This window comes from Lathyrus oleraceus, chromosome 7 (assembly GCF_024323335.1).
Source record: "Lathyrus oleraceus cultivar Zhongwan6 chromosome 7, CAAS_Psat_ZW6_1.0, whole genome shotgun sequence".
Lineage (NCBI taxonomy): Eukaryota > Viridiplantae > Streptophyta > Magnoliopsida > Fabales > Fabaceae > Lathyrus > Lathyrus oleraceus.
The window spans coordinates 61,731,875-61,800,550 of NC_066585.1; the positions used below are offsets into that span (position 1 = coordinate 61,731,875).

A 68,676-nucleotide genomic window follows, 5' to 3' on the forward strand; every position below is an offset into this window, starting at 1 on the left:
ACACATAAACCTCTTCTTCTAATGACCGTTCAGAAATGCAGATTTCACGTCTAAATGCATCAGAGGCTAATTCATGTTAGAAGCTATTACAATCACTAGTCTGATTGTTTCATGTCTTACTACAGGCACAAACACTTCAAAGTAATCTAACCCAGATTTAAGCCGAAAACCTCTCACAACTAACATTGCTTTGTGTTTGCCAATTGATCCATCTAGCTTTAACTTTACCTTATAAACCCATCTCACTTTGATGGCTTTGTTGTTATTTGGAAGTTTTGTTAACTTTCAAGTCTTGTTTCTCTCTATAACATAAAGTTATTCTTTCATGGCCTCCAACCAGACTTTCTGCTTGAGAGTTTCTTCCGTACTCACGGGTTCAGAGTCTACTAACATGACACACTCAATAAATTCCCCTTCAGAATCCACTTCAGTGTCTTGCAGCATGTCAAACTCTGCAAACTTTCTCATAATGTTTCTGATTCTTTGTGGCCTCCAAACCTGTTCAGAACCTTCTGATTTTGGAATAGTATTAGATGTTGGAACTCCAGCAATACCGATTTCAGAAGCATGACCACCTTTAGAATCTGGAATATTCCCATAATCTGGACTACCACCAGAATCCGAATCACCATCAGAATCTGGATCAGAATCAAATTCTTCCTCAGAATCAATCTCGCCTTCTGATTCTTACTCACTCTCATAATCATTTTCAGGCTCTGACTCATCTTCAGAATCATAACTAATATCTTCATAAGTTCTTACTTCAGAAGCTCCACCTCTAGAAGCTCCATTTCCAGAGATTGGATTACTTATAGATTATGGATCATCATCAGAATCTGGATCAGAATCATATTCACCTTCAAAGTCAGACTCGCCTTTAGAGTCTTCTTCATCTTCAGAGTCACCTTCAGACTTATTTTCTGATTCTAACTCACCTTCAGAGGCAGAATCCTCTTAAGAGGCAACTTTTCCTTCAGCTTCAGAGTCATCATTTGACTCAACTTCAACTTCAGAATCCTCAGATTCCGACTCTTCTTCAAAACCTTCAGATTCTGACTCATCTTCTGATTTTGACTCATATTGAAAGTCTCCTTCAGAATCAGAAATCGTCAACCGCACATGTTCATCATCATCAAATTCATAAGCCATTAATAGTACATGTTCATCATCAGAATCTCCTCTGGCTATGTTTGTTTCTTCTAAATTCCTTTCCTTGTTTGACCAACAGTCCTTAGCAAAGTGGCCAAACCTATTACAACAGTAATATTGAACCATTCTCTTGTTAAACTTTTCCTTCCCTTATGACTCCCAGAAGTTGAGGTTTCTGACTTCTGAGACCTACCATGTCTTTTCTTGACTTCTGACTAAGACTGCTTCTAGTCTTTCCTGACAAAATAAACTTTTAGAGCTTGCTCTACCTCTCTCTCACAGGTTCTTTCAGTTAGACGCAACTCTTGCGCCTTTAGACTACTTTGCAGCTCTTCTATTCTCATGGTGCTCAGATCCTTATAATATTCAATTGCTATAACGATGTAATCAAATTGAGGAGTAAGAGATCTAAGTACCTTCTCAATGATACTTTCTTCAGAGAGAGTTTCTCCATATGACTTCATCTCATTTGTGATCAGAATCACTCTGGAGATGTAGTCAGGTACCTTCTCATTATTCTTCATGCTGAGATTCTTATATTGCTTGCATAGAGACTGAAGCTTCACATTCTTCACTGATGCATCACCGCCGTAGCATCACACCAGTGTGTCCCACGTAGCTTTTATCGTCGTCGAATCAACGATTTTCTCAAACACGTTCACATCCATACATTGATGGATGTAGAATAAAGCCTCCTGATCCTTCTTCCTTAGATCACACTGAGCATTTCTCTACGCATCTGTTGTATTTTCTGGAAGTGCAACCTGAACATATCCGTCGTTCATGAGATCAAGAATATCTTGAGCTCAAAACAACACACATATCTGAATCATCCAACGATACCATTTCTTGCCATCAAACAATAGAAGTCTGTTACTCAAATTAATGTTTCCGTTCATCTTCAATCTTTTGCAAAACACTCAGATCTCACCTAAACATAGTGTTTCCCAATCCCGCAGAATCGAGATATGTGATTTTGTTATGATTCTGAACAGAAATTCAACACGAATTCTTTGAACATAAATCAATCACACAACTTCTCATCGTTTCACTCGTGTTTTCTGTGGTGTTTCCTTGTGGATCTGAACCGGAGCTCTAGATACAAATTATTGATGCACAGAGTGACAAAGATGAACAATGAAACAAGAGAGAGAGAGAGAAGAGGGAATAATAACAAATTTCCACTACTCAAAACGCTTACACAGAAAATGCACACACATATGGCAAAAGGAATAAATACATTTATTCATACCACTCACTTGCTTAAAACAAGCGAGTCTTTAAGTAAAAATACTAAAATACCATCTAACAAAATTTATCTACAAATTTCTGAAAATATGAATTAATTCTAACAATTTTATCCGGACTTGAGAACGACTTTGTATAACAAAGATAACTTAATCAGAATTACAAGAAAAATTTAAATTTAAATAAAATTTTATAAGTAAATATTTTGATTTTTTTTAAATAACAACTTTTTTCAAGAATAATACGGAAATAATCATAATTTCAAATTATTTATCAATATAACTTTTTTTTTTTAAAATGAAACAATGTGCCATTTGCTATGATGCATGCGCTGATGAATTTGTATTCATTGGCTCATGCATGTAAAATATAAGAGCATGCGCCACTGGAATTGGTGCATGCATGTTGCTACTCTTTATTTTTTTTACATGTATGTGTCAATTGCAGTGACGCATGCTCCTACATTTTTTATACACGTGCCAATTGCAGTGACGCATGCTCTTACATTTTACATGCTTTTACATGCATGCACCAATTACAACTGTGCATGCTCCTACATTTTACATGCATGCACCAATTGCATTGATGCATGCTCTTACATTTTACATGCATGCATCAATTGTAATGGCGCATGCTCTCACAAACATGGTTAATTTGGTAAATAAATTGAAAATATGGTTATTTTGGTATATAATTTGAAAAAGTTGATTATTTAAAAAAAATCAAATATTTCTTTATTTTAGGTGAATTTTTGTGAAAAATAAAATACGTGCAAAATTAAAATAATGATTGATTAACATAAAATAAATATTATGTTGATAGTGATTTATAAGATAAAATGAATTATTAATTTTATTAAAATAAAAAAAATAAATTTGTAATAATTTTTAATAATAATAAAAAAATAAAAATGAAATGAAAAAATATGAAAGAAAAAATTTAAATTTTAATCAAGGGAGCGAGAATGTGTGGATTTAATATTATTGTTATTTAATTGGTGAAGATTAAAAAATGCATGCTACCTATCCTATTTTTATAGGCGATGAAAATGTAGAAGATAAATATTTTATAATAAAAGATTTTAGAAAGTTTATGCAATTAATTTTTAACGAGTAGTCTCACTAGCAAGAGCTTACGGCAACAGCGGCATAAACCCTAATTTTTAACGAGTAGTCTCGCAAGAGCTTACAGCAACAGCGGCATAAACCTCCAGCAGCCATGGCAATGGATCCCAAACGCGTCAAATCCGACCTCGTTCTCATCCTCGACTTCGGTTCCCAATACACTCACCTCATCACTCGTCGAATCCGAAGTCTCTCCGTTTTCTCCCTCTGCCTCAACGGCACCTCCTCTCTCCAATCCATCACCGAACTCAAACCTAAAGGGAAATACAATTTACTCCCTCTGTCTCATAGAAAATGTCTCATTTATATTTTTTCACTGTCTTAAAATAATTCTTTTTCAACCATTATAATATCCTTAATTATTTATGGAAGGACGGGAGTAACTCAATCAATTATAGTAAAAAACTATTTTAAAATACAATTTAATTTTACATCATTAATTTATTCAAAATTAATGTTGTTCACCAGAAAACTATTTGCCCATGACATGGTTGGACCAAGTCAAGTTGAAGTGCTTATTTTGATAATTCGAGAGTAGGAGTGAGGTGTAAATTTGCCTACGGCGAATGCAATGATGAGAAAAATAATGATTTTTGGGTCAAAGCGTCAACCTCAAAGACAACCATAAAAACGAAGATATTGCATTTGCATGTTAAAGGGATTATGGAGGGACAGCATGGGTCACATAATCAACCAATGACTATGGCATTGCCTCATACTCACGGAATCTTCTACTCAACAATTTATTTTTAATAATGTATTTTTTATTTTTATTTTATTTTTATTTTATTTTTTTCATATTTCACTACAAAAAGAATATACCTGAAACATAAACATCACACCCCAATACCAAACTTTGAGAGAAGTTAGTATATCTAACAGTAACATTATAAGTTAAGTATATATTCTTGTCAAGTTATCATCCATTAGAAGACAACAATATTTTGCTACTACTATCATCATATCATATCACACAAGAACTTCTATATCCTAAAAAGACAGAATATTTATCCTAGTCACCACGTTTTGAAGCTTCCATGTTTTCATCTTTCCTCGACTTGCCAAATGATTTATGGGCTTCCAATACAGGCGGCATAAAGATGTCATTGGCCGACTTGTCCGTTTCACGGGGACTCACTAGCTTCTTCTCCACATTTTCAAATTTTGCAGTGGCCCATGGGGCTGTGCCTACATTTCTTTTTGAATCTGATGCATCTAATGTTAGCATAGACACCGCATCTCGTGAGGCAGACCAGGAATAACCACAGTCGATACATTCCAGCTGAACAAGCAGAGCGGCCCAAAGTCATAAAAATGCAGATGAATTTCAATATTTAAATATCAGTAGTAAAACATTAAGGTGCACACCATATATCGGTCAACGTGTCCTGCGCGGATAATATCCCTCACGCCCACCTTCTGCTCTGTGCAACGTTTGCAGCGAGTGTCCGTCATCTGAATTGCCGGTGGAAAAGCCAACAGCAAGTAGATAATAATCACATAACTTAATACTAGATAACATAAGATTGTTGGGGTGAAGCAAAAAATGACCTGCATGTGAAAAATGACCTGCATGTGTTGTGGCTCGTCAGGTTCATTCTTGGATATTTCATCGGCAGTCAAACCCTCCTGTAGTTCAAATATTCAGTAAATAACACAGAATCAACAACCAAATTAATCTTCTTAAGTTACTAGTAAGAACTTGGAAATTTATTCAACATTTATCAGTACATTCTGAAATTTATCCTCTTTCAACAGCACAGGCAGTTTTCTAAAAGTATGTTCTGGAAAATTTATCCAACACTTGTCATTTTAAGATGTACCAACTATTATTTAACTACGTCCAGCGTGTTTAACTAGTACAGTCCACCTTCAAAACATCATCACAGAAAATAAACATTTATGACGGGTTTACAATTTAAGTATTTCATTTTCAATTAAATATCTGATCATCAACTGATCACATTATAGTGTTGATTTAACCCAAGAATGATGCTGAAAATACAAGAAAAACAAAATATTAGGACCGACCGAACCAGGGTGGTCACCATTGTTAAAGAGCATAAGAGTTTTTAGATCTTTCACTATGATGTGATCTAATTAGAGGTTAAACAAGTTTTTAGACCCACCTATGAGAGTTTGTTGGAACACTTTTACATAAATTTTGTTCACAAAACATATTAATGGGTCCAATAATCATAGGCTCAATGCTGTCAATGAAATTCAGGCAAAAGTATATATTCTTTTATTATACTAGCATTTGAAATGTGATAAATAGGTAAAATATGTTGAAAATTATAAAAGGTTGAACCAATTGTGTTGACCAAACAAAATACATACAAGAAGCATTCAAATTAGAAATTAATAGCGTAAAATTTAAAAGAAAAAAACATCAAATGAGAAGAGAGCTTCAAAGTTTTGGTTTATAAAAAAGAGAACTTCAAAGTTCCAAATGGAAAAAAAAAGGCTGAAAAGTCAGCATTCATTAAATACCTTCAATTCAGTAGGTGTCATAGTCAATATTTTTGAAGCTTCTAGCTCTCCATTTAATAGACGGCTTAACAGAAATGGATTGATCTGCAAAATAAGGTTAGGAAAAAATTATAAGTATTCCATCAACCTGCAAAATTTGGCCTTGGTAAAAATAAGTTTAACTTAAGAACAATCTGAAAAGCCACAACAACCACGGCCTTAAAACCTTAATTCTGGTTTTACCAAAAAGCTATTGTTCGCCTAACAACTTTGAAAAACCATAGATGATGTGGATCTAAGCAAAAAAACTAACACATTGCTTGAACTCATTACTGAACATAAAAATCATTCTCTGCAAGTTGACCGTATCATTCATAGACTGCTCAAAAATTCACTCAACTAACCCCTATTTGAAGCTAAAGTAAATTTTACAACACAAACAAGTACAAATGTATTTTAAAAAAACTATAGCAAATACTCATCATTAGTCACATGCCCTATACATAGCCCAGCTAAGATTGATGCCATTTTATTAGACATCTAATCTTCTAGTCATTGATTTTTAACAAGTAATAATATAATAAAACATCTATTCAACTACACATACAAGAAAGTCCCACACGGGACTTGTCCAAAATAAAAATGAAGCAGTTACAGGTGATTTTGTATCTCCTAAGTTCAAGGGCATTGCTTATAAAATTTAAGGTTAACAATCCATATTAAAAGTAACTCCCAACCTTGAGATTAAATGCTAATTGTCGTAGTTTTTGGCTGTACTTCTGATAATCTGATGAAAATGCTTCATGTGAAGCATTCTCTAGAGCAACTACAGCTGGAACAGCAACATCTGGCCAGATAAAAGACTTGGAATTCTGTAGAGTGAAAAAGGTAAATGCTGAATTCATTATAGTCCTCAAGAGAAAGGGAAACAAATAAAAAGATGATGAGAATATAAATAAACCCACGCAAGAGATCACAACCACAATTGGGTACTTTAAGAAGTACCTTCAGAACTTTGTCTATACACTCATTTTCTATTTCTAAACCTTTGTTGGTGCCTCGATTGTTGGTTGCATCAGAACTGTCACTGCATTTGTCTTTTTTCTTTCTGATGCCATCAGTATCAAACAAGTACTGAACATTTTGAAGCAACTTCACCAAACCTTTGTCACGATAGATATCACCTGTTAATGCATTAAAACTCACTAATATACGATAATGCTCTGAGGTATTAGCTAAATAACTCCTTGGTGTTTCAGGTTTCAGAGGTTGGACACTCCTTCGAGATGTTCTGTCCTCTCTTGAAACATCAAGAGGTGAAATACTCTTTTTCTTTAAGATTCTTTTATTTCCAATCAGATCTTCCTGATCAGCAGGAGCATCAGTCTCGATGTCAGGTAGCTCACCCAAACATTGAAAAGTTTTCTGAACAAGCTCGTCAATTTCTGCTTGTTTATAGTCCTCATAGTCTTTATCTGTGAGCTTCCATAATTTCATTTCTACTGTGTCATAAACCTTTTGCACAATAAACCCAGGATGCTCCTTACGATTTGGAAGCTGTTTGTGTATAGGAACAAAATGCACCACACACCTATGCATAACAGATTCCGCAGGAACCTCATCCCGGTGGAAACTATAAAACAGCTCTCTGGTGTCACTAGATTGCCAGCAACCACCTCCCTTTTTGGCCGCTTCATCTGGCCGGTAAAACCACTGCCCTGTGATCTTCAAACTGCCATCTGGGGATTGTGTAATGTCCTAACAGAAAAAAAAAACATCTTAAAAAATCAGAGAATGGAAAGGTGCATCAAAACTAAACTCTAAAAAAATCTTTACACTTGCAGTATATCAAAACTAAACTCTAAAAACACTACACACATAAAATTGTGGAATAACAAAATGCATTCATCATCAACAAAGGGAATATATCACTTGTACTCCATGTACTTTTCTCGCAGAACTGACTAGTTATTACTTATTTTCCAAACCCAACATATCTTCAAAACAACATGCATAACCATTTGACAAGGAACCTATGAAACACAGACACCATAAACACAACACCAACACCGACACATTAACACCACGAATAATATGAAAAAATAATAAACTAAACATAATCTCAGTGTCAAGTGTCAGTGTCGGTTTCAGACACATAAACACTTTTTTCAAAGGTGTCAGTGGTGCTACAGAGCAAGGAACTAACCTTAACAATTGCCACATACGGTTTTTGGTCTTTACCCTCAGGCACAAGAAGCACAGGATCCTCCTGCAGAAACAATACAACCACTTCACACACAAAAACAAATACACACACTTTCCATTAATAGTTAATTCTAAACCAAAATTCGCAAACAACCTATCATCATCCTCACAAACAATGCCCAAACCAAAACCTCATAATCACATGTTAACCTGCACTACTAAGCATTGATTTAAAAAAAACGATATTCATGCATTGTACTAATCTTCAACTAGTGGCAACAAAGCATCGTCTTGAAGGTTCAGCACCTTCCTTTTGCGACGGTTGGAAGTGTTATCGTCGACGAGGTTTGTTGAAGTGGAGTGTGGCTTGGAAAGAGGTGAATCGTCGTCTTCGTCGTCGCTGGTTGGCAGTTGAGTGAAGCGTCGAGTAACCATTTTTGTTAGACAGAGAATGGCGCTACAGTTTCTCGCATTACAATTTGTATTTTGGATTTTTTGAACTTTAACACACCGCTTTAAGTCTCACCAATTATGGTAAATATATATTCTCTAGCAAATTTTGTTTTTCGCGTGGTAAATACTACTCTGCCCTCATTACTTGTCACACCACGATACTAAATTAAGGGCTAAATTTTAGATTTTTTTTTTAAAATAACCAATATTTTAAAATTAAATATGAAAGTAATTACGTTTTAAATTTATTTCTCAAGTTAGCTATATTTTTAATATAAACAAGATCACTAGCAAGAGCTTACAGCAACAGCGGCATAAACCCTAATTTTTAACGAGTAGTCTCACTAGCTTGCTTACAGCAACAGCGGCGAAGCTCCAGCAGCCATGGAACGCGTCAAATCCGACCTCGTTCTCATCCTCGACTTCGGTTCCCAATACACTCACCTCATCACTCGTCGAATCCGAAGCCTCTCCGTTTTCTCCCTCTGCCTCAACGGCACCTCCTCTCTCCAATCCATCACCGAACTCAACCCTTCCCTCGTCATTCTCTCCGGCGGTCCCCACTCCGTCCACACACCCGACTCCCCTTCCTTCCCCGACGGCTTCCTCCAGTGGGCTCAGTCCAATTCCGTCCCCGTTCTTGGTATTTGCTACGGACTCCAGCTTCTCGTTAACCGTCTCGGAGGTGAAGTTCGTGTCGGAAACACGCAGGAGTATGGACGGATGGAAATCCATGTCGAAAATCCTTCTGCTCTATACCCGTCCGATAAAGTTGGACATAATCAAATTGTCTGGATGAGTCATGGAGATGAAGCTGTCACTCTTCCTTCGGGCTTCAATGTCGTGGCGCGAAGCCAGCAGGGTGCTGTTGCTGCTATAGAGAATCCCTCTGCCAAATTATATGGCCTTCAGTATCACCCTGAGGTATACATAAGTACTTATTTGATATCGGCTTATGTTATAAGTGCTTATATTGGTATTGCAATTGTGTTTATTTGCTTATTGGTTTTTTGGTGTTTTTGAAGGTGACTCATACGCTTGAGGGAATGGAAACTCTGAAGCATTTTTTGTTTGATGTTTGTGGAATTGCGGCGGAGTGGAAGATGGAGGATGTGTTGGAGGAAGAAATTAGAGTGATCAATAATACAGTGGGGCCTAAGGAACATGTTATTTGTGCCTTATCTGGTGGTGTTGATTCAACTGTTGCTGCTACCATAGTTCATAAAGCCATTGGGGATAGGCTTCATTGTGTTTTTGTTGACAATGGCTTGCTCAGGTTGGTTACCACTAATGTTAGATATTGGATTTCAAGAGGAAGTTGTTTTTGGTTCTTGTTTTGTTTATTATTGGTTTTGCTGTTGTGTATAGGTATAAGGAGCAGGAACGGGTGATGGAAACCTTTGAAAAGGATCTTCATTTACCTGTTGTATGTGTTGATGCTGTAGATCGCTTTCTTACAAAGCTAAAAGGTGTGACGGATCCTGAAGTAAAGAGGAAAATAATTGGTAAAGAGTTTATCTGCATTTTTGACGATTTTGCTCAGGAGCTAGAGAAGAAACTGGGAACCAGACCTTCTTACTTGGTTCAAGGGACCTTGTACCCTGATGTGATTGAATCATGCCCACCACCTGGAAGTGGGAGAACCCATTCCCATACCATCAAGAGTCATCATAATGTTGGTGGTCTGCCAAAGGACATGAAACTGAAACTTATTGAACCACTTAAACTACTTTTCAAGGATGAGGTTTTACTTTTGAACTATTGACTTGATTGCTTGTGCTTGGAATTGGATTCTCTGATTGTTACTGTTTATGAGCTTGTCATGATATGCATTGATTTGTTTTGGTTATTTTCATTCACTGTTCAAAGGTTCGTCAATTAGGGAGGATCATGGATGTTCCCGAGGGATTTCTAAAACGTCATCCCTTCCCTGGGCCTGGTCTTGCAGTTAGAGTATTGGGTGATGTGACTGAAGGAAATGCGTTAGATATTCTCCGACAGGTACACAGAGCTTTTGCATTTGTGTTTGTCTGCAATATTGATTTATTACCGTTATTGTTTTGAGTCCATTTTGTTTTACAGGTTGATGAGATTTTCATTCAGTCAATCAAAGATGCTGGCCTCTATGATGTAATATGGCAAGCCTTTGCAGTTTTCTTACCAGTAAGATCTGTTGGAGTTCAAGGTGATCAAAGAACACACTCCCATGTTGTCGCACTCAGAGCTGTTACAAGTCAAGATGGAATGACAGCAGACTGGTAAGATTTCAACTGAAGCATACATTGCCATGATGCTGGCTATAACTCTTCTGGTTATGCTACTTGTGCATAATACTATTTTGCTTTCTTGTTATTTGTTTAAATGGCACCGAACTTACATTTATTAGGTTAAAACATGCATCTAATAAACTATTGATTGGGGCAAGTTTAGGATATTTTGCTTTTTGATATTCTCGTGGTTGCATACATAATTGATACAGGGGAAGTTTTTCAACACATGCTTGTGTGTTCAGAGACAGCCTTAGAACTTGTGCATCCTCCCACATCATCTTCTCACAATTTCTATCATGATCCTAATTAAATTCTCTTATGCTCCTTGAAATATATCCGCTTTAGGACGTTTATGTTTTTTTTAATAGCGTTTAGGGCATTAATGTTGCACCTTTGATGCTAATTGGCTTTGAATGGCCTTTTCATATTTAACCTTTAGAATTTCCAATACAGTTGCTTATCAGTTATCATCTTTAATAGCTCTTCACAATAACTGTAATTTGAATTGAATTCCAGGTACTACTTTGACCACAAGTTCCTTAATGATGTCTCAACCAAAATCTGTAATGAGGTCGTTGGTGTGAATCGTGTTGTGCTAGATATTACGTCAAAGCCTCCATCAACAATTGAGTGGGAATAATATCAGTTAGTACTTTTATTTTTAAATGATTGTGGGGTGCTATTCAGTTGTATATGCGATAAAGTACTTTCTATTTACTTGTTTGAGTTATTGTTTTCCCTCTTGCCTCTAGGGCTTGGAGGGAAGGGGACTTTGAGGCGGTAATTTATAATAGGATCGATATGATTCTTGAGATTGCAATAGCTTGAAATGAGAAGATTATACAAATGTTATTGTAATGATTTTTTCTCTCTTGAATCAATTAAATTGATGATATTTGTTCCTACTTGGCAATTATGCTGCATCATTCATTGGGAATAAACCACCATTTTAGTTTCTGAACATAGCAGGGAAATTCACTTCCTGTTGAACCATATTTCTTAGAACAGCGTTACCTTGATGCCATCAACGGAATCATACGCCCAAGCCCCGGCTCTAAATATGCGGCTTGCTCTACGTGTTCTTCGCCAAAATCAACCTCTCCAGATGGATGTACTAGCGGGGAATCACCGTTCCACTACCTAGGTATGCAGCAGTTACAGAAGGGTATGGTTTCAATGCAGAGAGTGAGAAGCTCTCCAAGTTTATCCAGCCTTACAAACAGCTACAATAATACACAACAGTTACAGCAGCAGCAGCAGCAACCGCATAATCACGGTATTAGTAGAAGTAGGAGTAGTCATTATCAATACCAGCAACTCTCTCTTGTTGGTGGACTTACACCAATACATGAAGTAGGGATTGGAATGGGAAGGATATCGCCATCTCAGATGACTATGAATATGATGACAGATAATATGAGTAGTAGCAGTAGCAGTAGGGGTATGAATTACTATTACTCTAATGCAAACAGACCCCATAAAGGTTATGCATACCATGATGAATCAGTTGGTCATGTTATTCCATCAGTCCCCCGGAGTCCCAGAACGTATCTAGGTGAATGACTATCACTTCATTCCTCTCCTCCTCTTTCCTCAACGACATTCTTTCATCCATTTGTATATATGTACATTAGAACCGAAGTGTTGTAAATCAGTAATTGTAGTTTTTCATTTTATTTGCTTCCATTCTAAGGAATTAACAAATTCATAGATTAGATTGTCTACTTCTGATACTATTATCATTATTGGGTTCAAGTATCTGTTGCTTACATTGCTATCTAAGAGGATCTTGCATTTCTGATTAACATGCAAACGATCATTCCTTTTTTAGGAAGCAAAGTAGTAGTGTCATCTCTTCTAATAGGTTCATGCAAATTTATCTTATTTTTCTTATATCAAATTACAACATTTTCGGCCTGTAAACTCCGTCCACAATACATGTAATCCAGACAAAATTTCTATAAGATACAGAAACGTGTGCGTCAATGAGCACCTATAATAAACAAATAAAGTCTAATTATATTAAGAGAAGATCCGCTCGCACTCAATTGACAAAAATCCCTAAGAATTTAGCACAGGAGAAGCATAAAATAAAAATAATCCCTATTCAATAATCTCTATTAACTCATTTAGAGTCTGTAAAATCAGCATCAATCACATCTCCTTCAGGTCCCTCCTTGCCTGACGATTCTGAGGGGCCAGACTCACTACCAGGTGGTGTAGGTCCTGCTTGTCCTGCAGCTCCAGGTTGGTTATATAGAGACTGACCAAGCTGCATAACTTCCTGGTTGAGGGCAGCCAAGGCATCTTTAATAGTTTGAGTCGAACCACCGGTAATAGCTTCTTTAAGTTCTCCGAGTTTAGCTTCCACCTTCTCTTTAACAGGGGCGGGAACTTTCTCTCCCAGCTCTTTCAATTGCTTCTCAGTCTGGTAGACAACAGAGTCTGCCTGGTTCTTGGTGTCGATTGCTTCCCTCTTTTCTTTGTCCTCTTTTGAAAATCTCTCTGCCTCGCTCACCATTCTCTCAACCTGCAAATCATTCAAGAGATAAGCATCAGAACTGTTTCCCGTTATAATCATATAAGGAGGAGTCATTCACAAAATCGTCCTGTAATGGTAATAGAAGATACCTCATCACCAGGCAAAGTGCTGGCACCAGTAATGGTAATATCTTGTTTCTTTCCTGTGCCCTTGTCTATGGCAGCAACCGATAGAATACCATTTGCATCAATGTCAAATTTCACCTCGATTTGAGGAACCCCACGAGGAGCAGGAGGGATACCGTCTAAACGGAAGCTACCAAGAGATTTATTGTCCCTAACAAATTCTCTCTCGCCTTGTCTGCCCATCAGCAGCAGTAGAGAAAACCTCTGATTTTGAAGTGGGAAGGGTAGTGTTTCTTGGAATAATCTTGGTCATCACACCACCAAGAGTTTCCAACCCCAATGACAGTGGAGAAACATCCAACAGCACAATGTCACTGACATCTCCAGCCAAAACACCAGCCTAAAATCAACTGAAATTAAACATGAGGATGGTGATAATAATAATAATAATAATAATCAACAATTAAAACATAGTATCCAAACAATTTTTTAATGGCACTCCAATCAAACAAACATTCTTTCCTGCTTAACTACAGCTTAATATAAATTGGAAAAACTGCATCATTGGACTGTGAGAAAGGCTAGCCCTACCTGAACAGCAGCTCCAAGGGCAACCACCTCATCTGGATTAACAGTGACATTTGGATCCTTCCCAATCAGCTTCTTTACAAGCTCCTGAACAGCAGGAATACGTGTTGATCCACCAACAAGAATCACCTCATCAATATCCTTAATTGAAAGCTTTGCATCCCTCAATGAATTTTCCACTGGTGTCCTAAGTCTGAAACACAATTCATACAAATATTAATATATATGAATAGTTTAAGCTAGAATATCTGTATGAAACAAACAAGCTCGGGGACAGGGTATTTTAAATTGGAGGGTGAAAATGGATTCAGTAAATTATTTTTACCTGTCAAGGAGATCTGAACACAGCTCTTCGAATTTAGCCCTTGTAAGAGTGGTCTCAATATGTTTGGGGCCATCTGCTGTGGCAGTTATGAATGGCAAACTGAAAACACAAATATTAATTAGCTTAGTAATTTGCACAAGGATTACTAAGCACACTCGGAAACTACAAAAATTGGGTGCAAATTGCTCCATGACAAAGCAAATACCTGATGTTTGTTTGAGACAATGATGAAAGCTCCATTTTTGCCTTCTCAGCTGTCTCAGTAAGACGTTGAAGAGCTTGTTTGTCTTTCAAAAGGTCTATACCTTCATCTCTCTTGAAGTCACCAGCCAGCCAATCAACAACTCTCTATAATAAAACCAACAGATGAAAATAAGGAACACTCAACTAATGTGTATCACCACATTAACCAACTTATAATAATTAACAATACAAAGTAAGGAAGAACAAGTCCAACCTTATCAAAATCATCACCACCCAAGTGTGTGTCACCAGAAGTAGACAGCACCTCAAAGACTCCGTCACCAACCTCGAGCACTGAAACAAAATCAAATACCAATAAGCATACATGTCTCAAACCCTATCAAATCAAAAACTGCAAAGAAAGGCTTCCAATACCTGAGACATCAAAAGTACCACCTCCAAGGTCAAATACCAAAATAGTTTCATTGTTTTTCCTTTCAAAACCATAAGCCAAGGATGCGGCAGTTGGTTCATTGATGATTCTAAGAACTTCAAGACCAGCTATTCTTCCAGCATCCTTTGTAGCAGTCCTTTGTGAATCATTGAAGTAAGCAGGCACAGTAACCACAGCCTTGGTGACAAACCAATTACCCTACCAGAAAATGAAGACATACCCACTTCAAAATGAGGGACTGATTATTATGTTTCTGCTATGTATTTTGTAATCCTTTTGGAAAACTCTTTTGTAATGCCAACTGATCTTTGAAGACATGTATTTTGTAATCCTTTTGTAACAAACATATGCACTTACTGTGATGATCAATTCTAATGTATCAGTTTAACATTATTGGTGTGTATTGTCTATAAAACACAATGGCTAGTCTGTCACATTTTTTTAGAATTACTGACTATAAAATTGTTTACTATGTCATATTTTCTATGTCATATTTTCTTTAGAATTACTGACTATAAAATTGTTCTGTAGTTTTCTGATGATTTTGCAATTTTGCTCTTTCATTATGATATAACTTTTTTCTGTCATTATTGGTAGATTGAAGGCTGAAAGTTTAATCAAATAATGATGCTGCACTGACAGTTTAAGATTGATGAACAAATTACATTTCATTGATGAACACATTACAAGTTCAACATTACATTGCTGAAAAACACTAATGACATAACAATTACATGACAGACTCATTAGACTAACTTAACCATAGCTGCTATCAACATCCATGACAGACCAATTACAAACATTAACCATAAATTTTTCCTCTTTTCCATTGCAATCTTTTTCTTCAGTTTTTCTAACTTGTTAAGCTTTCCGACTCTGCAATCTATCTCCTCAACAATCTCTTTAGCAAATTCAATCAAATAAGCCTTGTTGACTTCACATTGGCGGCATCCGGACGGATTGGTTTCTTTCACTGCAAACTCACTGACCAAATCATCCCACAAAAATAAACCGCACCCATTCTGCAATTTGAGACAAACACCACCAACAATTAATTTCGAAATCAAACTCAAAATAATAAAATGCTTCAAAATTGCTCACCATATAATTCCTGCATTTCCAAAATTTGCGACCGGGGTTTTCAATTGACTTGGAGACAAACAACTTCATGGTTTCATTGCATCCACATCTTGGTAAGCTGTTTCCAACTTCACTCGTGAAAGATGCCTTGCTGCCACCCATAACCCAGATGAAGGGGACACGGACGAAGATGAAGAGAGGGATGGATTTGGGGTAGGGATGGATTTCACGAAGAGAGAGAGAGGGATGGATTTGGGATAGGGATGGATTTCACGAAGAGAGAGAGGGATGGATTTGGAACCCTAATTTCTAGTTTATGCCATGCTGGAGACCTAATGAAGATTCACATGTGAAAATAAAAAAATTAAAAAGCCACGTCTGAAATAAAAAACCAAGATTCCATGCCACCTGGATATTAGGGGGTTCTATGAAGGAATCTACATAACATAAGGGGGTATTGAAAAAATAACTTTACCAGGGGGGTAACCCTAAACTCGCTAACATTACAGGGGGTAAAGTGTATTTAACCCTTTATCTTTTATTAACCATTTTGGTGGTCAAATGTCTTTAGGCTATTCAGTTTAGCCATCACAAAAGGGAGAAAAAGCCTTTTATAATCTTGAGGAGAGGAGAAAAGTCTTTGGCGAGAACGTAGTCCTTTTTTACACGCATGATTGCGTTTTACAGATAGCATAGACAAAGTGAGCAAGTTGGATATGCTCTTCCGCCTTACAAATGCCCAGGAGACATACATGTCGAATGTGATTGTAATTTTGATACATTCAGGATAATTGTGACAGTGCCCATTTAGTGTGGTAAAATTGAGAGTTTTGGTCACTTTTGGCATGCATCTGATGCATCTAAGTCTAACAGAACGCCCACACAAAAGGAAATTGCTTCTCCCCCACCCTTGGTGGAGAAGTCTCCTATGAAAATACCCTTACGAATTCGAAAATGCAATTTTGGGTGCATATATTTACATTAAATTTATATGTAAATAAATGAGTTCCACTTTCATTTTGTAAAAATAAAATAGTCCGCACATATACTTTTGGAATAATTTGTTATCTCTCCGTAAGCTTTCTATACTAGACAGTGTTTTTCCTTCTTCAGTGAAATGTAACTATATAAGCTATTAGTTTATTTATTTTTGACATGTTTTATACCACAAAATAGGGTTATGATAGTTAACGATCAGAGATCTGATCGTGGCATGTCTACATTAAATATATGTTGTCTCATTCATGTAAATCTAGGATGCCATGTTTTATATACTAGGAGAGAAAGCTTAGGCCTGCATAATTGGACTTTTTGCTTAAATGTCCTATATATCCTACTTTTAAGTATCCCACTCTTTAAGACCCTCATCCACTTTTTAGACAAAAGTGGAATGAAAAACCTAAATAATATCAAAATATTATAGTAAAATATAAAAAAAAAATTAGAGAAGAAGAAAAAAGAAAAAACATAAAAAATGCGAGATTAAAGAAGAAAAGTGCGATAATTATCTTATAAAATATCATACTAAAATATATTTAGATTTTTTTTGGAAGTATATTTCTGAACTATTTCTTTCGACAAAATGAGAGTGTGACTCACACTTATGCATGAATTTTGTATATTTAAAATGTGCCATGAAATGCAATTTTGAGTTATAGGGATAGTTTTTGTTTTTCACTATTTCTTTTGACAAAATGAAAGTGTGACTACCCATGAATTTGGTGTATTTGGGATAAGTTGGAAATGTATTTTTTAATTTTACCATAGTTTTAGTTTTTTACTGAAGTGTGGGAGCAACTCTCAAAATAGAAAAAAGCAATTCTCATTATAAATGGGAGCATGTTTTACGGCATGCCTATGACGGTGTGTTTGTTCTTATTGTAAGATAAATACACGAATGAGATACATTACACATTTGAAGCAATAAACCAAATGAACATTTAATATTTGGTTAACTTGGGACAACATTTGAAAACTCTAAGGGCCTATTTGAAATGCATCTTAAAAATTCTTATTTAGTTTTTGAAAATTTAAAATTTAAAAACTTGTTTGAATATAATATTTTGCAAAAGTATTTTTAAAAACTCTTTTCTATTTTTCAGTTTTTAAAAGCAAAAAAGTGAAAGAGCTTAATTGTGTTTTGCTTCTTACTTTTTAGTTTTTAATATTATAAAACTTGAAGAAAAAACATAAAAATTTATAATTTTTATTAATAGCATTAATGTAATTTTAATAATTTTAATATTTTAAAAATAAAATAGAAAAACGTATTTGAAAGAGTACGTTATTTCTTTTATTTATGCTCTTTTTATGTATAAGTAATCTTTTCAAATATGTTTATTTATTTTACTTAATTTTTTTTGTGTTTCTTAATTATTTTAACTATATAATTTTTTTTCTATTAAACGTGGAATCCCATTTTTTATTTATTTTTTTCATATTATTATTACAAACAAGTGTTATGTGATTTGTAAAATTAAAAATTGATTTAACCCAATTATTTGTATTCGATCAAATATCAATTAATTTTCTTAAGTTTGTAATATTTTATACAATAAAATAGATTTTAAAAGTAAATGACAAAATATACATTTTTATTCTCTTCTTAAAATACTATTAAAAAATTAGATTATCAAACAAGTTTTTTCATTTTTATATTTTCAAAACAGTTTTTAAAAATTAGTTTACCAAACAAATTTTTTGTTAATTTTCTTTTTAAAAATATTTTTTTAAAATAGATTTTAAAAATAATTTTTAAGAACTAAAATTGAAAAGTGTTTCAAACAGGTCCTAAATTTCTTGTTTTTCCTATTTTACTTGATTTATTTTTTGATTTCATATTTTTGAAAAAATTAAAAAAAAAATTGTAGACTCTTGATTTGATTTTTAGTTGTATTTTTTAGAATTTTATTTTAATCAATTTTCTATTTTTCAATTGTTTTTCTCAACAAAAATATTGCTGATATCTACATATTTGTTACATTCCTGATGCATGACAACATGACTATTAGGTCTGCCTATCCATATACATCCCTTGCTAAATTAAAAAAAATATCAGGGCACTTTATGGTATTGTCATACTCCAATTCTGTGCGGACTTTTTTAGGAAGACAACCTTGTTTTGTTTTGCTCAAAATAACAACGCAGTCTTGTAGACATACTGGTTGGAGCAATTTTTAATCGTGCGTAAGATCAGCGAACATTCTTTTTAAGTTTAGGCATGCGACTGTATTCTTTATTGAACACCATTGCACGTAGGTGAGTTTGGCGTGCTTATTTAATTTTTACGCATTCGCGCACGTTCGTGTTTAATTCAGTTCAAGTCTTTTTCATCAACGTCTTATAGTTACAATATTGACCATTAACTTTATTTATTGAACGTTATTACGCGAAAATGTGTTTGGTGTGCTTGTCTATTTTCCCGCTTATGGGCGCATTCAGGTTTCATTCGACTTAAACTCCTCTTTCATTTTAATAATAAATATTTTATTTCATTTATTTTATTTTTTATCAATAAAAAAAATCTATAAAAAGATAATTTATTTTAGAGAATAAAAAAAATTAATTAAAAAAAGTCTAAAATATTATCTTTCTATTAAAATCTTAATAAAAAAATCCAAAAATATTTTACTTTAATTAGAAATCAATTACATTAAATTTATTTTGATTTGTATTTAATATTGTTTTTATTTGCATTTAAAATTAATTTATCATTTACCTCTCTTCCTCTCTTCAACCCCCTTTAAACTACACAAAAACCTCCATCAACATCCCATCTCAACCAAGGCAAAAACATTGTACATTTTGCCAAATTCTTAATCTGAAATATTTTACCACAAATATTCAGTGTTAACACCAAATGCAAATCTAAAATGGCACACACTTTATGATTTTTTTTTAAAATAAAATAAATGATTAATTAACAAAAGTAATAACTAAAATGGAAAGTTTTGTAGGTTGTTCAATAAAATTCCCTGACATTGTTCCTCATACCTTGAAAACCCTTATTTTTACAGTATTATTTTCTTTTGCCTTTATTTTTATATCAGAATCTAAAAACCCCTAACTATAGTTTTTGTTTAATTGAACAATAATTTGAACTCGATATTGACTTGCAGTTCTTGAGATCGACATTCGGGAAATTTCCCCTTTATTACTATAACAGACAAAATAGTACACTTGCTCTTTTTTCGATCAAAGACTTATGTTCTTCTTGTAGCACTATTATTCTTAATTTAGACTTGTTATGTTTGGTCTATTTGGATAAGTTGTTGCATTTTCATATTGTTCTTATGTATGTTGTATATGTCTCTTCCATGATTATACATTATTGTGTCTTTTTCCATCTTTTTTGTTAATCACAAAGGGGGGAAGAAACTATGTTATCTTGTATTTATTTCTCTAACAAAATTGCAGCAAACATCAATTGTCAAAAACTCTCATTCAAGGATCAAGGGAGAGCCTTGACCAAGGGGGAGTCTCGTGTTAGAAGAAACAAATAACAAATAATTTTCAAATACATGTCATCATCAAAAAAAGGGGAGAATGTGAAGACAAGTTTCTCAAGTGATTATTTTGATAAAGACAAATTACAAGAATATGCTTATATAAAAAAGAATGGATCAAGACTCATATCATGAGCTAGTGCATTAAAGTCAAGTTTTAAAGTGTTAAAGGTCAAGCCTTGGATGACATCTTGGATTGATCATGACATTATAAGGTACAAGTCTACATTCTCTCTATGTTGAATATAAGTGCTCAAAAATTCATACTCAATCATGGCCTTACAAATTTTCGTTGCATTAAAATTGGTTAAACTATTTTTCAAAGAATTTTTTCACTGCCAATAGCAGTGGTAATTGGTTACCATTTTTCCTGTAACCGGTTACCACACTGACGCGCTACTTCCCGTGGGCTTTTTTCAAATGGTGTAATCGGTTATCCAAAAACCTGTAACCGGTTACATGTGAGCTACGTTTAAAATTTTTAAAGCACCAGTTCAGGTGTAACCGATTACACCAAATATGGTAACCGGTTACCACTGAACCAGTGGAAGTGTTTCACTTATTTTCTGCTCTAAACGAATTTTTAAATTCACATATGAACCATGACACCTATTCATGCATATGTACTTTTTCAGAGAGGTGTTAAGGCACTATATAAACCACACTTTCTAGATTTTGAAAGTCACCTCTTTCATCTACAATTCAAATATTATTTTTCTCTCATTTTCAAAAACCAAATGTTCTTAACCGAATCTTTTGTTGAAACTTCTGCACTAACTTTCATTGCAATTTCATATAGTTTCAACCACATACATCATTGAGCAGGTGTGTTACATATTGATAATTGTTCACTTGAAGGAGAAGATCAATCCAAGTGATTAGTACATTGCATACAACTTCAAAACTCTTTTAAAATTCAGAATAGTGTTGAAATCCTTGCTGTCCATAATTGTTGGAAGCAAGAGAGTGATTAAGGGATGATTGTTCTCTTAATTTACTTTATCTATATCATAAGGGAATTATCCTTATTGATGTGTTTAGAATCTTGTGTATAGAGGCTAGGACTGCTTGTACAAAGTTCAAACAAGATAGTAAAATCTCTTACTGCGTAAAGGGACTGGAGTACCCTCGTATTGTGAGGGGAACCAGGATACATCATTGTGTTCTTTATTTTTCCGCACTTTACCACATTCATCTCTTAATATTCAACCAGAAAAATAATCACATCCAAATCTAAAACCGGAAAAAAAAATTAAAGTACCTAATGATCAAGGGGTGAAAATAGGGTATGACAATTATCATTATCATTCCATTAGGTTAATTCTTTAGAATTTCGATCATTATTTACTTGTTCACTTGTTTCGCCCACATCTTATATGTCTTGTGTCAAAACGGTGCAACTTTTACCATAGGTAAGAAAAACATCATCTTTTGTTGACATCTTCGAAATGACCTCCCTTAAACTTAAATGGTATGTTAAATTTAAAAAACAATTGAACTATGGTCAAAAATATCTTCGATAAACATGACATAAAGAAATATGTTAAAATTATTGTTTTTAGAGAAAAATATTTTTAAATAAGTCGCTTATTATACTAAGAAATCCAATACCGAGTGACTCAAAAAATATTTTTTTTAATAAGAAACTCTAATGAAACTCCTTATTAATAACAAAAGAATTCAATACCAAATGACCCAAATGACTTGAGTGTTATGAGATAAATCAACAAATCAATACACAAATGAGGTGAATTTTGGAACGCATATGACCTACGCAGTCAAGTGTCAAACATACACTTCCGTGTCAAGTGTCAAACATACACTTACGTGTCAAAAAGAGGATGTGATTTATCAAATTAAAATTAAAATTTAAAGTAAAAAAAAATATTTATTTAACATTAAGGTATAAACCTTGTGTTTATGCACAACTCTTTGCAAGGTACCTCTACAAGGTGGAACAATGATATTCATATGCCATTAAAATTTTAATTAAAGATGACCTTTTGTAGCACATTCTAAGAGAACCCAACTTTACCTTAAAAGATATTTTACAAAAACACACATACTTAATACTTAATGCATAATGATCTTTTGTTTAACAATCTTAGCATATTTCACTTTTATTCGCTTATGAGCGTTTATATGTTTACACACATCACTTTTTTTAATATTTCGAATTCTGAGACGAAATTTAAAATTAATTTTTTTAATATAATAACTTATTTCTTTTCAAATTCTGTCTAGGTTAACTTTGCTATACCTAATCGATCCCAAATCCGGATAAAAGGAGAAAGTTGTGTTAGGCAATCGAGAACCAACGTAAAATTTATCGAATTTTTATGACATGGATCAATTATGAAATAATATAAATGTTAAATTATTGCCCATAAGCAAGACATTGTATGACTCATCAAAAGAGCAAGGATCGATCTTAAGGTCGACCCTGCCAATAACACAACTAATCACTCATATATTCTTTTCAAAACTATATTTTTAGTCTAACTCAAATAAAAAACGAATAGTTATTTTGATATCATATTAAAAAATTGGATGTTTGTATAAAAATATTGATCAATCTAGAATAATTTAAATGAATATTTTGAAAAAAATAAAAAATATATTTATTAGTGTTAAATAGTTGTATACCCAATCAAATTTTATGTTTTAAATTCAATATATTACATTCTAAAATATATAGATAAAATATCAAAATTGAAGAAATATTTTATTATGAATTATTTTAGTATTTTCGTATTAAATTTAATGTGTATGCATAGAATTTTTATATAAATATTTATTTAATTATTTTTCTTATATTGATATTTTTTATATATATTAGTCAAATCGAAAAAATTAAAATCAATAAACTTAATAATTATTAATAAAATAAACATGATCTTTTGAAAAATATAGACAAAATATCAAAATAGTAAAATTTAATTAAAGAGATTAATTCAAATATTTACATCATTCAATTAAAAATTTAATTCAAATCTACTGACCGTGTAAAACGGCATGTTAATCATAAACGTTGAATATTATAACAAGTTTGACTTTTATTTTAAAAATCTATAAAGTAACGCAAACGAGTGATGGTGATGAATCGGCCGTGTAAAATTTTTTACACTGACATTACATAATAATTAATCCCTTCAACTAAAATTAATTATTTTGATATATAAATATAAAAGATGAAAAATAAAAATAATAGAAAATATTTATTAGAATAATTTAATTATAATATATTATTTTATTTTTAGTTATAATATTTATATGTCTAAATAATTAATTTTAATTGGGTGTAAGGTTGCTTTATCCTAATATTCTAATTAATCTCCTAATTAAATTAGAACTATAAGTGTTTATATAAAAAGAAAGATTAATTACTATATACTGTCAGTGTAAAAAGTTTTACACCGTCGATTCATCACCATCATCCGTTTGTATTATTTTATAGATTTTTAAAATAAAAATCAAATTTCTTATAATATCCGACGTCTATGATTAACTGATAGTGTAAAATCTTTTTACACTGTACGTATTTCAATTAAACTCATAAAAAAAATTCATTGTATGTGAAATAGACATTAAATTTGATGCGAAAACTTTGAAATAATCATAATTTGACATATTTTCTCCAAAAAGAAAATAATAATGACGTAAGTGGTGATGGAAAGGTGAAAAAAAATGAGAAAGAGGATGCATCCATGATCCGTCGACCACCGGTGTGCACCTGGACACGAGAATAACCGTCCACGCGTCACCGTTCTTCTCTTCACATTCACAACTCTGTCGGTGGCACTCAAGAAAGTGGGGACCACCAAGTAAGATACATACTATACTCCGAATAGATCAGATCACACGTAAAAAGAACCCTATAAATTTCGATAACCGTTTTCTTCTCAAATCTCAATGCTTTGTACTTCAACTCGCATCCTCTTTTCAACTACAACAAAACTAGCTCTAGCTGCTTCTTCTTCTTCTTCTTTTCACTTTCACTTTTTCTCCACAAATTATCCAATCTCAGTTTCTCATCTTCCAAACAAATCTTTTCCTAAACCTAAACCAAATTTTAGAACTCTAACCCCTTTGTTCTTCACTCTAAGAATAAATCACACCATGGCTTCTCCCTCAAACCCCCAATCAATTCACGATTTCACCGTTAAGGTTATTATCTCTTAATCCTCTTCTCTACCTCTCTAACAATTACCAGATTCATTCATTCGTTTATTGATTTTTTTTTATGAATTTTGCAGGATGCTAAGGGTAATGATGTTAATCTTGGTGACTACAAAGGAAAGGTCCTTATCATCGTCAATGTTGCCTCACAATGGTATGCTGTATTTTTACTACTAGTAAAGTAATTAGTAATTGCTGAGTAATAATTTCATTTCAATCTTTATAAGATTGTTGTTTCAGATCTAATTAGTTGAATTTTTCTTTTGTTTTGCTATTTATTTACTTCTAGTCTGATTTCTTGTACTGTGCTTTGATGCAGTGGCTTGACTAACTCCAATTACACAGAACTGAGTCAGTTGTATGAGAAATACAAACAAAAAGGTTTCTTTTGTTCTTTACTTCTCATACCTTTGTTTTGTTTTGTTTTCCATGCAAAGTTCTTCTTGTCCTTTCTAGTTCTGTGTTCTCTAATTCATCACTAATTGTATAATATGTATATCATTAAGACAAAATATTTGTTCTGAATTCCTTAGGAACTTAGGAGTAAGCTCAAAGTAAGCAACCAAACCTTTCTAAATTACTTTGCTGTGTTTATTCAGGTTTGGAAATCCTGGCATTCCCATGCAACCAGTTTGGGGCACAGGAACCTGGATCTGTTGAAGAGATACAAGACTTTGTCTGCACTCGCTTCAAAGCTGAGTTTCCCGTTTTTGACAAGGTAAAAACTTTGCCCATCTCTTGAATCCATGTTCTTAGAAGAAAAGAAATGCTCTTATCATGGCATTGGCACCTTCAATAAATCATGTTTGTCAGGCATATGTGCTTTTTGTGAACCTCCAATTTGGCTCCCTTAAGCATATTCTGAATTGTTACTACATCCTACTTTATTCGGAAATTAGAGATAGAATATGTGATTCTTTCCATGATTTCCCACATTTTCAGCCTTGGTTGTGTAATTCTTTACACCTATGAAGCACGATAATATAAGAAACCGATGAGACTTTTCTGTGTCATACAAGTGTTGGACTTTTCTGTGTCATACAAGTGTTGGACTTTTCTGTGTCATATATGCTTCATAGTTTTAAACCTTCATATCTTTAAACTAGTTCTGGACCTTATATGAACCATAAACTAAGCTGGGATGATTAAATTGGCCTCAAGACTTCGTATTCAAATCTTATCCTTGTTGCATTAAACTAGTTTCAGTAATAATATGATGATGAAAATCCAAGAGCACTTGAAAGAGATGGTAAGGGATCTCTTTCAGCTTAACGCGAGGTTCTGGCTTCGATCCTGACTCTGCGCATACTAGGTTTAACAAATAAGATTTGTCTTGGTTGATGTGGTTTCCAACGAAGTCCAGCTAGAACGATATTCCACTTTCCTCTGTACGTTTTTGTTGTAGTCTTAAATGCAGACTCAGATGATGTTTATCTGATCTTAATTAGGTTGATGTGAATGGTGCCAATGCTGCTCCAATCTACAAGTATCTAAAGTCAAGCAAAGGTGGACTCTTTGGGGACGGTATCAAATGGAACTTCTCCAAGTTCCTTGTGGATAAAAATGGCAATGTTGTAGAACGTTATGCACCCACAACATCACCTCTTAGCATTGAGGTAAGACAATTTGTATAGTGCCACCACATGATATTGCCTAGTAGACGTCATGAATATTTTGCACTAAGTATGTTTCTTTTGTTGATTTCTTCTGCAGAAGGACTTGTTGAAGTTGCTTGATGCATGAAGAGTTATGAATGTTGGAACCTGGAATAAATGAATAAGGATGATGAGAACTTTACTACTGTATTTCATATGTGAATAAAGGAATGTATTGCAGACAGATGTTGGTGCAATTTTTTCCATTTGGTATACTTACCCAAACAGTTGTTTTGTATCGCTGATTTTAGTTCTCATTCATGAGACTGTGTACTTGACTTATTGCTATTGTATGAATGTAAATAAGTTAAGTTCCGTTTGGCCTTATACTATTTGTCTGTTTAAATTGTTATTTACCGGTTAAATTTGACTGAATTGCCTGTGATATGGTAGAATACTAGAATGTGGATGTTTGTAGCGTCAAATTTGTGCTTGACCATGTATAAGATACATGATTAGAGAAACATAAAAACTAATCTCTGAACAATAAAATAATTTATCTTAAAATAAACATTTAAACACCTAAATGACATAAGACAGAAACATAAAAACTAATCTCTGAACAATAAAATAATTTCATAAGACAAAAACCTTCGTACATTATTTCCAACCTTCGTACATTATTTCCAACAATCCTCATCTTCTTTTTGACCGATTACAACATCTCTGAAACACATCAGTAATGAAAAATAAGACATTAAAATTTTTGGATTTTACATATTCATACCAACCATTTCCAAGATACATTTCAGGGTCTTTTTCCTTTAAGAATCTCACAATCATAGTACGATATTTAATCAAGATCCATCAAAGTTAGTAGATCATTCATAACAATCTCAACTGGAGAATACTAAAAAAATTGAATGTTCAGTCACATAATTAAAATGTTTGCAAAATTGAATGTTCAGTCACATAATTAAAATGTTTGCAAAAAAAAAATATTAAAAAGATAAACATGTAAATGCAATTCAATATTTTATATGAATTATTTCTCATTTATAAATATATTTGTAACTTATTCTCATTTATAAAAATAATTGTATACTTGTTCTGTTTATAAGTGTCATGAACCCGTGTGTCGATTTATAAAAAATATTTGTAATTTATTCCCATTTATAAAAATAATTGTACCAATTTCGTTTATAAAAGTAATGGTAACGAATTCCCATTTATAAAAATAATTGTATCAACATGTAAAGTTTTTCTCGTTTATAAGCATCTTAAACCCATACATTATTTTTGTGTGTCTGTTTGAATATTAAAAATATATTTAATTCTATAATTAAATATACTACGTTCATATCAACTATAATTTATAAAATTGTCCATTAATAATGCGGTTAATAGATCTCATTGAGAAGGAGAAGGCGACAAGTTGAGCGCAGGGTGCCAATAATTCTAAAATAAAGAGGCCACTCTCGTATATAACTCAATGTTTTAAAATCGAACCGAACCGGCCAGTTCAACCGGTTGGATCGGAAACCGGAGATGAATCTGATTAGCGGGTCAAAATCGGAGTAAAATCGAAAAAACTGAATGAACCGTCCAAAATCATTCGAATCAAAGAACCGAAGCCGATTTTATAAAACTGTCTAGTTAAAAAATGCATCAAATTAATAATTTTTTAAATTTTAATACATCAATATCAAAATTTAACTACATTCTCCAATCACACAAAATAATTTCCCTTTGTTTTGCAGGCACGTTGGTGCTAGACTCAACTTTGTCTTTCTCACCAGCATCCCTCTGGGCTTTCCTTCTCCTCTGTTCCCTTCTCCCTTGAGACCTTTCCATAGGGTTGTTTCCTTTATAGTTTTCAGAGACATGGGAGGTTCCTTTGTCGGACTGAAATTCCCTACGGTAAGCTAATGACAAACCCCTTTCGACTTCGAAGCTCTGCCATTTCCCTTGACCATGTTTCCTGCCATTTACTGGCTTTACCCACTTTCCATTCGAAATTTCAGCACTAGGTTTGAAAGAAATGGGTTTAGTAGTCGGACCTATTCGCTTTGCTTCACCAAGTTTCACCACCAGTCGTCTTGGATCATAGTATCTCCTTGGGTCGAAAGCCCTTATGGGATGAATAACCTGATGATTTTGAAAAGCTTTGTGACCCTCTTGGTGATTCGCTCTCCTTACCCCTTTGAGATTTTGGGTTGCCTTCTTGTCGAACACAGCGTTGCACAACATGACTTCCGATTGCTTCTTCTGGCACCTTCGGAGGAAGTCAAACAACGTTTTGTCCTCTTTAGGGAAGGCGATTTTGTTATATTCTTCCTGTCGACATTCATCGTCAACTTCCATGAAGGTCTCCATTTCGAACGATAATCCTCTTAACCATGGTTGTTATATTATTATCTGCTGCCAAATCATCATGTAGAACTTGCCGTATGATATCATCGGCCTTTTGGTTTCTATTTACCATTACTACCCTTGGTTCCCTTTCTCTGGGTATTTATGGTTCGATCCTAGGGGGTACAACTCCTACTTCCTGATTCAGCATCTCTGGTTGCAGATGATTTTATGGGATCTAGTTTATAGTAAGGTCTTCTTCGAATGTGGCCCCCTGGTTTTCTCTTACCCAATCCCTAGGAGGGTGTCACTGGGGTTGTGGTACACCCAGAAATTCAGACATTCGCGCCACCTGCGATGTCATTTGTTGATTCGACTGAGCCGCATTTTGAATCATAGGATTTAATACAGTGGTCAATGTTTGGGTCAACATTTGGACCATCTCATGGTTACTTTCATCCATTTGTTGTCTCCACACTGCTGCAGAGTTATTGGTAAGACTAAGTAGTTGTGTCTGGTGTCTCAAACCTGAAGGCTGGTTATTTCGACTCATGTTAACCCTAGACCCTTGTAATGGAGAGTTTATGTTAACCACTGGTTCTGAGAAAGTCGAACCAACGTTGTGTAAATTGGCCATCACTGAAGTTGACATTCTATATGGTTGTTCTCGACCACCAAATGGTATCGAGAAACCAGGGGATACCAAAGGCCTGTTTGGAATATCTCTAATTGGTGGGGGAGTATGTGGAGGCCCCTTAGGCCCGATGTAAGTTAAAATTGGTTCAGTATGGGAAATTAAACGTGTTGGCATCGAACTCGCCATAGATGGAACTATTTCAGACACGTGCATTATGGCCGTGTTCGCCCCTAACGAAGAAGAAGGGGGCGTTATGTTATTGATTGATGGATTTTGAGAATTTTGGTTATCTGGCGCATTAAAATTCGCCATCCTCGTATGGGATTCTCTCCTTGGTCGTTGTTTGTTGTTTATGGCTACTTTACCACTCCTTAATAACATACAACAAATTCTTTCCGAAAAAGGGAGAAAATGAATTAACAACCAGAAATAAAAAACAATTCCAAAAACACTAGCACGGTCCCACCAAGTGTGCCAATTTGTTTACTTTGAAAATTGGTAAACAACCGATGATCTTCCAAAATTCTAAATTTGGTTACTCACAGGATCGACCAGATTGATCCTATGACATGTGCTAACTGTTTTTAAAGTGAATTCTAGTAACTATGAACAGTTCGACAGTGTCCATAGAACTGATGATTAAAACTTAGATAGTAAGAAGCTAATATGAATTAAAGGGGAAAATTGTAAAAGAATATGAGGATAACCAAGTAGCAACGACAAGTGTTCGAAACAAAGAAGTATTAAAATTGTGTGAAATAAAGAAGTAAAGAAGACTGTTTGAAATAAAGAAGTAAGTAAGATTGTTCGAAATAAAGAAGTAAAGAGATGTATTTCTGGAAAAGTAAAGGTAAATTATATTGCTTCAAAATAACTAACAATGGTGTAAACAAACGTACATTTCTTAATTTACAGTCCCTCTTCTTACGGGTACTTGGTAAATTTTATAGACTCTGTACACACTTTGACACACCCTGATCCTAACACTAAGGTTTGTTTACTTTGATCTTCAGATCCTACAATAAATTCAAAATCCATACAGCTTGACATGCAGTCACATCACCTACAATATATTATGCTTCACAGGTTGACAAAGCAACAACTGGTTGCTTATTGTAACACCAAGAAATAGAACTTCCTAGAAACTTAAACAAGTACCCAAAAGTACTTATTTTGTCAACTTTGTTTCCACACGAATCAGAATCTGAGTAACTTAGAAGTTCTGAGTCAGTTTCAGCACCAAAAGGGAACAAAACTCCATACTTCAGAGTTCCCTTTATATACCTCAGAATTATGACAGTGACTTGGTAATGAGGCCACTTCAGTTTACTCATAAACCTATCCACCATTCCAACTACATAACAAATAGCAGGTTTGGTATCACACAAATACCTTAGAGACCCTACTGTCTGCTTGAACATTGCCGCATCTACATCATCACCATCAGAATCAGAATCGAATTTCTGATTTGTATTAACAGGTGTGACAATAACTTTACAATGTAGTAGCTCAAATCTCTTCAGAAACTCAAGTTCATATTTCAACTGATGTAAAATTATGCCTATCTTAGAGTACATAATCTTCATCCCTAGAAAATAAACCATATTTTCTAGATCTGTTGACTCAAACTCATTCATCAGCTCTTTCTTGAACTTAGCTATCTCATGCTCATAACTTCCTATTAGCAATATTTCATCAACATACAGACACATCATAATCATATTGCCTTCACAAGTATGCTAAACATAGACACTATACTCCATCTCACATTTTTGAAATCCCTTCTTCTTGAAAAATGAATCAATTTTTAGATTCCAAGTTCTAGGGGCTTGCTTCAGTCCATACAAAGCTTTGTGTAATTTGTATACCATCCTTTTCTGATTCTTTTTCTCAAAACCAGGAGATTGTGACACATAAACCTCTTCTTCTAATGACCGTTCAGAAATGCAGATTTCACGTCTAAATGCATCAGAGGCTAATTCATGTTAGAAGCTATTACAATCACTAGTCTGATTGTTTCATGTCTTACTACAGGCACAAACACTTCAAAGTAATCTAACCCAGATTTAAGCCGAAAACCTCTCACAACTAACATTGCTTTGTGTTTGCCAATTGATCCATCTAGCTTTAACTTTACCTTATAAACCCATCTCACTTTGATGTCTTTGTTGTTATTTGGAAGTTTTGTTAACTTTCAAGTCTTGTTTCTCTCTATAACATAAAGTTATTCTTTCATGGCCTCCAACCAGACTTTCTGCTTGAGAGTTTCTTCCGTACTCACGGGTTCAGAGTCTACTAACATGACACACTCAATAAATTCCCCTTCAGAATCCACTTCAGTGTCTTGCAGCATGTCAAACTCTGCAAACTTTCTCATAATGTTTCTGATTCTTTGTGGCCTCCAAACCTGTTCAGAACCTTCTGATTTTGGAATAGTATTAGATGTTGGAACTCCAGCAATACCGATTTCAGAAGCATGACCACCTTTAGAATCTGGAATATTCCCATAATCTGGACTACCACCAGAATCCGAATCACCATCAGAATCTGGATCAGAATCAAATTCTTCCTCAGAATCAATCTCGCCTTCTGATTCTTACTCACTCTCATAATCATTTTCAGGCTCTGACTCATCTTCAGAATCATAACTAATATCTTCATAAGTTCTTACTTCAGAAGCTCCACCTCTAGAAGCTCCATTTCCAGAGATTGGATTACTTATAGATTATGGATCATCATCAGAATCTGGATCAGAATCATATTCACCTTCAAAGTCAGACTCGCCTTTAGAGTCTTCTTCATCTTCAGAGTCACCTTCAGACTTATTTTCTGATTCTGACTCACCTTCAGAGGCAGAATCCTCTTAAGAGGCAACTTTTCCTTCAGCTTCAGAGTCATCATTTGACTCAACTTCAACTTCAGAATCCTCAGATTCCGACTCTTCTTCAAAACCTTCAGATTCTGACTCATCTTCTGATTTTGACTCATATTGAAAGTCTCCTTCAGAATCAGAAATCGTCAACCGCACATGTTCATCATCATCAAATTCATAAGCCATTAATAGTACATGTTCATCATCAGAATCTCCTCTGGCTATGTTTGTTTCTTCTAAATTCCTTTCCTTGTTTGACCAACAGTCCTTAGCAAAGTGGCCAAACCTATTACAACAGTAATATTGAACCATTCTCTTGTTAAACTTTTCCTTCCCTTATGACTCCCAGAAGTTGAGGTTTCTGACTTCTGAGACCTACCATGTCTTTTCTTGACTTCTGACTAAGACTGCTTCTAGTCTTTCCTGACAAAATAAACTTTTAGAGCTTGCTCTACCTCTCTCTCACAGGTTCTTTCAGTTAGACGCAACTCTTGCGCCTTTAGACTACTTTGCAGCTCTTCTATTCTCATGGTGCTCAGATCCTTATAATATTCAATTGCTATAACGATGTAATCAAATTGAGGAGTAAGAGATCTAAGTACCTTCTCAATGATACTTTCTTCAGAGAGAGTTTCTCCATATGACTTCATCTCATTTGTGATCAGAATCACTCTGGAGATGTAGTCAGGTACCTTCTCATTATTCTTCATGCTGAGATTCTTATATTGCTTGCATAGAGACTGAAGCTTCACATTCTTCACTGATGCATCACCGCCGTAGCATCACACCAGTGTGTCCCACGTAGCTTTTATCGTCGTCGAATCAACGATTTTCTCAAACACGTTCACATCCATACATTGATGGATGTAGAATAAAGCCTCCTGATCCTTCTTCCTTAGATCACACTGAGCATTTCTCTACGCATTTGTTGTATTTTCTGGAAGTGCAACCTGAACATATCCGTCGTTCATGAGATCAAGAATATCTTGAGCTCAAAACAACACACATATCTGAATCATCCAACGATACCATTTCTTGCCATCAAACAATAGAAGTCTGTTACTCAAATTAATGTTTCCGTTCATCTTCAATCTTTTGCAAAACACTCAGATCTCACCTAAACATAGTGTTTCCCAATCCCGCAGAATCGAGATATGTGATTTTGTTATGATTCTGAACAGAAATTCAACACGAATTCTTTGAACATAAATCAATCACACAACTTCTCATCGTTTCACTCGTGTTTTCTGTGGTGTTTCCTTGTGGATCTGAACCGGAGCTCTAGATACAAATTATTGATGCACAGAGTGACAAAGATGAACAATGAAACAAGAGAGAGAGAGAGAGAAGAGAGAATAATAACAAATTTCCACTACTCAAAACGCTTACACAGAAAATGCACACACATATGGCAAAAGGAATAAATACATTTATTCATACCACTCACTTGCTTAAAACAAGCGAGTCTTTAAGTAAAAATACTAAAATACCATCTAACAAAATTTATCTACAAATTTCTGAAAATATGAATTAATTCTAACAATTTTATCCGGACTTGAGAACGACTTTGTATAACAAAGATAACTTAATCAGAATTACAGGAAAAATTTAAATTTAAATAAAATTTTATAAGTAAATATTTTGATTTTTTTTAAATAACAACTTTTTTCAAGAATAATACGGAAATAACCATAATTTCAAATTATTTATCAATATAACTATTTTTTTTTAAAATGAAACAATGTGCCATTTGCTATGATGCATGCGCTGATGAATTTGTATTCATTGGCTCATGCATGTAAAATATAAGAGCATGCGCCACTGGAATTGGTGCATGCATGTTGCTACTCTTTATTTTTTTTACATGTATGTGCCAATTGCAGTGACGCATGCTCCTACATTTTTTATACACGTGCCAATTGCAGTGACGCATGCTCCTACATTTTACATGCTTTTACATGCATGCACCAATTACAACTGTGCATGCTCCTACATTTTACATGCATGCACCAATTGCATTGATGCATGCTCTTACATTTTACATGCATGCATCAATTGTAATGGCGCATGCTCTCACAAACATGGTTAGTTTGGTAAATAAATTGAAAATATGGTTATTTTGGTATATAATTTGAAAAAGTTGATTATTTAAAAAAAATCAAATATTTCTTTATTTTAGGTGAATTTTTGTGAAAAATAAAATACGTGCAAAATTAAAATAATGATTGATTAACATAAAATAAATATTATGTTGATAGTGATTTATAAGATAAAATGAATTATTAATTTTATTAAAATAAAAAAAATAAATTTGTAATAATTTTTAATAATAATAAAAAAATAAAAAAAATAAAAATGAAATGAAAAAATATGAAAGAAAAAATTTAAATTTTAATGAAGGGAGCGAGAATGTGTGGATTTAATATTATTGTTATTTAATTGGTGAAGATTAAAAAATGCATGCTACCTATCCTATTTTTATAGGCGATGAAAATGTAGAAGATAAATATTTTATAATAAAAGATTTTAGAAAGTTTATGCAATTAATTTTTAACGAGTAGTCTCACTAGCAAGAGCTTACAGCAACAGCGGCATAAACCTCTTACAGCAACAGCGGCATAAACCTCTTACAGCAACAGCGGCATAAACCTCTTACAGCAACAGCGGCATAAACCTCCAGCAGCCATGGCAATGGATCCCAAACGCGTCAAATCCGACCTCGTTCTCATCCTCGACTTCGGTTCCCAATACACTCACCTCATCACTCGTCGAATCCGAAGCCTCTCCGTTTTCTCCCTCTGCCTCAACGGCACCTCCTCTCTCCAATCCATCACCGAACTCAACCCTTCCCTCGTCATTCTCTCCGGCGGTCCCCACTCCGTCCACACACCCGACTCCCCTTCCTTCCCCGACGGCTTCCTCCAGTGGGCTCAGTCCAATTCCGTCCCCGTTCTTGGTATTTGCTACGGACTCCAGCTTCTCGTTAACCGTCTCGGAGGTGAAGTTCGTGTCGGAAACACGCAGGAGTATGGACGGATGGAAATCCATGTCGAAAATCCTTCTGCTCTATACCCGTCCGATAAAGTTGGACATAATCAAGTTGTCTGGATGAGTCATGGAGATGAAGCTGTCACTCTTCCTTCGGGCTTCAATGTCGTGGCGCGAAGCCAGCAGGGTGCTGTTGCTGCTATAGAGAATCCCTCTGCCAAATTATATGGCCTTCAGTATCACCCTGAGGTATACATAAGTACTTATTTGATATCGGCTTATGTTATAAGTGCTTATATTGGTATTGCAATTGTGTTTATTTGCTTATTGGTTTTTTGGTGTTTTTGAAGGTGACTCATACGCCTGAGGGAATGGAAACTCTGAAGCATTTTTTGTTTGATGTTTGTGGAATTGCGGCGGAGTGGAAGATGGAGGATGTGTTGGAGGAAGAAATTAGAGTGATCAATAATACAGTGGGGCCTAAGGAACATGTTATTTGTGCCTTATCTGGTGGTGTTGATTCCACTGTTGCTGCTACCATAGTTCATAAAGCCATTGGGGATAGGCTTCATTGTGTTTTTGTTGACAATGGCTTGCTCAGGTTGGTTACCACTAATGTTAGATATTGGATTTCAAGAGGAAGTTGTTTTTGGTTCTTGTTTTGTTTATTATTGGTTTTGCTGTTGTGTATAGGTATAAGGAGCAGGAACGGGTGATGGAAACCTTTGAAAAGGATCTTCATTTACCTGTTGTATGTGTTGATGCTGTAGATCGCTTTCTTACAAAGCTAAAAGGTGTGACGGATCCTGAAGTAAAGAGGAAAATAATTGGTAAAGAGTTTATCTGCATTTTTGACGATTTTGCTCAGGAGCTAGAGAAGAAACTGGGAACCAGACCTTCTTACTTGGTTCAAGGGACCTTGTACCCTGATGTGATTGAATCATGCCCACCACCTGGAAGTGGGAGAACCCATTCCCATACCATCAAGAGTCATCATAATGTTGGTGGTCTGCCAAAGGACATGAAACTGAAACTTATTGAACCACTTAAACTACTTTTCAAGGATGAGGTTTTACTTTTGAACTATTGACTTGATTGCTTGTGCTTGGAATTGGATTCTCTGATTGTTACTGTTTATGAGCTTGTCATGATATGCATTGATTTGTTTTGGTTATTTTCATTCACTGTTCAAAGGTTCGTCAATTAGGGAGGATCATGGATGTTCCCGAGGGATTTCTAAAACGTCATCCCTTCCCTGGGCCTGGTCTTGCAGTTAGAGTATTGGGTGATGTGACTGAAGGAAATGCGTTAGATATTCTCCGACAGGTACACAGAGCTTTTGCATTTGTGTTTGTCTGCAATATTGATTTATTACCGTTATTGTTTTGAGTCCATTTTGTTTTACAGGTTGATGAGATTTTCATTCAGTCAATCAAAGATGCTGGCCTCTATGATGTAATATGGCAAGCCTTTGCAGTTTTCTTACCAGTAAGATCTGTTGGAGTTCAAGGTGATCAAAGAACACACTCCCATGTTGTCGCACTCAGAGCTGTTACAAGTCAAGATGGAATGACAGCAGACTGGTAAGATTTCAACTGAAGCATACATTGCCATGATGCTGGCTATAACTCTTCTGGTTATGCTACTTCTGCATAATACTATTTTGCTTTCTTGTTATTTGTTTAAATGGCACCGAACTTACATTTATTAGGTTAAAACATGCATCTAATAAACTATTGATTGGGGCAAGTTTAGGATATTTTGCTTTTTGATATTCTCGTGGTTGCATACATAATTGATACAGGGGAAGTTTTTCAACACATGCTTGTGTGTTCAGAGACAGCCTTAGAACTTGTGCATCCTCCCACATCATCTTCTCACAATTTCTATCATGATCCTAATTAAATTCTCTTATGCTCCTTAAAATATATCCGCTTTAGGACGTTTATGTTTTTTTTAATAGCGTTTAGGGCATTAATGTTGCACCTTTGATGCTAATTGGCTTTGAATGGCCTTTTCATATTTAACCTTTAGAATTTCCAATACAGTTGCTTATCAGTTATCATCTTTAATAGCTCTTCACAATAACTGTAATTTGAATTGAATTCCAGGTACTACTTTGACCACAAGTTCCTTAATGATGTCTCAACCAAAATCTGTAATGAGGTCGTTGGTGTGAATCGTGTTGTGCTAGATATTACGTCAAAGCCTCCATCAACAATTGAGTGGGAATAATATCAGTTAGTACTTTTATTTTTAAATGATTGTGGGGTGCTATTCAGTTGTATATGCGATAAAGTACTTTCTATTTACTTGTTTGAGTTATTGTTTTCCCTCTTGCCTCTAGGGCTTGGAGGGAAGGGGACTTTGAGGCGGTAATTTATAATAGGATCGATATGATTCTTGAGATTGCAATAGCTTGAAATGAGAAGATTATACAAATGTTATTGTAATGATTTTTTCTCTCTTGAATCAATTAAATTGATGATATTTGTTCCTACTTGGCAATTATGCTGCATCATTCATTGGGAATAAACCACCATTTTAGTTTCTGAATGTGTGAAGGCTCTTTCACTGTTGTTTCCTCAAAAATGCAGACATGTGTACCTGTTTATCTTTGGGTTAAATACACTTTTTAAAGTGATTATGTGTCATTTTATACTTTTTAATTTCAAATACCCCCTTAGAAAATTAGGGTTCTGAACATAGCAGGGAAATTCACTTCCTGTTGAACCATATTTCTTAGAACAGCGTTACCTTGATGCCATCAACGGAATCATACGCCCAAGCCCCGGCTCTAAATATGCGGCTTGCTCTACGTGTTCTTCGCCAAAATCAACCTCTCCAGATGGATGTACTAGCGGGGAATCACCGTCCCACTACCAAGGTATGCAGCAGTTACAGAAGGGTATGGTTTCAATGCAGAGAGTGAGAAGCTCTCCAAGTTTATCCAGCCTTACAAACAGCTACAATAATACACAACAGTTACAGCAGCAGCAGCAGCAACCGCATAATCACGGTATTAGTAGAAGTAGGAGTAGTCATTATCAATACCAGCAACTCTCTCTTGTTGGTGGACTTAGACCAATACATGAAGTAGGGATTGGAATGGGAATGGGAAGGATATCGCCATCTCAGATGACTATGAATATGATGACAGATAATATGAGTAGTAGCAGTAGCAGTAGGGGTATGAATTACTATTACTCTAATGCAAACAGACCCCATAAAGGTTATGCATACCATGATGAATCAGTTGGTCATGTTATTCCATCAGTCCCCCGGAGTCCCAGAACGTATCTAGGTGAATGACTATCACTTCATTCCTCTCCTCCTCTTTCCTCAACTACATTCTTTCATCCATTTGTATATATGTACATTAGAACCGAAGTGTTGTAAATCAGTAATTGTAGTTTTTCATTTTATTTGCTTCCATTCTAAGGAATTAACAAATTCATAGATTAGATTGTCTACTTCTGATACTATTATCATTATTGGGTTCAAGTATCTGTTGCTTACATTGCTATCTAAGAGGATCTTGCATTTCTGATTAACATGCAAACGATCATTCCTTTTTTAGGAAGCAAAGTAGTAGTGTCATCTCTTCTAATAGGTTCATGCAAATTTATCTTATTTTTCTTATATCAAATTACAACATTTTCGGCCTGTAAACTCCGTCCACAATACATGTAATCCAGACAAAATTTCCAAAAGATACAGAAACGTGTGCGTCAATGAGCACCTATAATAAACAAATAAAGTCTAATTATATTAAGAGAAGATCCGCTCGCACTCAATTGACAAAAATCCCTAAGAATTTAGCACAGGAGAAGCATAAAATAAAAATAATCCCTATTCAATAATCTCTATTAACTCATTTAGAGTCTGTAAAATCAGCATCAATCACATCTCCTTCAGGTCCCTCCTTGCCTGACGATTCTGAGGGGCCAGACTCACTACCAGGTGGTGTAGGTCCTGCTTGTCCTGCAGCTCCAGGTTGGTTATATAGAGACTGACCAAGCTGCATAACTTCCTGGTTGAGGGCAGCCAAGGCATCTTTAATAGTTTGAGTCGAACCACCGGTAATAGCTTCTTTAAGTTCTCCGAGTTTAGCTTCCACCTTCTCTTTAACAGGGGCGGGAACTTTCTCTCCCAGCTCTTTCAATTGCTTCTCAGTCTGGTAGACAACAGAGTCTGCCTGGTTCTTGGTGTCGATTGCTTCCCTCTTTTCTTTGTCCTCTTTTGAAAATCTCTCTGCCTCGCTCACCATTCTCTCAACCTGCAAATCATTCAAGAGATAAGCATCAGAACTGTTTCCCGTTATAATCATATAAGGAGGAGTCATTCACAAAATCATCCTGTAATGGTAATAGAAGATACCTCATCACCAGGCAAAGTGCTGGCACCAGTAATGGTAATATCTTGTTTCTTTCCTGTGCCCTTGTCTATGGCAGCAACCGATAGAATACCATTTGCATCAATGTCAAATTTCACCTCGATTTGAGGAACCCCACGAGGAGCGGGAGGGATACCGTCTAAACGGAAGCTACCAAGAGATTTATTGTCCCTAACAAATTCTCTCTCGCCTTGTCTGCCCATCAGCAGCAGTAGAGAAAACCTCTGATTTTGAAGTGGGAAGGGTAGTGTTTCTTGGAATAATCTTGGTCATCACACCACCAAGAGTTTCCAACCCCAATGACAGTGGAGAAACATCCAACAGCACAATGTCACAGATTCATTCATTCGTTTATTGATTTTTTTTTATGAATTTTGCAGGATGCTAAGGGTAATGATGTTAATCTTGGTGACTACAAAGGAAAGGTCCTTATCATTGTCAATGTTGCCTCACAATGGTATACTGTATTTTTACTACTAGTAAAGTAATTAGTAATTGCTGAGTAATAATTTCATTTCAATCTTTATAAGATTGTTGCTTCAGATCTAATTAGTTGAATTTTTCTTTTCTTTTGCTATTTATTTACTTCTAGTCTGATTTCTTGTACTGTGCTTTGATGCAGTGGCTTGACTAACTCCAATTACACAGAACTGAGTCAGTTGTATGAGAAATACAAACAAAAAGGTGTCTTTTGTTCTTTACTTCTGATACCTTTGTTTTGTTTTGTTTTGTTTTCCATGCAAAGTTCTTCTTGTCCTTTCTAGTTCTGTGTTCTCTAATTCATCACTAATTGTATAATATGTGCTCAAATAATTAACTGTATATCATTAAGACAAAATATTTGTTCTGAATTCCTTAGGAACTTAGGAGTAAGCTCAAAGTAAGCAACCAAACCTTTCTAAATTACTTTGCTGTGTTTATTCAGGTTTGGAAATCCTGGCATTCCCATGCAATCAGTTTGGGGCACAGGAGCCTGGATCTGTTGAAGAGATACAAGACTTTGTCTGCACTCGCTTCAAAGCTGAGTTTCCCGTTTTTGACAAGGTAGAAACTTTGCCCATCTCTTGAATCCATCTTCTTAGAAGAAAAGAAATGCTCTTATCATGGCATTGGCACCTTCAATAAATCATGTTTGTCAGTCATATGTGCTTTTTGTCAATCTCCAATTTGGCTCCCTTAAGCATATTCTGAATTGTTACTACATCCTACTTTATTCGGAAATTAGAAATAGAATATGTGATTCTTTCCATGATTTCCCACATTTTCAGCCTTGGTTGTGTAATTCTTTACACCTATGAAGCACGATAATATAAGAAACCGATGAGACTTTTCTGTGTCATACATGTGTTGGACATCGCGCTATTACCTCAGGACATGTTTAAACCTTTTAGATATGTCCGACTTTGCAGTCGGACATAGCAATAACATTGCTTCAGGACATGTTTAAACCTTTTAGATATGTCCTATAGGTGTCCGTGCTTCATAGTTTTAAACCTTCATATCTTTAAACTAGTTCTGGACCTTATATGAACCATAAACTAAGCTGGGATGAATAAATTGGCCTCAAGACTTCGTATTCAAACCTTATCCTTGTTGCATTAGACGAAAATCCAAGAGCACTTGGACGAGGGATCTCTTTCAGCTTAACCCAAGGTTTTCGGAGGTTCTGGGTTCGATCCCGACTCTACGCATACTAGGTTTAACAAATAAGATTAGTCTTGGTTGGATGTGGTTTCCAACGATGTCCAGCTAGAACGATATTCCACTTTCCTCTGTATGTTTTTGTTGTAGTCTTAAATGCAGACTCAGATGATGTTTATTTGATCTTAATTAGGTTGATGTGAATGGTGCCAATGCTGCTCCAATCTACAAGTATCTAAAGTCAAGCAAAGGTGGACTCTTTGGGGACGGTATCAAATGGAACTTCTCCAAGTTCCTTGTGGATAAAAATGGCAATGTTGTAGAACGTTATGCACCCACAACATCACCTCTTAGCATTGAGGTAAGACAATTTGTATAGTGCCACCACATGATATTGCCTAGTAGACGTCATGAATATTTTGCACTAAGTATGTTTCTTTTGTTGATTTCTTCTGCAGAAGGACTTGTTGAAGTTGCTTGATGCATGAAGAGTTATGAATGTTGGAAGCTGGAATAAATGAATAAGGATGATGAGAACTTTACTACTGTATTTCATATGTGAATAAAGGAATGTATTGCAGACAGATGTTGGTGCAATTTTTTCCATTTGGTATACTTACCCAAACAGTTGTTTTGTATCGCTGATTTTAGTTCTCATTCATGAGACTGTGTACTTGACTTATTGCTATTGTATGAATGTAAATAAGTTAAGTTCCGTTTGGCCTTATACTATTTGTCTGTTTAAATTGTTATTTACCGGTTAAATTTGACCGAATTGCCTGTGATATGGTAGAATGTGGATGTTTGTAGCGTCAAATTTGTGCTTGACCATGTATAAGATACATATCAATTGGAGCTCAGACTAAAGGGTTAAACTAGAAAGTTTAATCTAGTTTAATAAAGATTTATCTTAAAATAAAGATTTAAACACCTAAATGACATAGACAAAAACCTTCATACATTATTTCCAACAATCCTCATTTTCTTTTTGACCAACTTAAAGTACAACATCTCTGAAGTAGATCGGGAATGAAAAATCAAGACTTTATCAATCTTAAATTTTTTGGATTTTTCATATTCATATCAACCATTTTCAAGATACATCTCAGTATATGGTCTTTTTTCTTTAAGAATCTCACAATCATAGTACGACATTTAATCAAGGTTAGAACATCTCACAATCATAGTACGATATTTAATCAAGGTCCATCAAGGTTAGAACATCTGCACATAAATCATTCCTAACAATCTCAACTGAAAAATACTAAAAAAAATTGAATGTTGAATCACATAATTAAAATGTTTGAAAAAAAAAAACGTTTGCAAAAAGAAATATTAAAAAAATAAACATGTAAATGCAATTCAATATTTTATATGAATTATCACCATGAAATTTTCCTTTGTAACTTATTTTCATTTATAAAAATAATTATATCAATATATAGACTTTTTCTGTGTATAAGTGTCATGAACCCGTGTGTCGATTTATAAAAAAATATTTGTAATTTATTTCCGTTTATAAAAATAATTGTACTAATAATTGAATTTTTTTCGTTTATAAAAGTAATAGTAACGAATTTCCATTTATAAAAATAATTGTATCAACATGTAACTTTTTTCTCGTTTATAAGCATCTTAAACCCGTATATCCATTTATAAAAATATTGGTAACTTATTTTTGTGTCTGTTTGAATATTAAAAATATATTTAATTCTATAATTAAATATACTACGTTCATATCAACTATAATTTATAAAATTGTTCATTAATAATGTGGTTAATAGATCTCATCGAGAAGGAGAAGGCGACAAGTTGAGCGCAGGGTGCCAATAATTCTAAAATAAAGAGGACACTCTCGTATATAACTCAATGTTTTAAAATCGAACCGAACCGGCCAATTCAACCGGTTGGATCAGAAACCGGAGATGAATCTGGTTAGCGGGTCAAAATCGGAGTAAAATCGAAAAAACTGAATGAACCGTCCAAAATCATTCGAATCAAAGAACCGGAGCCGATTTTATAAAACTGTCTGGTTAAAAAATGCATCAAATTAATAATTTTTTAAATTTTAATACATCAATATCAAAATTTAACTACATTCTCCAATCACACAAAATAATTTCCCTTTGTTTTGCAGGCACGTTGGTGTTAGACTCAGCTTTGTCTTTCTCACCAGCATCCCTCTGGGCTTTCCTTCTCCTTTGTTCCCTTCTCCCTTGAGACCTTGTCATAGGGTTTTTTCCTTTATAGTTTTCAGAGACATGGGAGGTTCCTTTGTCGGACTGAAATTTCCTACGGTAAGCTAATGACAAACCCCTTTCGACTTTGAAGCTCTGCCATTTCCCTTGACCACATTTTCTGCCATCTACTGGCTTTACCCATTTTCCATTCGAAATTTCAGCACTAGGTTTGAAAGAAATGGGTTTAGTAGTCGGACCTATTCGCTTTGCTTCACCAAGTTTCACCATCAGCCGTCTTGGATCATAGTATCTCCTTGGGTCGAAAGCCCTTATGGGATGAATAACCTGATGATTTTGAAAAGCTTTGTGACCCTCTTGGTGATTCGCTCTCCTTACCCCTTTGAGATTTTGGGTTGCCTTCTTGTCGAACACAGCGTTGCACAACATGACTTCCGATTGCTTCTTCTGGCACCTTCAGAGGAAGTCAGACAGCGTTTCGTCCTCTTTAGGGAAGGCGATTTTGTTATATTCTTCCTGTCGACATTCATCGTCAACTTCCATGAAGGTCTCCATTTCGAACGATAATCCTCTCGACCATGGCTATTAGATTATTATCTGCTGCCAAATCATCATGTAGAACTTGTCGTATGATATCATCGGCCTTTTGGTTTCTATTTACCATTACTACCCTTGGTTCCCTTTCTCTGGGTATTTGTGGTTCGGTCTTAGGGGGTACAACTCCTACTTCCTGATTCAACATCTCTGGTTGCAGATGATTTTATGGGATCTGGTTGATAGTAAGGTCTTCTTCGAAGGTGGCCCCCTGGATTTCTCTTACCCAATCCCTAGGAGGGTGTCGCTGGGGTTGTGGTACACCCAGGAATTCAGACATTCGCGCCACCTGCGATGTCATTTGTTGATTCGACTGAGCCGCATTTTGAATCATAGGATTTAATACAGTGGTCAATGTTTGGGTCAACATTTGGACCATCTCATGGTTACTTTCATCCATCTGTTGTCTCCACACTATTGCAGAGTTATTGGTAAGACTAAGTAGTTGTGTGTGGTGTCTCAAACCTGAAGACTGGTTATTTCGACTCATGTTAACCCCAGACCCTTGTAATGGAGAGTTTATGTTAACCACTGGTTCTGAGAAAGTCGAACCAACGTTGTGTAAACTGGCCATCACTGAAGTTGACATTCCATATGGTTGTTCTCGACCACCAAATGGTATCGAGAAACCAGGGGATACCGAAGGCCTATTTGGAATATCTCTAATTGGTGGGGGAGTATGTGGAGGCCCCTTAGGCCCGATGTAAGTTAAAATCGGTTCAGTATGGGAAATTGAATGCGTTGGCATCGAACTCGCCATAGATGGAACTATTTCAGACATGTGCATTATGGTCGTGTTTGCCCCTAACGAAGAAGAAGGGGGCGTTATGTTATTGATTGATGGATTTTGAGAATTTTGGTTATCTGGCGCATTAAAATTCGCCATCCTCGTATGGGATTCTCTCATTGGTCGTTGTTTGTTGTTTATGGCTACTTTACCACTCCTTAATAACATACAACGATTTCTTTCCGAAAAAGGGAGAAAATGAATTAACAGCCAGAAATAAAAAAACAATTCCAAAAACACTAGCACGGTCCCACCAAGTGTACCAATTTGTTTACTTTGAAAATTGGTAAACAACAGGTGATCTTCCAAAATTTTAAATTTGGTCTCACAGGATCGACCAGATTGATCCTATGACATGTGCTAACTATTTTTAAAGTGAATTCTAGTAACTATGAACACTTCGACAGTGTCCGTAGAACTGATGATTAAAACTTAGATAGTAAGAAGCTAATATGAATTAAAAGGGAAAATTGTAAAAGAATACGAGGATAACCAAGTAGCAACGACAAGTGTTCGAAACAAAGAAGTATTAAAATTGTGTGAAACAAAGAAGTAAAGAAGACTGTTTGAAATAAAGAAGTAAGTAAGAGTGTTCGAAATAAAGAAGTAAAGAGATGTATTTCTAGAAAAGTAAAGGTAAATTATATTGCTTCAAAATAACTAACAATGGTGTAAACAAACGTACATTTCTTAATTTACAGTCCATCTTTTTACGGGTACTTGGTAAATTTTATAGACTCTGTACACACTTTGACACACCCTGATCCTAACACTAAGACCCTTTATTTATACTTAATTGAAATAACTGTTTCTAACGGCCCTTCAATCACGTCGAGACACATGACACTCTGCTGGATGCAACTATCCATTGTTCCCCACGTGTATCTTCAGCAGTTTTAGATAAGAGCAAAGTTCTCTCCTTTATTTGAATTTTGAATCTCCAATCGAAAACCGCCTTCAACCATTTGGAGAAATATTTCTAAGTCCTAACTGCACGCTGATCCTTATTACCCAGGAACTTTCAACTGGATCTCTTAAATATCATATCCGGTCGAAACATCTCTACATATGATTTCCCTTTTGGTAATTCTACTATGGCGTCGAAATTATGAGTTAACACGTTCAAGTCAATATTGTTTGTTGTTGTCAAGTAAGACTTGTTTATCGTAGTTCAACTCAAATTTTTTTTGTTTACTTGTATTATTTATTTTTGATATTCTATCTTAATTATTTGAATTTTATTTTAGTTATTATATTCTATTATTTTAATTTTGATTTGAATTAGTTTAACTTATTTTATTGTAATTCTTTAATTTAGTTAAATTATTCTTAAATAAAGATTCAAATAAAATGTAAAATTATGTTATCTTATTATATGTATATTATTGATATTATTGTATTAACTTTGTAATAAATTTTTGAAATACTTATTTTATTAAATTGTGAAGGTACGATTATGTGTGACATATTTAAATGATTAGATATCCCCACTCTTTTAAAAATATATTGAAAGAATGAATATATTTGCATCTAGTAGAAAATGAAGAGAGTGAAAGAATGAGTATTGACTTGTAAAAAAATTGATTGGAGTATCCGATACAGTTTCGGTCAGCACAGTAGAAAACATGACAACCGAAACCAGCAAGAACCCAAAATCCGTCTACGATTTCACTCTCAAGGTTACCATCTCTTTCATTTCACTTCCTTCTTCTTTTACACTTAACTGCAACTCTTTGTTTATATGTATATAGTTTTATTTGTTGTTTCTTTCTCACTTGCAGGATGGTAAAGGAAATGATGTAGATCTTGCTACATACAAAGGAAAAGTCCTTCTCATTGTTAACGTTGCTTCCAAATGGTATATTCATTTTCCCTTTTCTTCATTTTATTTTAAACCCTCAAATTATATTCATTTGATTGAGGCAGTGGCATGACCAACTCAAATTATGTGGAGTTGAATCAACTATATGACAAGTACAAACACAAAGGTTTGTTATTTCTAATTCTAATTCTAACACTACACTGTTCTTTTGGAAATTCATATTAACATGTTACATGTATTTCTCTCACTTAATTAGGGTTTGAGATTCTGGCGTTTCCTAGTAATCAATTTGGTGAGGAAGAACCCGGAACCAATGATCAAATATTGGACTTCGTCTGCACTCGCTTCAAATCAGAATTCCCCATCTTTGATAAGGTACTTGTTTCGTGACAAAGAACCTCGAACCAATTTCGTCTACACTTATCAATGTCAATCGTAAGCCCTTCTCTGGGAGTGATACATGCACGTCGACACTGATAACAATTTGAGAAAATAGAATAATTCACAGGTGTCGGTGTCGGACATTGAACACGCTTTCAATAAAAAGTGTTGGTGGTGCTACATAGAGTACTAGGAACCAAACTCTTGATCTTCATATGCTTTATAAACTATAGTTCCACTGCTACTATGTGAACTTAAAATGTTACTTGACTAGTTGTTGTTAGTTGGATAAAGATTATAAGATTACTGATATTCTGCATTGATTTCTTCTAAATACTTTGAATTGAAGAACTGATATCAATATGCACAAAATTACAAGTTCGTGTTCATGGTTGTGCTAGATTGAAGTGAATGGAGAGAACTCTGCTCCTCTGTATAAATTCTTAAAGTCGGGTAAATGGGGAATTTTCGGGGATGATATTCAGTGGAACTTTGCAAAGTTTCTAGTTGACAAGGATGGCCAAGTGGTGGATCGATATTATCCCACAACCTCTCCTCTTAGCCTTGAGGTACATGGAGTATTGTTATTCTAGAAATTCATGTTTCGTTTTATCTATATATCAATATCAATTCATATGGTTTGTGTTGCAGAGAGACATCTCTAAACTACTTGGGGTTGAATGAATGCATACATGGACTCAGCTTGGAATGGAAGAGAGGATTACTGTTTTCTTGAATGTTAAATCATCACTTGTTGACTTCAAATAATGTTTCCCTTTTGAACTTGTAATGTTTGTTATGTACAATGGATTGGTTTCTGAAATAAATGGCTCATTGTATTTCTGATAATTTCGTTATCATTCATCCTTAGAATTCTTAGAAATATCTTTTCGTTCAATCAAATATTAAAAGATTTTCTGTGCTCTTTTTTCTTGTTAGACTAGTCATACTTAACTCTCACTTTGAAAAACCAAAAATTAAGAGAAACTAGTTTGTTAATATCAGATAGTTTACCCCTAAAATGTTATAGCAGCATAATAAATAGTGGGATAACCGTTATTGTGAGCCTTAAAAATCAAGATAAATATTTAACATGAATACCTAACTACTTAAAATTCCAACAACATATAATAATGTCTTAAAAACAAAAATTGCAATGGTTCTCACAAAAATCACTAATAGTTTTTTTTTACTTTGGTTTTTATAGAAGTTCCACCATCAAACTACGTCAGTATTGTAACCAATAGGTTAAAAAAACCTATGTTATTGGAAGTTTGTGATGATGATGACTCAACAAATAGAGGCTACTATTCCTGCTATCGACAACCTAGAGAAACTATGCACATGTGTGATTGTTATGAACTAAAGAAACATCATTGTTGCATTAAACCATACTTGGTGTTGATTAGTTACAAAATTGACAAAGTTAATGCATCACAAAAACACCAAACAGAAAAGGGGGAAAAGTTAACTGTTAAGGGTTAACAAAATGTGCCAAAACACGATACTTGCATCAATATATGGTAGGGTTGATGAACCCAATCAAGTAGGACAAACAAGTCTCATCATCTACTGGAATCAATCAATACAATTTTGTTCTCAAATTTCATATAAGGAACATAACATTAACAGTACTCTAGAGTAACACTAAGTAGTAATGCATAATAAGAAACAGATATCAAACAAATGCCATAGCCAACACTATCCGCAGTCGCTAAAGTAGGATCTAAGAACTCAATGAACTCAAGACAATGTTGGATGAATCAATAATAGAACCCTAAATGATTCTTTTGTTTCAGCATGTTAGTGAAAACTTGTCACCCTGCAATGGAGATAACAAGCTAAGCCACACAATGCTCACAAACTCAAGCTAATTTACAACAGCATGTATATACAAAACTGCCATCTCTTCAATTTCACCCTCGCGTCAAGTCAATGCCGGTATGTGCGGGCGCGCTTTTCATGTCCGATGGTTGTGATCCCGGCCACATACCTGTTGGTGAAGAGATGTAGTTTTGATCAGGTGGAGCACTGGCTGGAGAACCTAGGTTATCATTATGAGGCTCGGAACTTTCTCCATTGGTAATCATTCCTTGCTTGGTCTTTACCTTCGAGCCACCGCCATATACAAAACTGCACACAACCAACTGCACATCGAGCAATAAAGCACTTATATATTAGCATCACTGCCAACAACCCGTTTCTTAAGACCTTGCAGTTGTTTTGACATTTTGTTTTGGTATTGACAATATATTGACAACATGAATAAGCATGCAAAAAGAAAAATAACCAATATCGAAATTCTAGTGTAGATTTTAGTGCAATCAAGAATGAATACCTGTATTGGGCTTCCAGCAATAAGCATAGCAACACTGCCACCAATAACATGACCATCGCGGCTAGAAAGAGAAACACTTATGCCACCCGTTCTGTTGGTTGGTCCACCATCTTCAGATACCAAGTAAGAACCGGATAAGCTTAATATTTGGAATTTTCCCTGCAAAAAAGAAAAATAACGGTTCTTAGTAAACCATAAAAACCAATATTGAGCACTTTATGTTGTACAGTAGTAGTTAGTGATTTAACCTCATAAGTTACACCGGCATTGGTAGAAGCAGGCTGTCGCAGAGTAACTTTAGAAGCTATCCCAGTGCCTGACAAGATGCACAGAGCCCTTGGTCTCTGCTGTGACAACAACAATAGTTTTGCTGCAATGTCCTGAAAAAAAAAATTATTATCAAGGAACAAATTGACTTGCGGCGATAGGTACTACACTTATAATCTATTATCAGTGTTGCATGTAATCAATAAAAGTACTACAAACAAAATAAGAATAGAAAATCAATATTGTTTATAACAAGAATAATATAACAACCTCGCCAGCTGCAATGGTGATAACGTGAGGCGAAAAAGCCAACCCTGCTGAACTGGTCATCCAATCACCTAAGAAAGTGATGAAGCAAGATGTTAATAGTCCCACATGCCAAAAAATAAATAAATAAGTTACATGAGTGGAAAAGGTGCAAAACTTTGTCCAGTTTCTTTATGAGTTATAAATCCAGAAATGTGAACCTGCACTGAATTTATCAGAGTCGGCACACAAGTCCAACATCCGAAATCATTATGATGACAGCTTGTTTCAATGCATCTCCCCAAAATCCGATTACTTTTTCTATGTTTACTTAGATTTTCAAAGTATAATTTATTACCAACAAGTAACCATGGAATACAAAACTAAAGAATAGAGTGGCAATAACAGGGCTTAGGGTAAGCACGAATCTTAACAAGATATTTGAATTTCCATATAAGCACTAAAATTATCATTCTCGTACACAAATTGCAAATACAATCAACAAGAAATCATCAATCAAACACAAATATACCTAATGCAGCTAGCTGCTGCTTCCTTCCAGATCCCCGGGGACGTCCTCTACCACGCTTCTCGGAAGGTGTACCCGAGTCTTGAGTGGAATTAGCCGGGGCAGACATTGGAGTCAGTTTCAAAGAAACTGATCCATCGGGTCCGTATTTCCGGGGTCTCCCTCTTTTCTTTTTCACAGGCTCACTCGAAGGTGCCCCGGAGGATGCACCAACGCTAATGTCATGATTAAAATCAGCATGAGACTGAGGCTCCAACGAAAACATGGAACTAGTGTCACCATTACCACCCTGAGCCCTCACATTTGGCTGAGCTATGATACCATTGTTTGGCAAAGCTCTGAATCCAGGAGGTACTTGGAACCCACCAGAGCCAGACCCTGCAGCCTCAACCCCTCCTCTATGCAAGTAATATGAACCAGGACCACCAGAGAATGCCATAGCCTCTCTCCCATCCATGCATTTACTATGAGAATAGTACCTATGCAATTATGTTAAAACCCACTTCAATCTTCTAAAACCTAACTTCTTAAATACACAGATAAAAAAAAGGGGTTAAACTAGATTTACTCCTAATAATGAGGTAAAGATGAAAAGATTGAATTTTTAACTAAAAATAAGGGGATCTAAATTCTAAAACCTAATATCACTACAAATCTAAGAACCCCACAAAAGATCAAGCTCTTACCCAGAAGAAGGGGAAGAAAAAAAAAACGTTTTTTTAGAACTGAAACATTGCAGCTACAGAAAATCAACTATAGAGGAAACTAAAAAATGTAGGAAAATCAGAAGATTGGGAAAATCAGGAAACAAAACCCCAGATTTGAAATCTAGGGTTTAGATAGAAGAATGCAGGAGTAAGAGGAGGAGAAGACAAAGAGTTTGAGTTTGAGTTGGGAAATGGGAAGAAGAAGAAAAAATGAATTATAAAAAAAAGGGCTTTTTAAAAGGGGTAAGTGAAGTGTATTGTGTGTGAAACATATGGGTGTAGTTAAGAGTAAAAGAGTGTTTCATTAATGGTTTTTGTTTGTGTTTGTAAGTTACAAGTGACTAGTCATAACTCACAAGTGAGAATGGAGTGGTGTGGTGTGGAAGTATCTTCTGACCAAGAAGGCTGAAAGATTTAATTAAGGAGGAAAAAGTAAAGATAGCAACAAAAGAAGACTAGCAGGGACGGCAGAATAGTGAGCAATGGAGGGAAATTGTGGCCTACCAAAATACCAAAACTCATCTCCTTTTCAAAAGTACTATAGGTTTTCAACTTTTTTGTTATTTGCATATTTTATTTGTGTTGGGATATGAAATGGAAATTAACTTGTAAGGGTAATTACACTTCAAATTCATATATAGTTGTAGGAATTTTGTTTCTAACCTTTAGACTATATTTTTGTTCATGGAATAGGATGAAATGGAATAAATTTCACGGGAACACCGGGTTTTTTTCCATGACTTTAAAGATGTTAACAATTTTGTAAATATATGTGCATAGAATAGTCGTTTGTATGCTCAAACACGTTTTCGATGACTTTAAAGATGTTAACAATTTTGTAAATATATGTGCATAGAATAGTCGTTTGTATGCTGAAATATGTTGCAATAACTTGTTTCATATAGTTATGTGACAGTTTTTAGAGGTGGACGTTGAAATGGCCAATTAGTTGATCCTCATTATGATTCACAATCTCGTGGACTATGAAAATAATTGATTTTAATAAGAAGGTGATACTCTTTAACACAATGAGTCTATGCGACGGGAAAAGAAAGGTTGCACAAACACTACCCATATTGGAACTGAAATGGACAATGTTGAGGAACAGAAAAGAAAATGGGAGATTTATCGCCTAATCGACCATAACCATAAAAATTGTAAAGACGCTGCATACACTTCTAAATATTAATTTGTTTTTTTAGTTCATCTTATAATCACATTAGTAATTAGTCTAATGTAATTGGTTTGCTACAAGAAGTACGAAATATATTTAAAATTAAAAATTTACCGTTACTGAAGAAACTAGAAATATCACAAGAAGGGGAATTGAATTATGACCTTTTAAAAATTAGCTTTAACTTAATAAAAACCACAATCTCTCAAGGAATCCTTGGAGAAGAAAGGTTAGAGTAAATATCATATAATATTTATTGTTGTGTGTAAGAATATGAATAACAATATAATAAAGAAATGGAGTAGAGTTTAAGAGAGATCACACGAGAGATTTATCATGGTTCACCAATGTGGTTAGTCTAACCCTCGCGGCCTGTGAGATTTCATTATTGGTGTTTGACAAATTTTCTTCTTGTGTGCACACAACTATGTATTTTCTTAACCTCATCAGACTTACAATACTAGTTAATATTGCTTCAGTAAGCTTACAAAGTAATGAACAAGATGTTGTATCACTTGATTATATATGATTTTGATAAAGTTTGTTTAGATCAAATAAAGACTAAAACTTCATCATATGGTAGTGAGAGGTTTGTTGAGATATCTTTGATAAGGTTAGATGGTGATTCTAACTTGTGATGGTCTTGATTTGAGAAATATATTTCTTTGATGTTTTGATGTGTTTATACTCTTCTTTTTCTCTTTTTTGAAAAGCCGTGTGAGTAAACAAATTGAGTGCTTTTATTTATAGACATTAATGTATTGTCTTTGAGTCCTCGCTTGAAAATAGTCATGAAACAACATAATAATTACGAGTGTGCCAAAAAGATAGAGCAAGGACATGCAATATCACGGAGAAAGAGAGGAATCATCCAAAAGAGATAAATGCATATAAATAAAACATACAGAAATAACATGTAGTTCCTTTAGTGATATGTCTTACTTTTAGTCTCAATGGTGAAAACATATTCAAGTTGCATTTCAATCTCTCCATGTGCTCGTTTGTTGATTTTATCTCAACTAAGAGATAATGACTATGTTGTTTGGTTTTTCTTTAAAGGATTGTCTTGTTATGACTCCATCAGAAAGATTTTCAATAATTTGATCTTGAGAATGATATTTAACAATTTTCCAACTCCTCGGAGGATCTTGAGAGAATGGAGTTTGTATATCTTCATCGTGTTTGTAGATATCAAAATTATGGTGTTGTTCATCTTCATCATCAGTTTTCTTTCTTTTATCATCAAAATTATTAAATTCATCACAAATAACATGCATATTTTCTTCTACATTTTGATTTTTGAGATTGTATATCCTATATTTTTTGGAGGATGTTGAATATCCTAAAAATATGCATTTGATTGATTTTGAGTCAAACTTCTTCAAACCTTCTTTATTACTTAAAATATAACAATTTCACTCAAATATATGAAAGTATGATATGTTTAGTTTTCTATTTTTGCAAAGTTCATATGGAGTTTTATTTAAGATATATTTAATTGAAACATGATTCAAAATATAGCATGCAGTGTTAATGGCTTCGGCCCAAACATTTTCAATGTTTGATTCAAATAAAAAATTCTAGCTATTTCTTGCAAGGTTCTATTTTTTTCCTCAACAATTCCATTTTGTTTGAAATTTCTTGGGAAATAAAAAATTATGAGTGATTCCATTTTCTTTAAAGAAAGATTTAAATGATAAACTTTTAAATTCTTTCCCAGGATTACTTCTTACAGAAATAATATTTAATTGTTTTTCATGTTGAGCCCTTTTGGAAAAAAAAATTGAAATGTATCAAAAGAATTGTCTTTTTGTTTTAGAAATAAAACCCAAGTAAACTTAGAGAAATCATCAACTATCACAAGATCATATTTCTTTCCACTAAGACTTGCAATTTTGATAGGACCAAAAAGATCAATGCGGAGAAGTTCAAGAGATTTATTTGTAAAAATTGTATTTTCAGGATGAAAACTACTCTTGACTTGTTTTTCTTTGATGCAAACTTCACATATTTTTTCTTTATCAAAACTGATTTTGGGAAGACCTTTAACTAGATCAAGATTGGATAATTTGAAAATAGTCTTCATACTTATATGACCAACTCTTCTTCTATGTCAGACCCATCTTTCTTTTCAATGGATATGAAGCATGAATCAATTGAGAGTTCATTTAAGTCTAAGATAGACAAATTTTTCTTTCTTGATCCAAATAAAATGTTTTTTTTCTTCTGAGCATGAGTTTTTTTTTTACTTCACATATGTTAGGTTTGAAAATAACTTCAAAGTCATTACCAAATAGTTGACTTATACTTAGCAAATTATATTTCAAACCTTTCACGTATTAGGCATCCTCAATCTTAACAAAATAAATCTTACCAATGATACCAATACATTTGATTTTGGATTTGACATTGTTTACAAATGTTACTGATCCATCATCTTTTTATTTGAACGATATGAAACATTTTCTATCTCCGGTCATATGTTTTAAGCAACCACTGTCCAAGTACCAAAACTTTTTCTTGTTTTCCATAAGGTATTCTTGTAACACAGGTTAATAGTAATTTAGGTGCCCATAATGGTTTGGATCCTTTATGGTTAATGCCTTTACGGAATATTTTCTTATTATAACACTTTGATTCATGATGACCTTGCTTGTCACAAAAAGAACGTATTCTCTTAATGTTTTCAAAACTTTTATAATAACACTTTGACTCATGATGACCTTACTTGTCACAACAAGAACATATTTTCTTAATTTTATCAAAAGATTTATAATAAAACTTTGACTCGTGATGGTTAGGCTTACCACAATGGGAGCGTTCTTTTTTAAAATTTTCAACTTTTTTTACACTACTATGTAAAAGCCATTTCACAACGGTTGGAAAAGGGATGTCACGATGTCTGACCAACCGTTGTGAGATAGGGTGTGGTTGTAAGTATGATATTTTTCACCACGGTCATGCAACCATTATTATAAAATAGGTACTGTGTTATATATCACAACGATTACTTTAAACAATCGTTGTGATATTCTTAACATGTAACATTTAACAACGGTTGTACTAAACAACCGTTGTGGTATATACAATGAGTTTATAATAAATTATGTGAAATGCTTATTTCACCAATGTTCATTAAACATATAACCTTTCATTATGATCTATATTATAATATGACAAATTAAACTATATTATAAGAACATGTTACGTCCTTCAAAGCTAGACAATAATACTTCATCCCATTATCCATATTTTGCTCTTTAACGTTTAAATTTTGTTTCAATGATCCTAGTTATTCAACTTTTCCGCTTCCTTCACCTCTAGTTCATTTTGCAAACACTACTACAAATAACTCTATTTCACCTCGGACACGAAAGGGATATAACATCGATTGCACATGCGAGGTAACGAAATGCGACATGAAAACCTGTCACTTTACCCCTTGTTTTTTGAATAACCAAAGGGTAAAAGTGGCATTAGTCATGGGTTTGATCCCCAGTAACTACATTTTTTTTATTTTCAAAATTGTGTTGTTTTTTACCTTGGTTTGTAACAATAACCGAGGGGTAAGATCTTGTTTATAAAATTTTATTTATAACCTATTTTTTGTTTTAATCTGCAAAGCATCAAATTTGTTGACAGATTCTAAATCTTCTTCTTCATCATCAACAACACCACCAACAACAACAAAAATAAAATCAAAACAATCATTAAACATTAAATATCAACAATAAAAACAACAACAACAATAATAACAACAACAAAAATATTCATGAAATCTTTAAACATTAAACCTCAACGACACCGACAACACCAACAAATAAACAAAACTAATAGAATTGTTAAATACTAAATTTCAATAACAACAACAATATTAAATATTTTACTTGATACAACTACAAGTAACATTAATAAGTTACTTTCATGTTTTCATAACTAACATTAAACATTTTTAATAAGAATTACTAAAGAAAATATTACGTTAAGAAACTAACCATAAAATATTTTCCTGCTCTTGTTTTCATTATCATTGTTTTTAATATGTTAAGTTTAAATTTCAGCATTTTGCATCCAAGATGGATAGTTATGGCATTCGCATTTTGATTAGCTATTGAGAGTTTCATGCGGCTCACTAATGTTTCATGTGGATTGATGATTTGTCAATGTCTTGACCATTGTTACTTTATGAATTGACGACAAAGATTTGCTACTTAATTTTTTTATCAAATTGATCATAAATAAAAAAATATAAAAAACACGCTATTTTACGCATCGGTTTTCAGAAGAAAAAAAAAACCGAGGTAATAGGTCATAAAAAAAAATTTAAAAATTGAAAAGGTGATAAAATGTAGTTGTTGGAATTCGAAGACGTGTCTCTAAATACTTTACCCCTCGGTTTTCAGCAAAACCGAGGTAATAAGTAATAAAAAAATTAAAAGGTGATAAAATGTAGGGGTGTACGCGGGTTATGTTGGACCGGGTTTGGTCTAACCCGTTATGCAATCCGTTCAAAATTCAATGGGTTGAGTCCGTGATAACGCGAAAATGTACGACACTCATGAATATCATAGTTAAAATGTTCACACATGTGTTTTATTTTATTTTCACGATAGATTAAAACTTTTTCATGTGATTTCTTGTATTTTAACTTAATAAGCGTTCATGTTAAATGAATACATTTGGCACTTATCATCCGTATCCCAAGAGCATACATTAAACACATTTTAAGATGGTCTCATTTATGCATTCAACTAGTTTATTTTGTTGAGATGTTCACGCCACTTCCCCTTGCTGCTTAACACTTAGTTTTTTTTGCAAAACTCATTAAGATACTCTAAAATAAATTTTATGTCATTGTTAGTCCTTAAAATTTTCAATTTAGTTTTTATTTGATTTCATCCAAGACTATTATATTCCTTGAACATTTCAAATGTGTCACTTTTATTTCTTAAAATGTGAAACCATACCCTTCTAAATAAATAATAAACTATATTATGGGAAAATAAGAATCATCCCAATGAGTAGTTATTTTAGTTTGAGCCTAAAGATTCAAGTGAACATTAAAGATTCAAGTGAACATGCTCGACACTTTTTTTAAAGTTATGAATGTCACTCCCAAACTTAACTCCTTGTTGTTTTCCTATTAAATGTTGTTTAGTCAATTCAATAAAACTACTCTTACTAGTATGTCTTAATCATCATAAATGTCATAGGTTAGTTTTAACATGCAAATTTTGACTAGTCAATGATGTGTGAGAAATAATAGTCAACTATATAATTTATATAGAAGTCAAAATTATTCAATTGTCACAAGACCAATCACTTCAAAATAGATTAACTCGACCTTCTTTTAGCTCCAAAATATAAAATTATCCAATCCTTGAACATATGTGATATTGACATCTAGAATACAAGACCCAACCATTTTTCCTTAAAAATTTGTGACCACTAGCACATTTGCACCCTCACAACCAACCTTTGGAACAATTTTTGCTTGCATGAAATCATCATTGGCCCCGTTCTCGAGTCAATCTATTTTGAAGTGATTGGTCTTGTGACAATTGAATAATTTTGACTTCTATTTATAGACCCCTTTTGATTTTGATTTAGCTCAATTTTCTCTTCTCTCACTTCTTTCTAATGAGACACTTAAGCCTTATCTACTATTATTCACCTTTAAGGGTTTAATCTCAATTATTTTCTTGAACATAATTACACGATTGGACCTCTTTAGAGATAATAGGAAACAAACTAAAAAATAATGGAACTTTTTCCTCATTATCAATTTTCACTTCAATATTTTACAACTCGTCAATGATTTTGTTATATTCTATCAACTGTTCTATTATGGATTTTGACTATACTATTCTAAATAAATTGAGTTGTTATTTCAAAGGTAAATGATGTGTTAATGGCTTCGTTGTTTATAATAATTCTAACTTTGTTCATATTATTGCCAGAGTCTTCACTGTGACTTCTCTCAACATTGTATCTACAAGACACGAGATAATGATACTTATTACCTTATCTTTCATTTATATCTTCTCTAATTATGTTACATGAGTATAAATCAATTTTTTTTAGAGAGACTACAATTAAAATGGATCATATTTGCAAGAACCAAAAGTATGTTTAAACCATCAGATTTTATAACTTCAGTGTTGACTCTAAACAAATGCAATAGTAACACAAAAAGATAATATTATTCTATAAATTATGTGTGAGTTAAAAAAATAAATAAATATTTTCAAAGATTTCGATATCATAAATTTTTATTTTTATTCAACTATTAAAATATGTCGAATGACTTTTAATTCTTTAAATAAAATTTAACATCAATACCATCAAAATTATCTTGTTATACATAAATTAATAAAACGTAATTCTAATTAACTATTTGATAATGATTTTAACATTTCTATACTACGCCAAAATAAAAATAAAAAAAATTTAGTGTTACCCTTGTCATACGGTGAACTGACTTGGGGTATTTTGCTTTTTATCGCAATGTCGCGGATAGCAAGAGTCGCCACCGACTTTTCTTTTATCCAATAAGGAAAGGTGGAAAAGAACAGGAAAGACCTCAATAGATTTTGGGTTCGGGAGGTACATTATACAAAGGGAAGGTATTAGCACCCTTTGTATCCATGGTTATCCATGGGCTCTTAATTGCTGGATCACTTATATTTTTGTCTGAAAAGTGTTGGTGAATTGTTTAAAAATGTTTCGAAAAGAGAGTTTAACTTTGTAATGATTCTCGTATGAATGTATACAAAGTATTTATCTCGTTTGATTTTGAAAAACAGTTTAGAAAAATATAACTTGGTAATGATTCGAGTATGAATGTATACCAAGTGGTGATTTTCTAGGACTTGCAAAGTGTGAAGGGTGGAAAATGTTTTAGGTTATGATCCAGTAATTGAGAGTTATACCTTCCTAAGGTCGTTATGGGCATTTCCTATCCTTATGAGGGTAAAACTGTCCTTACTATTGAGAAGTAAGTAGTTTTATCCTTTGGATGTAAAAGGGTCATTGTAGGGTCATCGATAGGTCATTGAAGGCAACAGTTGTAAGGATACCTTAGCATTCGAAGGGACGATCATCATTTAACCGTAGGCTACACCGAAGGGTCATCGAGGGACAAAATCGTATTTTCGAAGGCAACATCCGAGGGACCATGATTTATTTTATGATGATTTAACCGAAGGGTCTTTGCTAAGTGTATCCCTACATTCGCGGGACACGACCGTTATACCGTAATACCGTAGGGCAGCAAAGAGAGGTCCAAGATCACATATTTTAAAGGCCGTATTTTACAATCAATTAGGCAATTAGGATGAATCTCCACATTAAAATCAATACATTAGAATCAGCTAAGTAATTGAGGGTGGATCTCCACATTAAAATTAATACATTAAAATTAATTAGGTAATTTAGGGTGAAACTCCACAAAGGGCATCCCACAAATAAAGTGGAATACCTATCTAGCTAGCTTTCTCGGCGATGTGTGAACCTTTGCAAAACTCAGCAAACATGTCAGAATACCAAATCAGGGTGCAATCGAGAATTACACCACAAAAGAAACCAGAAAAGCAGTAGGGTCAGATAAACAATGCATGACTATGATAAAAACATGACAGGTGGGCAAAAGTCAGAACAGAAAAGTCGGCTGCTGTCGCGTTCGCTCCTGCTTCGCCTAGCGAAGTCTTAGCGAACACTCGTTGCATGCTCGCTTAGCGATGTGCTAGCGAGCGGCTGCGGATTCCGGTTTTAATAACGATATAATGGCAGCAAGCTTCACACCTTATAGCATTCATTACAGGGATTATGTGGTTAGACATTCAGATGTTCATGCATACTTAAATTCATATGTAAAACTTAAGATAGTTTCATAAATTCAATCATGATACCATGTGCAAATTAAGAACATAAGGTAGTAATAGCAATGCCAACCTGTTTGTAATCGAATTGTAACCTTGAATTGGCCGATCGGATCGAATTGAGCGGAAGTGATCTTGCTGCCGCCGGCTTTTCCTTCAGGGTTTCCTTTAGGGTTACTCGGAATTCTCAGGGTTAGCCTCCAGGGTTTTCCGTCTGTGAGCGCTAGGGTTTGCTTGCTAGGGTCCTCCTTTCGTCCTTTTTCGTCCTCCTCTTTTCTGACTGGAGTTGTGGTATTTATAATGCCTTTTTCATGACCTAATGGGCTCAGAGTGAAGCCCAGAATTTTCTGTTATCTGTCAGCTTCGCTAGGCGAGCGTGTAGCGAACGTTCGCTAGGCGAGCGTGCAGCGAACGTTCGCTAGGCGAAGGATTTGCTCGCCTAGCGAGCAGGCCAGTTTGGGCCATTTTCTGGATTGGGCCATTCGTGAGCTGGGCCTTTGTTCCTTTAAGATCAGTGTCATAAAAATGAGTCGGAGTGCCCTGAAAAATGTCTTGAAATATTAATGGGCAAATTTTGGGGTATGACAGCTGCCCCTGTTCAATATTCTTGAACCGAGAGAGTCAGAATGGTATGTACGCCATTCGTGGTCTGGAGGTGGAAGATTATTGAACACTTAGAATGCCCCAAAAATTTGCACTTGTCAATTAGTTAGTCTTGATGGAGATGGGTTTAAAGATGCCATCTAGGAAGTTTGATGATGAGAGCTTCAGAGTACATCGTACGTTAGAAGATATCTGAAGTCATGGGTGTCACTGGGTCATACGCTAGACCGTATAGTGAGTCATTCATTAGGCCGTCGACTTCACTGGGGAGTTAGAATGGGTCATACGCCGCTGGGGATAACAGATCAGAATGGATCATACGCTAGATCGTATCTGAGTTGCAGAATGGGCCGTCTGTTAGGCTGTATCTGACGAAAAGTAGTCGTACGCTAGAATACACCTCGGGATGTACCGTACGCTAGGTAGTATTTGAGGAATGAAGATCCGAATGGGTCGTACGCTAGACCGTATTGTTGGAGGAGTAATATGTTGTGCCGAATCAAAATGAGATAAGAATCCGAATGAGTCATACACTGCTGGGGATAAAGGATCAGAATGGATCGTACGCTAGATCGTATCTGAGTTGCGGAATGAGCCGTCCGTTAGGCTGTATCGTTACTGGGGGTGAAGGATCAGAATGGATTGTATGCTAGATCGTATCTGAGTTGTAGACTGAGTCGTCCGTTAGGCTGTACCTGATGATGAAGGGGGTAGTCATACGCCAGACTACACTTCAGAATGTACCGTATGCTAGGTAGCATTTGAGGCCTTGAAGGTCCAAATGGGTCGTATGCTAGACCGTATTGGAGTTGTTGAAGGTCGGAATGGATCGTACGTTAGATCGCATCTGAGTTGAAAGAGTCATATGTTGAGCTGAATCAGAATGAACCGTACGCTAGGCTATATCTGATAGTATTTGTATATGTTGTATTTGCAATAAATGTCTGGGATGGGCTTATAGATGCCATCGTTAGGAGGATGTCAGAATGAATGTTGACATGGAGTATATCTGAAAGATGTAGTTGAATCCTGAACGTAATTGATGAGGATGTCCGTCTGAATGGACCTTTGTTTTGACTGTATCAGGGGAATAATTAACCTGAAAAATAAAGTTAGCTTCATGCCATGTCATGATGCATGAGATGTTTTATGCTTTCGAAAATAACTGCGAACGATGTATGCATGCGTATGCTGTGAAATGATGTAATGAATGAATTATGCATCTGAAAAGTTCTTCCAGAGGACTCTACTGGGGAAAACAAATCTCAATCTTCTGGTTGGGAGATACTGGTATCGATGACCCTTTCTTAGCCGGGGATGCTTGATTTCTGTCTGATGGTAGAAATGTTCAACAGAAGCCTGGCTGGGGGTGGAAGAGATGACCCATTTGTCTAGTAATGCCACTCTCTTCTGGGAATGATTGGCTTTGCTGGGGGATAGGATTAACAACGGATTCATTGGAAAGCATGATTAGACATTCTCCTCAATCCTGAAGTCTAGTAGTAATCGCTATTTCTATTTTATGCACGCATTTTTGGTAAACATCGATCATATCCAAATGCATATATTAATTCGAATTAAATCAATGGACGCTTATGCAAACAAAACAGAGAAAGTAAAGCAAAAACATTTTTTTTAAACTAAAATTATATTGATTTCGAAAGAGGGCCTATAAACAGGCAATTTGTGTACAAGGAGACAAAAATCCTAGTAAGAGGAAATTGTCAAGAAAACAAAGAGAAAGCTATGCCGAAAACGTCCTATTGACTTTAATTCCCCTACTGCCATTATGTCTTCAAGCCTCTCATCTCCTGCTGTCGGATAGAAGTGATTAGCTTGTTCAGTCCTTTGAACTTGGATGAAGCTGTCTGAGAACGGGACATAGTCATACGCTTTGATCCCTAATTTTTGCCTGGACCGCCTTTTCAGGTTTTCAATCCACCAGGATACCCCTTTTTGCCCAAGCCGCCTTTTCAGGTTTTCGACTTGCCGGGTGCATATTTTTTTATGTTTATCCCTAATTTTTGCCCGAACCTTTTTGGTTTGCCGGGATGCCCTTACTTTTGCCTAGGTACGTCGACCTAGCAGGTCTCTTTTATGCGTAGTATTTTTTGACTATGTCTGCGTTCACGGGATGCGGGAAGTCTTCGCCGTCCATTGTAGCTAGTATCATGGCTCCACCAGAGAATACCTTCTTAACTACAAACGGCCCTTCGTACGTGGGAATCCATTTGCCTCTGGGATCACCCTGTGGTAGAATGATACGCTTTATTACCAAATCGCCAATTCGATATACCTGTCTCTTGACTCTTTTGTTAAATGCCTGGGTCATGCGCTTCTGATATATCTGTCCATGACACACAGCCGCAAGTCTCTTCTCATCGATCAAGTTTATCTGGTCGAGTCGAGTCTGAATCCATTCATCTTCATCTAAGCCCGCCTCTTTTATGATTCTTAGAGAGGGAATCTGGACTTCCACTGGTAAAACGGCTTCCATTCCGTAGACTAAAGAGAAAGGAGTTGCTCCTGTCGAAGTGCGTACTGAAGTGCGATAACCGTGAAGAGCAAACGGTAACATCTCATGCCAGTCTTTGTACGTCACCGTCATCTTTTGTATGATCTTCTTGATATTCTTATTAGCAGCCTCCACGACACCGTTCATCTTTGGCCGGTACGGAGAAGAGTTATGGTGTTTTATTTTGAACTGCGTGCAGAGTTCAGTAATCATCTTGTTGTTCAAATTAGTACCATTGTCAGTAATAATTCTTTCAGGGATGCCATATCGACAAATGAGATTATTTTTGATGAATCGTGCCACCACATTCTTGGTGACAGAAGCGAATGAGGCGGCCTCTACCCACTTTGTAAAGTAATCAATAGCAACAAGGATGAAACGATGCCCGTTAGAAGCAATAGGTTTAATCTCTCCAATCATATCAATGCCCCACATTGCAAAGGGCCAAGGTGCTGTCAACACGTTCAATGGAGCAGGAGGCACATGTACTTTATCCGCATATATCTGGCACTTGTGACAGGTTCTGGAGTGATGATGGCAATCAGCTTCCATGGTAGACCAATAATACCCTGATCTCAGAATCTTCTTGGCCATCGTATGCCCACTAGAATGAGTCCCAAAAATACCATCATGCATGTCTTCCATAATCTTTTCTGCTTCCTTTTTATCCACACAGCGAAGCAAAGTCGAATCATGATTACGTTTGTATAATAATCCATTACTCAAAAAGAATTTAGCGGAGAACTTCCTCAGAAATTTTCTGTCATTGATAGATGCCTCTTCAGGGTATTCCTGAGTTTCCAAATATCTTTTTACTTCGTGGAACCAAGGTTTCTCCTCTACTCCATCAGCGTTAAGTTCATAACAATACGCTGGTTCATCTAACCGTTCAATGGTGATCATGGGAGCTTCGCTGCCCCATCTGACTCTGAACATAGATGACATGGTAGCCAATGCGTCTGCCAACTGATTCTCTTCTCGTGGAATGTGTTCGAATGTAATCTCTTCGAAGTATGGGATTAATGTTAACACCCGCTCTCGATAAGGGATGAGATTCGGATGTTTAGTGTCCCATTCTCCTTTGATCTGACTGACTACTAGGGCCGAGTCTCCATACACCCTCAAAAACTTGATTCTCAGGTCTATAGCAGCCTTAAGTCCCAAAATACATGCTTCATACTCAGCCATATTGTTGGTGCAATCAAAGCATAGTCTGGCAGTGAAGGGCGTATGGCAACCCCGGGGAGATATAATTACAACACCAACACCGTTGCCCAATGCATTAGAAGATCCATCGAAAACCATAGTCCATCGGGATCCAAGTTCGGGTCTTTCATCCGGTCCATGTTCTTCCTGATCAGTAACAAGCATGACATCTTCATCCGGGAACTCAAAATTCATAGATTGGTAATCATTCACCGCTTGATGAGCCAAATGATCGGCTAGCACGCTTCCTTTGATTGCTTTCTGGGTAGTATACTGGATGTCATACTCTGTTAAAATCATCTGCCATCTTGCTATTTTTCCGGAGAGGGCAGGTTTCTCAAATATGTATTTGATAGGATCCATCTTAGAAATCAATAAAGTGGTATGATTCAACATGTATTGTCTTAGTCGGCGAGCAGCCCAGGCCAAAGCACAACAAGTTTTCTCGAGCAGTGAGTATCTTGTTTCACAGTCGGTAAACTTTTTGCTAAGGTAGTATATGGCATGCTCTTTTCGGCCAGACTCGTCATGTTGTCCCAACACACACCCCATTGAATTTTCTAACACGGTCAAATACATGATTAAAGGTCTTCCTTCAACTGGTGGCATCAGAATGGGAGGTTTTTGAAGATACTCCTTGATTTTGTCGAAAGCTTCTTGACATTCATCATTCCATCTCATCTCTTGATTTTTCCTCAGTAGTTTGAAGAGGGGTTTGCAGGTAGCAGTCAAGTGGGAGATAAATCGGGCAATATAATTCAAACGTCCCAAGAAACCTCTGACCTCTTTATCTGTACGGGGAACTGGCATTTCTTGAATAGCCCTCACCTTAGCCGGGTCAACCTCAATCCCTTTACCACTGACAATAAAGCCCAAGAGTTTGCCGGATCTTACTCCAAAGGTGCATTTGTTCGGGTTCAACCTCAACTTGTATTTCTTCAACCTCTCGAACAGTTTGTATAAATGATCGAGATGCTCTCCCTCAGTATGAGATCTGGCTATCATGTCATCCACATACACTTCTATTTCATGATGGATCATATCATGGAACAAAACCACCATAGCACGCTGGTACGTTGCCCCTGCATTCTTTAAACCAAATGGCATTACTTTATAACAGAACGTGCCCCATTGCGTTACAAACGTAGTTTTCTCCATGTCCTCAGGCGCCATCTTAATCTGGTTATAACCTGAGAATCCATCCATGAATGAGAATACCTTGTGTTGAGCGGTGTTATCTACCAGAACATCAATGTGCGGAAGTGGAAAGTCGTCTTTGGGACTCGCTTTATTCAAATCTCTGTAGTCTACACACATTCGCACCTTGCCATCCTTCTTCGGCACTGGTACCACATTAGCAACCCATTGAGGATAAGAAGTAACAGCCAGAAAACCTGCATCAAATTGTTTCATAACCTCGGCTTTGATTTTCTCAGACATTTCAGGACGCATGCGACGAACCTTTTGCTTAACAGGACGACAATCTTCCCTCGTTGGCAGCCGATGTACTACTATATCAGTATCCAGTCCTGGCATGTCGTCATAAGACCAAGCAAAAATCTCTACATAGTCATGTAACATCTGAATCAACCTTCTTTTGACACTGTTTTCCAAGCCTGCTCCTATTTTGACTTCTTTCTTGTCTACTTCGGTACCCAGATTTACAATCTCAACTGACTCCTCGTGCGGCTGTATAGTCCTCTCTTCCTGCAGTAACAGTCTGGCAAGTTCTCCAGGTACTTCACAATCTTCCACACTTCCATCCTCGGCTTGGTAGATCGGATTTTCAAAGTCATAATGAACAGTAGTAGAACTATTATCAACAGGATCCAGAGTGGGTATGGATCTGCAATTCGTTACGTGAGTGTGTGTAAGAAAACATAGCTTGTTTGGAAGATGACAGAAAAGACAAAGAGCGCAATATTTGAATGCAAAAAGTCCATTGATTTATTGAATATGAATATGCTTATGAAAATGACAAAACCCTTAACAAATTAGCTATTGTGCCCCGGGCATAGACACAACGCTTGGAGAAGTTCAATTGTAAAAAACAAAAATTTGCAACACCAAAACAGACAATAACAATTACTCCTGACTAAAGGAAATCGGGATAGTGTCTTCAGCCTTCCAATTATTGAGTCCGTCGCCAATTGTTGGGAAAATCCAGCTATCCAGGTCGCAATCGCTGTCAGCGTCTTCTACAACATTAATTTGACTCTTGGCTACCTTCTCAGAGCTAAACCCCAGGCCAAATTTGTCAGACTTGTACGGTACGTCGATCAGTTGACCCCAGCCAGTACAGCCACCATCTTCAACCACAGCTTGAGCGTCCTTCAGGGAAATCATAGCAGGAGGAGTCCGAATAACCTTGGGCACACCGGAAGTTGGCTTAAGGACAGGATTGGTCGGAGGAACTACTTCAAATGACTGACAAGGAGTCTCAATGAATTCACCATCCATCTCGACGTATCTGAAGGCATGCACACTACTGACAATGTACTCTTCTTCTCCACACACGGTGATAATTTTGCCCTATGTGGGATACCTCAGCTTTTGATGGAGATACAAAGCTACAGCACCTGACCCATGAATCCAAGGGCGTCCCAGTAAGCAGGAATAGGCAGGACGAATGTTCATTACATGGAAGGTAGTATTGAAGACTTGAGGTCCTATCTTGATAGGGAGGACTACTTCGCCATGGACAACACTCTTCGCACCATCGTAAGCACGTACCACAATGTCACTAGGTTTCAGTTCGATGCTTTTACAGTCCAGCTTATCCAGCACAGCTGTTGGCAGCACATTCAAGGAAGAGCCATTATCGATCAACACATGAGACAAAGTGATTCCCCTACACTCAATGGAGATATGCAGGGCTTTATTGTGATTCTTTCCCGCTGGTGTCAGGTCAGCATCGGAAAAGCCTAGGCCATTGTCAACAGCCAAGTGAGCAACATAATTTTCGAACTGATCGACAGATGTTTCCTGAGGCACATGAGCAGTCTTCAAGAATTTTATCAATGCATTGGCATGAGATTCAGAAGATAACAACAAGGATAACATCGAGATCTTAGACGGGGTATGCCCCAACTGTTCTACCACATCGAAATCACTCTTGCGGATGATTTTCAGCACTTCTTCCATTTCCTGTTTGGCAACATCTTCGGGAGTAACTTCGACCGGTGTCTCTGACTGAGAAGGATTGACTGGTTCCTTTCCTCGAGTTTCAAGGACAGGAGGTGAGATTTCTGGAGAGAAGATCCTTCCACTTCGAGTAATTTTACTAGTCCCAACGATGCCATTAGGATTAGTAGAATTGTCAATTTGCTTTACGCCATGGACGTAAACATCACCGCCATAATTCCACGGAATAGCTTTGCTTGAGGAATACGGGATCGGGCCAGGTGCAGTAATGATTAGGGGAGCTACCCTGGGCTCAACAGTAATCTTCACAGGCGCCCTAGTAGCGGTAATCTTCACTGGAACTTTGGACCTAGCAATCACAGATATTTCTTCAATAGGGTTTTCCGCCTTAGGAATCTTTTCGAAGAGAACTGTACGATCATCCATCAGCCGTTGAATACCATTCTTCAATTCCCAACAATCATCTGGTTGGAATATACAGAGATTGCAATCTTCAGCACAACCTGGAAATAAACCAGCTTGCAATAAATTCCTCTTTATGATCGGGAGAGGAGATGTTAAGTCCGCCACATTGGAAACGTGATCGTCGTCATCCACGGCATTAACCGTCTTGTCATGATTAGGCATAGGAGCAGTGATGACATTAGGGGTCTCCGGAGGCTCAAACTCAATTTCTCCAGCTTCGATCATATCCTGAATCTTATTCTTCAATGACCAGCAATCGTTTGTATCATGCCCGGGGCTATCGGAGTGATATGCACACCTGGCATTAGGGTTATAACGAGAAGAAGTAGTGTTGGGATTCGTAGGAGGATCTCTGAGGGTGATCAAATTTGCCTTTAGCATTCCCTGCAGTGCCTGTGCCAAGGTCATATTGATCCTGGTAAACTGCCTTCTTGGCCTGTCTTGTTTGGGCTGGAAGTTTTGAGATGGTGGTGCTGCAATCGTAACTGCTCCGATGT

The 68,676-nt window shown here is 35.5% G+C and overlaps 10 protein-coding genes and 2 pseudogenes across 16 annotated transcripts; 6 read left to right on the plus strand and 6 right to left on the minus strand.

The window, feature by feature from the left end:
• Nucleotides 1-3,552: 3,552 nt before the first annotated feature.
• On the plus strand, nt 3,553-11,826 carry LOC127105561 (uncharacterized). Of its 3 annotated transcripts, none has more exons than XM_051042748.1 (7): nt 3,553-3,648; nt 9,057-9,575; nt 9,677-9,927; nt 10,020-10,395; nt 10,521-10,652; nt 10,734-10,909; nt 11,438-11,826. In XM_051042748.1, exons 1-7 carry the CDS (start codon nt 3,616-3,618, stop codon nt 11,559-11,561), a joined length of 1,611 nt encoding a protein of 536 aa, XP_050898705.1. In that variant the 5' UTR covers nt 3,553-3,615; the 3' UTR covers nt 11,562-11,826. The 3 variants fall into 3 exon arrangements, with proteins under 3 accessions (XP_050898705.1, XP_050898704.1, XP_050898706.1); XM_051042747.1 differs by having other exon boundaries at nt 3,600-3,743; nt 9,152-9,575; XM_051042749.1 differs by lacking the exon at nt 3,553-3,648 and having other exon boundaries at nt 8,942-9,575.
• LOC127105562 (uncharacterized) lies at nt 4,400-8,724 on the minus strand. 2 transcript variants are annotated; one of them, XM_051042752.1, is made up of 8 exons: nt 8,505-8,724; nt 8,200-8,262; nt 6,999-7,751; nt 6,731-6,865; nt 6,015-6,098; nt 5,091-5,150; nt 4,890-4,976; nt 4,400-4,803 (listed from the first exon to the last, which is right to left on the minus strand). In XM_051042752.1, the coding sequence occupies exons 1-8, from the start codon at nt 8,631-8,633 to the stop codon at nt 4,534-4,536; spliced, it is 1,581 nt and encodes a 526-aa protein (XP_050898709.1). In that variant the 5' UTR covers nt 8,634-8,724; the 3' UTR covers nt 4,400-4,533. The 2 variants fall into 2 exon arrangements, with proteins under 2 accessions (XP_050898709.1, XP_050898708.1); XM_051042751.1 differs by having other exon boundaries at nt 4,402-4,803; nt 5,073-5,150; nt 8,505-8,723.
• Nucleotides 11,587-12,874, plus strand: LOC127102019 (uncharacterized). The gene is made up of 2 exons (XM_051039437.1): nt 11,587-11,610; nt 11,891-12,874. The coding sequence occupies exons 1-2, from the start codon at nt 11,587-11,589 to the stop codon at nt 12,482-12,484; spliced, it is 618 nt and encodes a 205-aa protein (XP_050895394.1). The 3' UTR covers nt 12,485-12,874.
• Nucleotides 12,875-12,887: 13 nt separating this feature from the next.
• On the minus strand, nt 12,888-15,277 carry LOC127105563 (stromal 70 kDa heat shock-related protein, chloroplastic-like; annotated as a pseudogene).
• LOC127102020 (stromal 70 kDa heat shock-related protein, chloroplastic) lies at nt 14,839-15,666 on the minus strand. Its single transcript, XM_051039438.1, has 3 exons — nt 15,592-15,666; nt 15,060-15,276; nt 14,839-14,978 (listed from the first exon to the last, which is right to left on the minus strand). Exons 1-3 carry the CDS (start codon nt 15,664-15,666, stop codon nt 14,839-14,841), a joined length of 432 nt encoding a protein of 143 aa, XP_050895395.1.
• Nucleotides 15,667-15,703: 37 nt separating this feature from the next.
• LOC127105566 (uncharacterized) lies at nt 15,704-16,686 on the minus strand. Its single transcript, XM_051042756.1, has 2 exons — nt 16,180-16,686; nt 15,704-16,100 (listed from the first exon to the last, which is right to left on the minus strand). The coding sequence occupies exons 1-2, from the start codon at nt 16,318-16,320 to the stop codon at nt 15,825-15,827; spliced, it is 417 nt and encodes a 138-aa protein (XP_050898713.1). The 5' UTR covers nt 16,321-16,686; the 3' UTR covers nt 15,704-15,824.
• A 7,661-nt stretch (nt 16,687-24,347) lies between these two features.
• LOC127105564 (probable phospholipid hydroperoxide glutathione peroxidase) lies at nt 24,348-42,050 on the plus strand. 3 transcript variants are annotated; one of them, XM_051042754.1, is made up of 6 exons: nt 24,348-24,830; nt 24,920-24,996; nt 25,162-25,223; nt 25,442-25,560; nt 26,291-26,458; nt 41,782-42,050. In XM_051042754.1, the coding sequence occupies exons 1-6, from the start codon at nt 24,576-24,578 to the stop codon at nt 41,809-41,811; spliced, it is 711 nt and encodes a 236-aa protein (XP_050898711.1). In that variant the 5' UTR covers nt 24,348-24,575; the 3' UTR covers nt 41,812-42,050. The 3 variants fall into 3 exon arrangements, with proteins under 3 accessions (XP_050898711.1, XP_050898712.1, XP_050898710.1); XM_051042755.1 differs by lacking the exons at nt 24,920-24,996; nt 25,162-25,223; nt 25,442-25,560; nt 26,291-26,458 and adding exons at nt 40,063-40,139; nt 40,305-40,366; nt 40,608-40,726; nt 41,517-41,684; XM_051042753.1 differs by lacking the exon at nt 41,782-42,050 and adding an exon at nt 26,556-26,824.
• On the plus strand, nt 34,875-37,786 carry LOC127105559 (uncharacterized). Its single transcript, XM_051042746.1, has 6 exons — nt 34,875-35,535; nt 35,637-35,887; nt 35,980-36,355; nt 36,481-36,612; nt 36,694-36,869; nt 37,398-37,786. Exons 1-6 carry the CDS (start codon nt 34,984-34,986, stop codon nt 37,519-37,521), a joined length of 1,611 nt encoding a protein of 536 aa, XP_050898703.1. The 5' UTR covers nt 34,875-34,983; the 3' UTR covers nt 37,522-37,786.
• Nucleotides 37,878-38,874, plus strand: LOC127108255 (uncharacterized). Its single transcript, XM_051045695.1, has 2 exons — nt 37,878-37,907; nt 37,999-38,874. The coding sequence occupies exons 1-2, from the start codon at nt 37,878-37,880 to the stop codon at nt 38,596-38,598; spliced, it is 630 nt and encodes a 209-aa protein (XP_050901652.1). The 3' UTR covers nt 38,599-38,874.
• LOC127105565 (stromal 70 kDa heat shock-related protein, chloroplastic-like) lies at nt 39,002-39,988 on the minus strand (annotated as a pseudogene).
• A 4,333-nt stretch (nt 42,051-46,383) lies between the features above and the next one.
• On the plus strand, nt 46,384-47,954 carry LOC127105567 (probable glutathione peroxidase 8). Its single transcript, XM_051042757.1, has 7 exons — nt 46,384-46,477; nt 46,523-46,581; nt 46,684-46,760; nt 46,829-46,890; nt 46,981-47,099; nt 47,507-47,674; nt 47,757-47,954. The coding sequence occupies exons 2-7, from the start codon at nt 46,528-46,530 to the stop codon at nt 47,787-47,789; spliced, it is 513 nt and encodes a 170-aa protein (XP_050898714.1). The 5' UTR covers nt 46,384-46,477; nt 46,523-46,527; the 3' UTR covers nt 47,790-47,954.
• A 643-nt stretch (nt 47,955-48,597) lies between these two features.
• On the minus strand, nt 48,598-51,688 carry LOC127105568 (AT-hook motif nuclear-localized protein 5). Of its 2 annotated transcripts, none has more exons than XM_051042759.1 (6): nt 51,549-51,688; nt 50,489-50,964; nt 49,981-50,048; nt 49,692-49,823; nt 49,444-49,602; nt 48,598-49,252 (listed from the first exon to the last, which is right to left on the minus strand). In XM_051042759.1, exons 2-6 carry the CDS (start codon nt 50,940-50,942, stop codon nt 49,022-49,024), a joined length of 1,044 nt encoding a protein of 347 aa, XP_050898716.1. In that variant the 5' UTR covers nt 50,943-50,964; nt 51,549-51,688; the 3' UTR covers nt 48,598-49,021. The 2 variants fall into 2 exon arrangements, with proteins under 2 accessions (XP_050898716.1, XP_050898715.1); XM_051042758.1 differs by having other exon boundaries at nt 51,172-51,685.
• Between the last annotated feature and the right edge of the window lie 16,988 nt (nt 51,689-68,676).

What these genes read in the sequence shown, in the direction of transcription:
- LOC127105561 (XM_051042748.1), top strand. Translation starts at nt 3,616, where the DNA reads ATGGCAATGGATCCCAAACGCGTCAAATCCGAC. An exon ending in CCAAACGCGTCAAATCCGAC is followed by an intron (nt 3,649 to 9,056) that starts CTCGTTCTCATC and finishes GTCAAATCCGAC; the next exon opens with CTCGTTCTCATCCTCGACTT. An exon ending in AACTACTTTTCAAGGATGAG is followed by an intron (nt 10,396 to 10,520) that starts GTTTTACTTTTG and finishes CACTGTTCAAAG; the next exon opens with GTTCGTCAATTAGGGAGGAT.
- LOC127105562 (XM_051042751.1), bottom strand. Translation starts at nt 8,633, where the DNA reads ATGGTTACTCGACGCTTCACTCAACTGCCAACCAGCGACGACGAAGAC. An exon ending in AATTAGCATTTAATCTCAAG is followed by an intron (nt 6,099 to 6,730) that starts GTTGGGAGTTAC and finishes CTTATTTTGCAG; the next exon opens with ATCAATCCATTTCTGTTAAG. An exon ending in GACACGTTGACCGATATATG is followed by an intron (nt 4,804 to 4,889) that starts GTGTGCACCTTA and finishes CTGCTTGTTCAG; the next exon opens with CTGGAATGTATCGACTGTGG.
- LOC127102019 (XM_051039437.1), top strand. Translation starts at nt 11,587, where the DNA reads ATGATTGTGGGGTGCTATTCAGTT. An exon ending in TTGTGGGGTGCTATTCAGTT is followed by an intron (nt 11,611 to 11,890) that starts GTATATGCGATA and finishes TGAACATAGCAG; the next exon opens with GGAAATTCACTTCCTGTTGA.
- LOC127102020 (XM_051039438.1), bottom strand. Translation starts at nt 15,666, where the DNA reads ATGACAGAAAAAAGTTATATCATAATGAAAGAGCAAAATTGCAAAATC. An exon ending in AACTACAGAACAATTTTATA is followed by an intron (nt 15,277 to 15,591) that starts GTCAGTAATTCT and finishes ATTTTCTGGTAG; the next exon opens with GGTAATTGGTTTGTCACCAA. An exon ending in TGGTACTTTTGATGTCTCAG is followed by an intron (nt 14,979 to 15,059) that starts GTATTGGAAGCC and finishes ATTTTGTTTCAG; the next exon opens with TGCTCGAGGTTGGTGACGGA.
- LOC127105566 (XM_051042756.1), bottom strand. Translation starts at nt 16,320, where the DNA reads ATGGGTGGCAGCAAGGCATCTTTCACGAGTGAAGTTGGAAACAGCTTA. An exon ending in GGAAATGCAGGAATTATATG is followed by an intron (nt 16,101 to 16,179) that starts GTGAGCAATTTT and finishes CTCAAATTGCAG; the next exon opens with AATGGGTGCGGTTTATTTTT.
- LOC127105564 (XM_051042754.1), top strand. Translation starts at nt 24,576, where the DNA reads ATGCTTTGTACTTCAACTCGCATCCTCTTTTCAACTACAACAAAACTA. An exon ending in GTCAATGTTGCCTCACAATG is followed by an intron (nt 24,997 to 25,161) that starts GTATGCTGTATT and finishes GCTTTGATGCAG; the next exon opens with TGGCTTGACTAACTCCAATT. An exon ending in TGAGAAATACAAACAAAAAG is followed by an intron (nt 25,224 to 25,441) that starts GTTTCTTTTGTT and finishes GTGTTTATTCAG; the next exon opens with GTTTGGAAATCCTGGCATTC.
- LOC127105559 (XM_051042746.1), top strand. Translation starts at nt 34,984, where the DNA reads ATGGCAATGGATCCCAAACGCGTCAAATCCGACCTCGTTCTCATCCTC. An exon ending in GCCTTCAGTATCACCCTGAG is followed by an intron (nt 35,536 to 35,636) that starts GTATACATAAGT and finishes GTGTTTTTGAAG; the next exon opens with GTGACTCATACGCCTGAGGG. An exon ending in GTTGACAATGGCTTGCTCAG is followed by an intron (nt 35,888 to 35,979) that starts GTTGGTTACCAC and finishes TGTTGTGTATAG; the next exon opens with GTATAAGGAGCAGGAACGGG.
- LOC127108255 (XM_051045695.1), top strand. Translation starts at nt 37,878, where the DNA reads ATGCAGACATGTGTACCTGTTTATCTTTGG. An exon ending in GTGTACCTGTTTATCTTTGG is followed by an intron (nt 37,908 to 37,998) that starts GTTAAATACACT and finishes TGAACATAGCAG; the next exon opens with GGAAATTCACTTCCTGTTGA.
- LOC127105567 (XM_051042757.1), top strand. Translation starts at nt 46,528, where the DNA reads ATGACAACCGAAACCAGCAAGAACCCAAAATCCGTCTACGATTTCACT. An exon ending in TCTACGATTTCACTCTCAAG is followed by an intron (nt 46,582 to 46,683) that starts GTTACCATCTCT and finishes TCTCACTTGCAG; the next exon opens with GATGGTAAAGGAAATGATGT. An exon ending in AATTCCCCATCTTTGATAAG is followed by an intron (nt 47,100 to 47,506) that starts GTACTTGTTTCG and finishes TGGTTGTGCTAG; the next exon opens with ATTGAAGTGAATGGAGAGAA.
- LOC127105568 (XM_051042759.1), bottom strand. Translation starts at nt 50,942, where the DNA reads ATGGATGGGAGAGAGGCTATGGCATTCTCTGGTGGTCCTGGTTCATAT. An exon ending in GCAGCAGCTAGCTGCATTAG is followed by an intron (nt 50,049 to 50,488) that starts GTATATTTGTGT and finishes TCACTTTCTTAG; the next exon opens with GTGATTGGATGACCAGTTCA. An exon ending in ATGCCGGTGTAACTTATGAG is followed by an intron (nt 49,603 to 49,691) that starts GTTAAATCACTA and finishes TCTTTTTTGCAG; the next exon opens with GGAAAATTCCAAATATTAAG.